This window comes from Pongo abelii, chromosome 5 (genome assembly GCF_028885655.2).
Source record: "Pongo abelii isolate AG06213 chromosome 5, NHGRI_mPonAbe1-v2.0_pri, whole genome shotgun sequence".
NCBI classification, from domain to species: domain Eukaryota; kingdom Metazoa; phylum Chordata; class Mammalia; order Primates; family Hominidae; genus Pongo; species Pongo abelii.
The window spans coordinates 99,932,252-100,004,340 of NC_071990.2; positions in this window are offsets into that span (position 1 = coordinate 99,932,252).

Sequence of the window (72,089 nt, forward strand, 5' to 3'; positions counted from 1 at the left end):
TACTGGGAGGCTGTAGAAGTAGTGGTTTGACCAGACTGGTCAACTCAACGCCATCTAGTTCCTTCTACACTCACCCTTGCATCACAGGAAAGCGGCCTAGGGGCTGTATTTTCCAGAATTATTTACTAACAGGCTTCCAGATTAGATTCTGCCAGTGAGAAGCACTCCCATGAGATTTAGATAGTGAATCAGAAGAAAACATTATTCTCTAGCAGTGGCTAGTGCACTGGCATTAGCAAGCAGAACACATGAAGTTTTGTGGAAAACTCTCAGGCATCCTAAGAATTGACCACTCTGTGCTGCAGGAAGCTGAAATTACCAGTGGTAAATCTCCTGCAATTCTATTCCATCTAGATTTTCTGAAAATCAGGAGTGGCTTTCCTGACCTTTGCTATCTAAGTTCTTCCCATAATTGTGAAAAGTTGTAGTAAACCCCTTTCTGCTCAGAATACCTTGAATGGTTTCTGTTTTGCTGAGTGAATTGAGACTGACACAGTGATTACAAGACTTGAGTATAGAAAGTATGGGTTGAATTGGATTCACCACATACTACCTAAGGGAGCTCAATGAATAGCTTTGCTTTTCTCCTGTCCTTGTGACTGGCATGTGTTCCCCTTAGCATAAGGCACAACTGAAGTTGCAACTCAGGACATGTTATTGGGAAGGGATAATAAAGGCATGATTTCTGCAACCCAAATTTTAAAATAATGACTAAGAACTCTAGACAAGACCAATGATCCATGACATGACCAATGCCAAATCTGATTACAACCTATTAACTGCAACAAAAATCCTCTGGTTGGATGATGATGTGGAGGCTTGCATAGCCGCTGGTTACAATGGAAGTTGGAAAATCCCACTCCTCCAGTTATTGCTCTATGCTCCTGCAATTTGCTTTTTGGAGAAGTTCCTTCCTCTCTAGTTTTCTATGGGTTGGGCAGTAAATATTCCAAAGAAGAATGGAAATTGAAAGACCAACTGCATTTGAAGATGATCAATTCAAAAAGAAGCAACACCAGGTTGATTCAGCTCTATCCTTAAGAAAGAACAGAGCTTAACAGAGACCTCATTAGAAGCTTCCCTGTGACATTAAAAGAGTTACAAAACTGAAGAGGAGATTACTGTTTTAGTTTTATAATGGAAACCTTAGATACGATCTTGTGCTGCAAAATGAAATTTCAGTCAACAATGAACCACATTTATGATGGTGATCCCATAAGATTATAATGAAGCTGAAAAATGCCTATTGTCTAGTGACCTGGGAGCCATCATAACCTTACAGCACGATCCATTACTCAGGTGTTTGTGGGGACACTGGTGTAAACAAATTTACTGCACTGTTAATCAAATAAAAGTATAGGACATACAATTATGTACAGTACATAATAGTTGATAATGATAATAAATGACTATATTACTGGTTTATGTATTTGCTAATACTATACATTTTATCATTATTTTAAAGTATACTCCTCTTACTTATAAAAAAAAAGTTATCTGTAAAGCAGCCTGAGGCCAGTCCCTCAGAAGGTGCTCAAGAAGGCATTGTTATAGGAGATGACAGCTGCATGTGTGTAATTGCTCCTGAAGACCTTCCAGTGGAACAACATGCGGAGGAAGAAGAAGTGATATGGATAATCCTGACCTTCTGTAGGCCTAGGCTAATGTGTATTTGTCTCTATTTTTAACAAAAAGGCTTAAAAAGTTTTTTAAAAAGCAAAATAAAAAATTGAAAAAAAGCTTATAGAATAAGGATATCAAGAAAACATTTGTGTATAGCTGTACAATGTGTCTTAAGCTGTGTTATTACAAAAGACTCAAAAGTTTTTTTAACTTAAATTTATAAAGCAAACACATTATAGTAACTTTAATTTATTATTGAAGAAAAATATTTTTGATAAATTTAGTATAGCCTGAATGTACAGTGTTTATAAAGCCTTCAGGAGTGTCCACTAATGTCCTGGGCCTTCACATTCACTTACCACTCACTCACTAACTCACCCAGAGCAGTTTCCAGTCCTGCAAGCCTCATTCATGGGAAGCGCCTTATACACGTGTACCATTTTTTAGCTTCTACACCTTTTTTTAAACTGTACCTTTTCTACATTTATTAACATCGTGTGGTTCTTTTTAGTCCACCTAACACCTCCTAGACCTTTTCTATGTTTAGATATGCTTAGATATAAAAACACTTCCCACTGTGTTACAATTGCCTACAGTATTTAGTACAGTATAGCCTATTGCTTTTAGCCTACAAACTTGTTTAGGCTATACAAATGTTTAGCTATACACAAATGTTTTCTTGATATTCTTATTCTATAAGCTTTTTTCAATTTTTTATTTTACTTTTTAAAAAACTTCCAATGCCTTTTTGTTAAAAATAAACACAAATACTCAAACTTGTTAGGCTATAGAAGTTTGTAGCCTAAAAGCAATAGGCTATACCATTCAGCCTAGGTGTGTAGTAGGCTACACCATCCAGGTTTGTGTAAGTACACTCAATGATGTTTGCACAATGACAAAATCACCTAACAATGCATTTCTCAGAATGTATTCCCAACATTAAGAGACCCAAGACTGTACTTAAGCGCACTGCATACTACAGAGAAGTTTGGCAAAGTGGTCAGTGAGAATGTATGCAGGGTGACTCACTTTCCAGCTGGGAGCCCACAGGTGAGGCAGTGAAAATTGCTGTTGTCATGGTTCTGCCCAGGAAGAGCTCTTGGTGTCACTGAAGGCTCACTTGCTTCTGCTTATCCAGAATTTGAGCAAAGTCATACTTTGTAATTCTTCACTGGAAACAACATCTCCGAGTCACTAGCTCCATAAGGAAGGGCAATGATGTGAATGATTCCCCAGGGTAGAGCTTACTATGGTTCAGGGAAAGGTGATGAGGTGGCCCTCGGGGAATGTGCAGAGATGATGTGCTGTCCTTTGATTCTCATGGGGGTTTCCAGGCAGGATAAAAATGCTTTTCCTTTTACCCACATCGTCCAAGATTCCTAAAGGTCTTCCTCTTTCTTCTTTTTCTTTTTATGCAAAATTCACTTATTTCCATTTTTCTATTGTTTGTTTTCCAATGGAGTTTATACACACACACACAAATCTCAACTAGCCAATGTAGAGACAGCAGCTATCTTGTATTTTACCTTTTATTCACATCAGTTTATAGTAGAATGTAGGTAGGATTTTGCTACTCTTGAGCAACATTTAGCTAACTAGTATAACCCCAAATCCATTGCTCCTAGTCACCATGATGCTGATGGGGATGAAGACACATCAGGCATTTCTGGCTGAGTGTCTTCACACAAAAAGCCCTGGCACAGGAAAAGCATCCTGCAGTGTATTGGTGAGGTGTGAGAATTATTTACACATGTAGTTTACAGGCTGAGAGTCCTGTTGGAATGAAAGGGAGAGATTTTGAATCTTCACCTCCAGAAATCTTAGCCCTTTGTAGAAAAAAAGACTGAAATCCCAGGACACCGTGCCCCAGCCCAGGCACTTGTCCTTGCTATAAATTCCTTGCTAGTTCAGGCTATATGTGGTGTTTTCTTGAATGATACAACTTGTCCCTTTCCTGGGAAGCCTTTTACTGCAGATTCCTCTCGGATAGCCCTACAGGGGCACGCAGAAGACTTAGTGGAAGAGGTAGTATGACCTAACTACAATTCTCAGGAAATGAAATGTACATTCTGCAGAATGGCATTTCACAACTAAGGTCAACAGGAGAAAAAACAGAAGCAAAAGATTGTTATCATAATATGATCAAATACCAGTCTATCAAAAAGCCATGCTAAGCTAACTCCATGTATTTTTTTAAAGTTACTTTTCCTTTTTCTTTTCTTAATACTAAATATTCAAGTACAAGAGGGAATAATACTTATGGCTTAAAATATACAGTATTCATATCTATTGTTAAAGGTAGAGAAAGAAACTACTTAAATGAGTTTGATATGGACATTGACAGTTTACTTACTTTATGCCAGCTACTGGCCTACATACCTTTTATAAATTACTTCCATTAATCTTCACAATAAATCTTAGGATTATTATTATCCTTTTTATCTCATTTTACCGATGAGAAAACTAAACCTTAGAGGTATTTAATCAGTTGCACAAGGTTACACCACTAAAACTTAATAGGATCAAAAGTAGAATCTGAGCAATCTGATTCCAGAGCCAACATCTTAAATATTAGGCACACGATCAAAGAATATTTCCTGTGTCACCAGCTTCTAGGCCTTTATAAAAATGGTGGCCAAGCATTTTAGCTGTGAAGCAGTAGCTCATGGCCAATCAAATGAGCCTTTGTTGTTGATCAGAAGCCCCCTTTACCAACTCATCCCCCATTAGCCAGCATATGTTTTGTCTCATGGACACAGGTTCTAATCCTTCTTGACCACCCAACCTTGATTAGTGTAGACATCCAGGTCCCAGCAGTGGCTTCTCAGGTAAGACAGATGAGACCATATTTAATACCTCTCAGAGAGGGAACTGCAAGTCTCAGAGAAACACATAGCCCTAAATGTCTTTGAAGCACATGAATCACTTTATAAATTATAGTGTCATCAGACTCAGAGGTTGCAATAATAAACTGTTTACAATAATTTATTTTGTCTGCAATCTAAGTTAATGAGGACCATATCACCTTTTTACCTCCACCAGAGCAATGTCTGTCTATACTTGGAAATAAAAGTATCTTTCATTTGTGAGGAGCTTTCAAGGTTACAAGGTGCATTCATATCTATTTCTGGCTTAATTTTCATAAAAACTCTTTGAACTTATTCTAAATGTCCCCACTTACAGATGAGTACATTGCAGTTCAGAGAGATAACATGCCTTGACTTAAGGTCATGCAGGCAGAAATGGCAGATGTGACATCCCAAACTCAAGTTTTCTGCCTCAAATTCTAGTATGTATTGCTATGATGGTGTTACTTTAGGTAGAATTTCACCTTCATTTATTTTCATTTCTGGAAGTTAACGTTCATAATGGTATATATCCTACACATTCTCTCATGTCCTCTGTCTGGCTTTTCAGTAGGTAAAAACCACCTCATCAACCTTGATGACTCAAGTCTTAGATAATTCCTTCTGTCTACAGGAGTCATCTGCCACCATCTAAATAACTTTAAGGTTTATTCTTGATGTTTGTAATCAGGATTCAAATAATCTATAGTAATAGACAACTTTTTTAAAGTTAAGCGAGTTTAGTGCTGTAGACATAGTACTAGATTAAGAGGATGGAATATGAGTTCCAAAGATTGTACATTTGGGCAAGTCACTGACCTTTCCTGAGCTCAGTTTTCATACTTGAAATCCAAGGGCACTAGATTAGCACCAGATCATCTCTATATTCTCATGTTTTAGAGGCTGTCCATCCAAGTTGACATCTAAAAGACAGCTATGAATGTGGAGGCTGCAGGAAGACAGCGGGAATAGAGCTGGGTCCTGTCATTCTTCTGAACCACCACCCTAGGTTCCAGGACTCAAAAAGACAAAAGCTTAGAAGAACCTAAGCTCATAAAGCTACTCAAAGGCTACTCCTCAGGGTCTCCCCTAAGTCATATAGGCAAAGTACCTACCTCTGTGGGCTCCCAGAGAAGTGGGTTCAATATTCTCAGAAACAGCTAGCTACTCCCAGTAGGTTCTTCCTTGCATATCTCTCCAACCACCCACATCATCTACATCTTTCTTCTAGATTTTGTGGTTGAAAAATGTTTGATGACAGCCAGTGGTATAAAGCCAAATACAGAGGAGTTATTTGGTCCAGACCAGGACTCAAACTTTAGAGACTGCAAAGAAATCTTTCTCAAGGTTCAGTCACTGAAGAGGAAACTGTGGTTGGGTTCCACCATCCACTCCACCATTACTAAATGTGTAGCAGCTCTGTGGTTTTGAGGGCTTAGCTAAAACTCCAAGGGAAGGTTCTTAGACTCATAAGGCAAGTGTGGGATTGTGGTAATTTTCTGACCTCTCTTGCCAGTAACTGGTTTAAAATCCAGGCTTGGGCAATCAGCACAAGGCCTTTGTCTGATGGCAGGAAATGAATTGTTCAGGAACCAACTCTTCCACACCAACCCTTGAGCCCGTCTACTACATCACCCTTGCTCATTCAAGTTCAGCCACACTGGCCTCCTGGTTGCTTCTTGAATATAGCCTGAAGATCTTTGCATTATTGACTGTTTCTTCTGCCTGGAGCGATCCTCCCCTCTCACTGCAATCCTAACCCCTTCACCTCCTTCAAGTCTTTGCTCAAATGTCACCCTCACAATAAGACCCACTCTGATCATCGTATTTGGAATTGCAATCAGCCCCTTCATTACTCTCAACTTCTTATTTCTCCTGTTTTCCTTCCCCCTCTAATACTTTAAAAAATTCTATATAATGTAATTCCTTATTACTTTTATCATTGCATGTTTCCTCCTACTAGCATGTAAGCATCTGGTAGGGATCTTTCTATTGTTCACTGCTTCATCCCAAATGCATACAATAAGTGCCTGCCTGGCTCACGTAGGCACTCAATTCCTTCTCTCCACTGCACACTTTTGTAATCAGCCACAATCTGGATCCATTTTACCAGCCTAAATTTTTCTGAAGTTCAAACGCAGAGCAGATAATTACACAGACCATATAATTGATCATCCAATAGGGACAATGTTGAAAGTAAAGGGGGAAGCTATTAATAATTATGTCATGACAACAGTTTAAACAGACACTGACATGGGCAAACCAGGATGACTTAGCATTACCAAGTTTATCACAGAGTGTGGTCCAGGGAGCAAGAGTAAAAGACAGAGGAAAAAAAATAGGGAAGGAAGGAGAACAAATGAAAGGATATGTTGTCAAGCTGTCTCCTTTTCTGGACACCTGGTTGCTGGATCCTGGAGGACAGTCTTAGGGGCCATATGTAAGATGTCTCCGAAGGAACTGTGCAGAGAAGAAAAAGGGTGGCTCATATGGCTTGGCCCCTGGTCCTTATTGGTTAATGGCTCACCCACAGGGCATTTCCAGGTTGTGCATGCAGGTTTGCTGAGTGGGTGCCTGTGGAGCTTCTGCCAAGGGCCTCCTAAGCAGCAGGAGGCATGTGGCAGGGTCCTGATGCTCAATGCTGTCAGAATGTCACTGTGTGAGCAAGCAGGAGCCCACCAGGAAGAGGAAGGGGAAGAATCGAAGTCACTGCAGGAGTGACTGGACAGGGAAGGCTGAGAGAACACTAGTGGGGAAGAAGTGGAGGCCAACACAGCACTTTAGAGTTTGAAATATGGGGTAGTTCATGAACTACCAGAGGGAAAAGAAGACAAGGAGCCTCTCCAACTTGACAACTAGAGCTCCTGTCCATAGGTAGTTATTTAATTAAATTGATCTCTATATTTCTTTATACCTTATATCAATTCTTTAAAAAAAAAAAAACTTTCTTAGTCACCCAGTGTGGTATGTGGAGAATGCTTTTGCTTTAAAGATTTTCTTTCTTTTGATGGTTTCTTTCTCCCTGTGGATAACGTGGCTTTCTAATGATGACAACACCATTAAACAAACCTTTCCATGTCAGAGATACTGTATTTTCCTTGACATTGCTGTCTCCCCATCTCCCTTTCTCTAGTCTGTTCCTCCTTTCTCCTGTCCCCTTTCAGACTACACATGATGAAGAGATGTGGCTTTGGAAGTCATAAAGGGTTAGGGCTGGCAATGCCTAGTCAAGAGCTGCAATGCGGCTTTTCCCCCAGGGGCAGAAATGAATCCCAGTTCCCCCATAGCATCTGGATTCTCAAGCTTTCACAAATGCTACCTCAGCATGGGCCAGAAACAATACAGAGTATCTCTATTTGGTCTAAACATAAAATAACTTCAAATAAATTCATTATGATAAAATTAAAATATGGAACCCAAGAGTGTTCTAAAGTGCTACCTGGAGGTTTTCTGTGGAAATTCTATGACATGTTGTGCTGTGAGCTTTAGTAATATTAGAAAAACAGTGGGTCCTTGCAAGTGGCTGCTTTTCTATCTCTGAAAAGGCTATGGCATGGAAGAGGTGAAATTTAGGTGTGCAATTTGGAAAGAAGAGTCTTAGAGAAGTAGATGGATTTGGAGATATACATAAATCCCACAGAGATCTATCATTTATGGGCCCTCTGCATGTATCTGAGAATGGGTGCCCACTGGGAAGACCAGAACCTCAACCCGGCAACAAAAGGTTCACTGTACCCCGAGGCAAGAGGCTGAAGATCAGCCCTGAGGGCACAGACCTCTGATGGGGTCATCTCGCACCTCCCAGAGGCTGCCTAAGTAAGGGGGCCAGCAAGGCACACACTGGGATCACAGTGTTGTTGGAAATGGCTTTGCAGCCACACTGAAAGAACTGTGGGAGGAGAGGAGAGGAAAGTGGTATTTGAATCAGGTTATTTCCCCACTTCTTTTGGTCTTTATTGTCAACTTTTCATAGAGTAGCAGATGGGTCACCATACTAAAGCTTACCCACAATGAATCTGACTTTTACCTTTTCTTGAAAATTATAACACCAACTCCTTTTTCAATACTATGTCTACTTTTCTCACTGTTTTTTTAAAACTGCTACGCAGACTATCATACCAGAAATGCTTAGTGATGTTAGACTATTCTGAGATTAACCTTCCTGAAATCTGGATCAACCTTGGTTTTTCTCCCTTCACCCTCATCCCCTCACAGCTTTCAAGGTAAAGTTTAAACTGTTTAGGATGGTATCAAGTTCTAACTGAGGTCCAACGGGAGTCAGTAGGTGAGTGGCAGGTAGCTGGGAAAAACACTCGAGGAATCGTAGGCAGTTTTGACATAGCTTTACTATCTTCTTGGGCATGAGTGAGCTGTATGTACAGTGTTAGCAGGGTAATTTTACATTTTACAGACAATAGTAGCTCTGAGCCAAGTACCAGCTCATGTGGGTGATCATCTAATGCATCTCACATGGCGTGGTTATGTAATGTGTGAGGTTGTACACCTCTGCTCTAAACCCACTGAGTCATGCTGGACCAGATGTCTGCCTCAGCCTATTCTCGATCACAGCACATCCATTTTCCTTACACTCCACCTACTAGGCTGAGGGCATCCTCTGGGCAGGGACACATGCTCATAGGGAAGAGCCCTAAATCCATAACCCAAAACAACAATACAGAGAGCAACAGCTCACTACTAGGATCCCAGCTATGCTACTTATGACTATTAGGGCCCAGCGTAGGCCAGAGCCTAGGGATGCCCACCATCTCTGCAAGGGGTCATAAGTAAGGCTTGTGACAGCCTTAATCTCCCATGAGACCCGTTGCAGGGCTGCTGTTACGTTCCGCTGATTGTCAGGGATGAAGGTACAACACTGTGTTCCTAAAAGGGCACAGGTGTCTTGTTTGGCAGCAGTTATCATGTCTAAGGCCATTCAGTTTTGCAAAACCACCTTTCTGATCTGATCAACCTCATTTGTTAACAGGATGAGGGCCACTTGGGTGTTAATTCAGAGACTGAGTGTTGTGCTCTGCAAGAGCAGTAACTGGTGCTTCTAGTTATGATGCCTGCTCCAGGGATGGTCATTTCCAAAGGATAGAACCACCAGGTGGCTCGTCACACTTGCAAAAACTGAAAGCATAGCACCTCCCAGTTATGCAGGCATCTGTGCAATGTGGGGAGAACAGTGGCAGGTACATAAGGCCACCCCCAGGTACAATGTCCAGTCTAGTTCACTGGGAGGTAAGGCCACCCTATGTCCCCACAGACCCATAAACTCCCAGAGGGCACAAAGTCCATTGGGGCCTCACCTTGGTGGGGTTACCTGTTCCACCATACCTTCGGTGTGGTGACACGTGTTATGTTCATACAGGCCGTGACAGGTACCCATCCTATAGTGGTGTTACCCCAGTGTTGCTCTATGCATCATGGCACCTGGGCCAGGGGTACTACATGTTACCCCACTAGTCAGCCTGTATTAGTCAGGGTTCTCTTAGAGAACATACATACATATCTTGAATATATAGGATATATAATGGGAGTTTATTAAGTATTAACTTACATGATCACAAGGTCCCACAATAGGCTGTCTGCAACCTTGAGGAGCAAGGAGAGTCAGTCCAAGTCCCAAAACTGAAGAACTTGGAGTCCAGTATTCACAGCCAGGAAGCATTCAGCACGGGAGAAAGATGTAGGCTGAGAGACTAGTCCTGTCTCTCCTTTTCATGTTTTTCTGTCTGCTTTATATTCACTGGAAGCTGATTAGATTGTGCCCACAGATTAAGGGTGGATCTTCCTTCCCCAGAACACCAACTCAAATGTTAACCTCCTTTAGCAACACCCACACAGACACACCCAGGATTAGTACTTTGCATCCCTCAATCCAATCAAGTTGACACTCAATATTAACCATCCACACAGCTCCATTCATCATAAACACCACGGGCCAGCCAGGGGGTGAGTGTGCTGTAGGACTCGCGGCGTCCTTTGTCCAAAACTTGCTGCGTTGTGTTCCAAGGATCCACCATGGGTCCCCAGGTCTCTGGTTATGTCCAGTTCTCTGCAGATGCTGAATGTATGTGCCAAGACAAGCCATCCACTGCTGCTGCTGGAAGGGCAGTGCAGATCCAACAGTCGGAAACATTGGTCACTGCAGTGTAGGTGTGGGCCCAGTCCACAATGCAGTTGGAGCATGTTAACCTACGGTCAAAATGACAGAGCAGGCACAGGTACTAACAGGAAAATCACGTCCCTCAGGCAAAATACAGGCTAACCTTTCATCCCTGGATACAATGCAGCTGCCAAGGGCTTTTGCCCTGGGCGATGATACCACACCTTCTCAACTCCCCATGGTTCCTTTGAGTCCTGTATCCATGCCAAAGTCACAGGGGAGCTCATAATAGGCCACACAGACAGTACATATGTCCCCCGGAGAAGGATTCCTTCATAGCCATTCCCCTATGAACAGCCAACTACAGGAGCCATGTATTGAACACCCAAGGAGTGACATGCAAGTCGCTGTAGGTCCTCCCCCCAGGGAGCTACAATGGCCATCCACCGGCAGTGGGGGGGCTTGGAAGGCCCATGGCCACGGGTTTTCTGTTCCCCTGCCTTCAGAGGCATTGGAGCAGGCAAAAAGAGGTTACTTTTCGTCCCCACACCTGGTTGGAGGAGATCACCTTTGGTATGTATCGGCAACTGAATGGGGGCAGCAGCCCAATGTAACAAAGCCTCCATGGGGCCGGGCTGCCTTTCTGTGGCCGTTCATTCAAGGTTTAGAGCACCAGTTCCAGCCTGGAACCCCAGCCCCACAAAGATGGGGGTGTGACATGCAAGTGTAACCCATTCATCAAGAGCCCATTATATCACTCAATCATACCCGCAGCTTGCAGATTGCACGGCACATGGAATCCCCACTTTATATTCATTTTTTGTGCCCATCGTTGTACCTGTTGTCCAGTGAAATGTGTTCTATCACTTCAGTGGCCAGAGGGCGAATATAGAGGGCACATACACATTTCAGGGTCCAGATGGTGTTCTGTTGGTCAGCCACACTGCAAGGCTAGATGAACAACAGGCCTGTGGCCATGCCCACAGCTGTTAGCACATGTGTATGCTTTTGCGATGTCGGCAGTGACCCAATGTAGTCTATTTGCCACCTGGCCAAGGGCACTTGTCCTATCGTTACTTGTGTAACACTGGGCAGCTGCCTCTGTTTAGGGTATGCCTGAGCACATGCCAGACATTTCTGACAAGCCTCCCAAATGACTTGCGTGGGCAGGGACAGATCCCAATGCTTATTGAACTGTTGTATCAGTTTACCCCCCCACCGGCATGTCCCAGTTTCCAGTGTAGCCACATGGGCACATCTCGTGTAGGTGCCAACTCTAATCATCAAACCTTGGCCAAGGCATCTGCCTCATCATTGCCAGGGGTGGCCAAAGGCTTATGGTCTGACACATGATAAATAGTTACCTCTTTCTGATGACCCATTTCCCAGAGGTCTTGCCACATGGCTTGGCTCCAAATGGGTCAGTGGCCGACTAGCCACTTCTGTATTTTCCAGGTAGTTAACCACAAGGTTAAGCCATGCTAGACTGCCCTGCTATTAGTACGGATTACCATAGGTGTCACCTCGTTGGTGATCACCATTTATACTACTCTAAGTTCAGCTCATCGGCTACTTTGTCCATACCCAGTTTCAAACCATGTGGTGTCAATACTAGATTGGATTGTAACAGCAGTCCAGGCAGCAGTAGCACCTCAGCTGGACCCATCTGTGTACCATGCCCCATTGGGAATAGGGGTATGCCCTTCCTTAAATGGTGAAAGCTAAGGTTCTAGGGGTGTCTCAGGCCCCATGGCCTTATCTTGCTCTAGGACTACAGGTCCCAAGACCTCTTGCAACTCTGTTGCTAAAGGACTTGTACTCAGCGTACTTTGCTACTCCAAGTAGGTGCCCCACTTTGCCAAAGTGGATGTCTTTGCCGTCCCAGTCTGGGATGAGTGAATGCACCCATCCTGCTATTGGGTAAGTCATCTGCATGATGACTGCAGCCCATCCTGTCACACTGTCACAAGCCTGAAGGGTGGCATATACAGCTGCTAGCTGTTTCTCTGTCAAGGAATACCACAGCTCAGCTCCTTTCCATAGTTGGGACCAAAAGCCTACTAGCATTCTTAAGCACTCCATGCACTGCCAGAGGCCCCAGCCAAAACCATCTGTAGTCACATGCACATCCTGCTCAAACGAACAACCCTGATCAACTACCCATAGGGCTTGTGCCTGCTGAATAGCCTGCTTCGCTGCCAGGAAGGTGTTCTTAGCTGCATTATCCCAATCCCGGGTGGCTCCCTTCTTTGTTAACCAATGCAACAGTTTTATAATTTGAGCTAAATGGGGGACAAATGCCCACAAATATCCTAGGAGGCCCACAAAAATTTACAGGTGCTTCACCATGGTGTGCGGGGGATACGCCTGAATCTTATCAATGACAGCCTCTGGGATGATCTTTGTCTTACCTGATCAGCTAACTCCCAAGAATTTGGCAGATAATCCAGGTCCTTGGACCTTGGATTCATTGATAGCCCAATCACATGTTGCCAAATGTTGGTGCGAGAGGGGTCCAGCCACTTATAAATCTGCGAAAGAATTAGAGGTTAACATAATCTCATCAATATAATGGAATAGGCGGACCCCTTCTGGACATTGCCAGGTGGCTAAATCCATGGCTACTAGACCATGATATATGGTGGGTCTGTGCACATAGCCCTGTGGCAATACTGTAAAAGTCCATTGTCTTCCTATGTAAAGGTAAACTGTTCCTGGCTGTCTGGAGTGATGTCTATGGAGAAAAATGCATTGCCAAGTCCATTACATAGTTGTACTGTCCCAGTTCTGTCATCAAACGGTCCATCAAATCCATGATTGATGGTATAGCTGCATGCAAAGGCAAAGGTGGTGTTACTTTATTCAATTCCTGATAGTCCACCATCATCTGCCAAGTTCCATCAGGCCTTTTAACTGGCCACACTGGAGAACTGTAGGGGGTGTGGGTGTCACGTACTATCTGCACTTCCTCCAGTGTTTTAATTATCTCAGTTATTTCTGTATGCCCACCCGGCAAATGGTATTGATGGGTGGAAGTAACCCATAGGGGTTGTGGCAGGACCTGAGGCTGGTGATGCGTATGTACACGCAGCACCAGCTTCACCAAATGCACTCAGAGTCTGAATTCCCTGGCTGTGGTTTGTAACACCAGGCCATGTTACAAACCACTCACAGACTGTACACTACAAACCACTCTGGTTACAAACCACTCACAGACTATACAAAATGTCCACTCACAGACTGTATTCCGGTATGACAGAGACATACACAATATATAAACAGGGAGCCAAATGGCAATGGCCAAGATGCAGAGATATAGGTTTCATTTTCACTGGCCAGCCTCCATAACTGTCAATGTAAGCAGGTTTGCCTGGAAACTTATCTGGGTTCCCATAAACAAGGCTGCAAGCTGCACTAGTATCCACCAGCACCAGCATCCACTGTACACTGGTGGGGTACCAATGGATCACTAATTCCACATGTGGCCTCTAGTTGTCCGGTGTCCCCGCAAGCTGGGCACCTCAGCCAGTTCTTTAATCAAACAGAAAAGGCTCTACATTTCCACCTGGACGCAGCAAGTAGTCTTTGAGCTGAAGCACCCAGGTGGGACCCAGTTGCACAGCAATGTCCTTCTCCCCCTTGGGCTTTTTCTGGAATTGCTGCTCCAGAGACAACTATCTCCACAAAGTTAAGAGTAGTTTATTGGGCTGCTTTTTTATTTTTCTCTCGTTCAACCCTGGCCAAAATCAAATCTATCCACATCTGTGAGCATGTCACTCATTGGGGCCCCCTTTTCTCCCATGGGGGGCCCCTGAGGGCAGGGCATCTTCCCCTTCTTCATGGCACAGACCCCTCAGTCCCATCGATAGCCTTCTGCTTCCCCAAGAGCCGCCATAGCAGTGGCCACTTCATGTATGTGGTGCCCTACATATGGGGTGAAGACAGCAGATAGGGAACCAAAGGCATGAGATCCCTCATGTGGGAGGTGAAATGTTCATCATCTGGCCCCCAGGTATTCAGGTAAAACATAGCCTGCTGCATACCCATCTCCCGGATGACTTGCACCAAATTGGCATATGACTGCCATTTACTCTCAGTTTTGGGTATTTCACCAGCGTCATTCCTCACAGTCTGTATGGCTGCCCATTGCCACTTAATCAGAGCGTGGTCATGTTGCTCTTGTGCCAACGGCCTGCTCACCTGCAACCACTAACAGAGGGATGAGTGAGTTATGATAGAGGCCAGCTTTTCCATCTCAGAGGCAGAACAGGAGATACTATCTGCTCCCTCATCCCACAAATGAAGCATCCAGGTGGGCAGAGGTTCTCCTGGAAGCTGGCTGCACTGCTTGCCTAATTCCCACAACTCAGTTGGGGTATAGGCAGTATATGAAGTATGTTGCGTTATGGTGGGGGGATCCCCGAGCCTGCCCTTCGAGCCCCAGTGGCTGTTCATGATCTACCTTCTGACAGACCACTGGGCAAGCCTGCAGCAGGGGTTCTTCCTCCGCGGCATCAGACCCAGTGGGGGTCTCTGGCCAAGATGATGGACCCAGACCTGCATTTACAGCAGCCTCTAATTCCTTTTCCAAGCTCTGTAGCCAGGCCTTCAGGCATCTCGCCTGTGCCTGGAGGTCCCCATTCACAGCAGCTTCTAACTCTCTTTCTGAGCTGTGTAGCCAGGCCTCCAGGCACCGTGCCTGTGCCTGGAGAGCCCTTACTGCACTGCATCCCTCAGGTACTGGGTGTGTGCTTCTCATAGTGCAATCAAAAATGCCCATCCAACTCCGCAGGCAAAGGCTCGCTCCTTCTCAGTGCTCTGTGCTTCCAGCTGCTTCAGCACCTTCTCCATGCTCATGGGGGACCCATCTATCACTGCCCAGGTTTCCAATGGAGCCCATCCGACCAGCACAGCTGACACTGAGTACCACAACCTGTGTTGCCACCACATGGCCAACCTGGAATCAGTGGGGACCAAAGGTGCACTCCCCTCAGGATTCTATTCACGATGCCGATTATCAGGTTATAACCAAAGACCAAGGGGAGTCAGCGGGCAAGCAGCGGATAGCTAGAAAAACACTTGAGGAATCGTAGGCAGCTTCAATATGGCTTTACTCTCTGGGTGTGAGCAAGCTGTATGTACAGCGTTAGCAGGGTAATTATAATTTTACAGACAACAGTGGCTCTGAGCCAAGCATGAGCTCACATGGGTCATCACCTAATGCACCTCACGTGGCATGGTTACATAATATGTGGGGTTGTGCACTTGCACTCCAAACCCATTGAGTCATGAGGCTCCAGAAGGCCACCTCGGCCTATTCATGACCAAAGCTCAGCCATTTCCCTTACAGACCATACATAGGCTCTTGGTGGTAGGGACCTTTTATGATTTGGCTGTGTCCCCACCCAAATCTCATCTTGAATTCTCACATGTTGTAGGAGGGACCCAGTGGGAGGTAACTGAATCATGGGTGCAGGTCTTTCCCATGCTGTTCTCGTGGTAATGAATAAGTCTCATGAGATCTGACAGTATTATAAGTGGGAGTTTCCCTGCACAAGCTCTCTCTCTCTTTGCCTGCTGCCATCCACATAAGATGTGACTTGCTCCTCCTTGCCTTCCACCTTGATTGTGAGGCCTCCCCAGCCATGTGAAACTGTAAGTCCAATAAACCTCTTTCTTTTGTAAATTGCCCAGTCTCGCATATGTCTTTATCAGCAGTGTGAAAACAGACTAATACAGCACCCAAATTTACTGTCTGGCCACTTCACCTCACACTACCCCTAATAAATCCATTTCCCAACAGTTAGCTCCCACAAGTCATTTCTTCCACATCTCAGTGTCTTTGCCTGTGTTGTTCACTCTATCTAGATGGCTCTTCCCAAACACTTCTGCCTGAAGAACCTGTCAATTTTCCGATTCCATCCAAGCCTAACTTCTCTGTGTGGCCTACAATGAGCCATGTCCCATGCAAGGCACAGGAGCCTCAGAAACAAAGACTCAGTGCCTGCCTTCAAGAAGCTCACAGCCTGGCAGGGCACACAGAAATGCATGCAGATAATTATGATACCATGTGATATGTTGGATTTTGTTTTAATACTATTTATAAAAGTATGGAGTAAGACAAAATTTAAATTGATTTCTGCCATGGCAATGGCTGGGGAAGAATTCAAGGAAAGCTAAGAAGAGAGGGTGACATTTCAAGTGAACCTTCAAGTATGAGTAAAATCTTTCTCTGTGGAAGAAAACATTATGGGTGGTGCAGTTATGATTGGACGGTGAGAAACATTCTGCAAAACATGAAAATGAAACATGAAGTTGTGTAGACTATTTGGGAACCATAAGGAGTAGACTTTGGCTGCTTGTAGACTGCGGGTGAGAAGAGCACTGTAGTAGAACAGTGGAAAAAAGTGAACAAATAGATATAGCATAACAATGTCTGGTAGTGATAAGTTTGGAGGAAAAAAAACAAGCAAGAAAGAGCATGGAGAGTGATTGGTGCTCTTTTAGATGGGATGGCCAGAGAAATTCTCTGAGAAGTGGATATTGGAGCGAAGGCCTGAATTATGTATAGGAGTTGTAGGAAGGATGGGCTTTCCAGGCAGAGGGCACAGCAAGAGCAAAGGCTGCAAGGCTGGAGTGTGCTTGGCATGTGAGAGCTTTTTCAATGAGGCCAGGGTGGCTGCAGCTGAGTGAGCAAGGAGATGCATGAGCGGAATGAGGTCCAAGAGATCCTTGCAAAGCTCATTATCAAGTCCACCTGACACTCTAGCCTAGTCAGAATATATTTCCACCTTTCCTGGCAAATCCCACATACCTATCCCCTTAAGCAAGTCTACACCAATTTTAGGCAAGAAAAAAAATGTATTCACAACATTAACTCTTCCCCTCACACTCACAATCCTGAAGATATGAGGTGAGAGTATTTGAAAGAGTACACTAAGAGAAATGGCTAGGAATAACCCTATCAGGGGCTGTTAACCCAGAGTCTATTGAATGTGCTTTATCAGAACCTGGGACTCCCATAGTTGTACACAAAATCATATTTACAGTTGTATGTTTGCAATTTTTTCTGGGGTGAGAGAACTCAAACTTTATCAAATTTTTAAGGTAGTCTATGATATTCCCAAGATTAAAAACTCCCAAAATAAAGAACTTCTGTGATTGACTCCTGTTATTTTTATACTTGAGGAAATAGAGTGGGAATCAAAATCACCAGTGATCTTGGTCCTCCCGTGAAGCTAGGTTTGCTGAAGGGGTAACCATTTATGTTGTTTTTCAAGTAAGAAAAGAGAAAATTTTGTCTGTTAAAAAATAGTCAAAGATGGTTTAGCCTAAATAAACCACAAGTCCCCACATGAATTTCACATGCAGGATCCTGAGATTAGTACTGAGACTGAAACCTTGTAAGCAATGTCCCACCTCTCTCAGTTTTGTTTGCAGTGCGTCATCCGGGAACAATCTCTTTCCTTTTCTCTTTTCCATCCTACTTATTCTGCAAGACAAACTTTTTGCTCTGATGCTACAGAACAAATCCAAGTCTACATATGCGGAAAACCTCCTCCTTGCTATCTCTTCTGTCCCATACCATAGACCATTTCCCTCCATGGGTTTAAGTCTCCCCCCGTATATGAGTCAGAGACAACCAGTCTGACTTTCATACTAGTTATATTATGATGACCCCATCAGAAGCACCACTATTCACAAACAGAATGGCAGTTAATATCATTGAGTCCATGTTTCTATGGTAAGTGCTTTACATGCATTTTCTCATCTAATCACCAAACAGTCCTATAAGTAGGCATTACTATCAACTCCATTCCACAGATGGGGAAACTGAGGTTAAGAAAGGTTAATTTATGCGTTCAGGGTCACACAACTGATGTGGCAAAGCTGAGATTTAGCCCAGTTCTGTCTGACTCCAAGGCCTACCTGTGCTCTAAACCACAACTCTATAATGCTACCCTAAGACAACTAAACTATAATGGAGTCTGCTCACGTTGCAAAGCAATTTTTTCCAAAGTATAAATTTCACAGGTGTGCTACAAAAGATGCTAACATGATCAATACTTGAAAATGCAAATGCAATCATTATATTATGTTCACCTCAGAACACAACAGCTTGATTGCATAAAAATGCTGCTTTTATTAGTAAACAGGAGAAGGTTGAAACTGTGTGCAGTTTTTATATTGCTTTATCACTACTGGTTTAGAGTATAAAACTTTGATCAAAGCAACTTCTTAAGAATTCAGTTTCATTTATATTTTCAGTCCTCAAACATAAGTATGGCAATGGTACCTACCAGAAACATTAATGACACTTGTATAAAAATGGAATTGAATGTTGGCATTGTAATCCTCATTTTTTATCCAGTAGAATTTGGGGAAAAACATACTTAAGTGACTCTGGAAACCATAGCTTAGCAAAATGCCATAAAGCAAAACATTGCTATCTGATACCTGATATCAAGTGTTCAGGAATTACATTTTCAATAAAAGCATCTCTCTTGGGCTTATAACACCAAAACCAAAAGTACAAGGTTATAATTTTATGATGTGTCATTTAGAGAAAAAAAGACTCACTTTTTTCTTCACTTACTTTGATGTTGTCAAAACAAGTCATCACCCTAGTTGCTGCTCCTTTCTCCTTCATGAAGTAAGAGACTTAATAGGGGAAGATACGTCTGCACCAAAAAGGGTACTCTAGATTTTACTGGCAATTGGAAGGAAAGATATGAGTTATTAACTAATCCCCTCACCATTCTTTTGGTAGAAAGCTCCTCAAACTTCTCTTTTAAAGAATCTAGTGAATAGTTCAGGAGTGGTTCAAAAATGGGACTCCTGAACTGTGCTGGACCTGAGAGTGTCCAGACCAAGGTGGCCTTTGATCTCCTGAGCACTCATTCTCAATGCAGGCGCCCAAACCCAGGTGTCACCCAAATCATTTGCAACTTAGCACTGGAAGCATTTGGAAGGATTTGTCAGAGAGCTGCTGTAATCAAGTACCATGGAAATCAGGTGCAGACACGTAAGTCAGAAAAACAGCTTTGAAAACTTGTATTTCTAATTTAGAAGCAGACTTTGTCTATTGACTGCTCGTGTATGCGCCTGATCGGTGGCAGTGTTCGCTCTAACCTAGCCTAGTGGGAAATTACTATCACCTTGGCTTGAAATCAGTCAAAATTCATGGAAATTGCCATATGGTGTGATTTCTGCTTTGTCAGGAGGTGAGGAAAGAACACCCTTCCCAGATTATACCCACTGAGGGAGCAGCTTCTTATTGAGTTGCATCTGAAGGTAGAAGCATGTTGCTAACGGATAGTTGATGGACGGCACTTGTAAAGGTCTCCTGATGAACCGTCTCTTAATTTTTTAAGAAATGTAAATTCTTTAAAATATCAAGGAACAAAGGTATATTCTGATACACTTTCATTTGTTCTCCCTAGGAAAAAACAATTTCTTTTATATTTTAAGATTAGAAGTTGCCTCAAAATCACAGGTGATGGAAGGATTCAGTTAACTCACAGTGTCAACCAAAGAATGTCACCTTTCATGAATTATAGATTTTCTACAGTACTGTTTCATCTTAACTGCCCACCTGAAGTGGCAGGGAGTTAAAAACAAATTTCTTTTTAGTGTAGTCTCCTTTTTTTCTTGATCAGCTGCTTTAACTATATTCTATCAATTCCTAGACTTACTTTTTTAAAAAAAACAATTGAACATCCCTGAAATGTGTTTCTTAAAATTTATAAGATATGTTCTTTAAGTCACAGCATTTATTCTTTCTTAATATGAATGAAGCATGGTATTTCCAAGGTTATTTACCTAATCTAAACCTCCACGTACCCTCAGACTTCCTTTCTTATAAATATCCCCAAAACTATTTTGGGACTCATATACCTATGATGTGAAGCAGAAATCTTTCTCGTAGCTGTGCTCAAAGCTAGCCAGCCTGCTGCTTTTCCCAGCATACGGGCTCTTCTCTATACAATCTACACTCTTTGCTCCTCACCTGGGGCCTTGGGCAGTGACAGACCCCTGCTGTGGCCTGACCTAGTCTCATTCCAGCCCAAAGATGAGCAATTCTCACTATGTCATCTACCATTGATTACCACCACCCCAAATCCCACCCTCCCAGGCCTACCTTATTTTCAATATTTTTATTGATCTTTCCAAGAACATTTGATAACTAGAAATAAAGTAAAAAATGTAAGAACTAAAAAGAAACTGACCGACAAGCTGTGAATGGGACAACCTTATAAAGGAGTTCTCAAATAAAGAATATGTCTTAAAATATCCAAGCCCTGGCACCACCTTGTATATCAATCATAATTTCTGGGATCTTCCTTGGCATTGCAGAGACTTTTTGGAGGACGGTTTAATGCCCCAAAATTAGATTAGGGTTGGCCTTGTGCCTCTACAATAAAATAAGCAAAAATTCCTCTTTTTATTCTCTAAATTGGAGGATGCAAACTGACACCGCCTAGGCTTTATATAGCCGCTTCCATGTTTATTTGGTTATTTTAGCTGCTCACATGGTATCTGAAAAGGCAAATTAGGCACTTGTTACTCCTGATTGTAGCATGAGCTGCTTAAGCAGCACCTCTAGTAAAATCATGGAAGTTGGGTATAGAGGAGGTGGCTGGGAGAAAAAAGGCTGATATGTTGGTAAACTAATAGGACATTTAACTTGGGAGGTAAGAAGTGAAACTAAAATGGGAAACCAATAACAGAACAGGGTGGACTGTCCATGGGAAGCCTCTGTCAGTGTGTTGCTACCAGGAAGTGCAGCAGGAATTTAGGAGGCTGGAGACCCAGGCTCAAAAGACCTTCACTAGTGTGAGGTTAGAGCCACAGGGGACTATGACACTGAAGAGGCAGAGGGTGCAGAGAGAAAAGATGAGCACCAAGTCTAAAACCTGGGTGGACAGCCACATGTAGGAGATCTGAGGCAGAAAATAAATTCATGGGAGAAACAGGTATAACTGAGGGATAGAAATAGGATATCACATCATGAAACCTGAGGCAAGAGACACTCAGAAAAGGAGTGGTAAACGTTATCAAATGACACAGGGGTCAAGGAGAGGAGCAGAAAAAAAAAAGGAATGTGGAATATGACATTTGGAAGGTAACTCAAGAGGACACTGTCAGTAGCATGGGAGGGCAGAAGCCAGATTTTACAGGGTTAGGAAGTGAGTGTCTACAGAAGGAGACAGAGCCTGAAACCTTCTCTTTCAGCAAGCCAGATGTGCTAAAAAAACTGCAGAGAACACAAGCCATGTTTGTGTTCAAATGATATCACTAACAAATGATATCACTGACAAATGATATCACTAACAAATGATATCACTAACCAGTAATCTCATTTGTTGCATACTTGGTAAAAGGTACACTTATTTTGTCTCAGTACATTCTAGGAACCTTCTATCTAGATGTTTCAAAATTACCCCTTCTCTCAACATATTAATCAATCCACTGTCTGTACAGCAAACATTCTTTATGGTCAGGATCAGGGCTTGGAAATTGACGCTTTTCTAAGGTCAGTGGCAACACTCTAGTTCTGGCTTCCTTCTTGCCACTCAGCAGCTGCCCTTCTAGAATTTACTGAAAACAATTCCCCTGCCAGAAACATTTGCCAGTGCTATATTTATTGATTTCAGAAAGCTGTGACAAACAACCACAATGCAGTGTGTAGTAAATTGTCAGAATATGGTGTGTCACCTAAAGCTCTGAATTGACTTAGGTCAATACTGTCAAATCACCAAAAAACAATGGTTTTTGGGCACATCAAATCTGCCTTTAAGTTGCTCTTTTGGAGGGTCATCAAACTTCAAGCTTAATTTCATGTTAATTGTTCTCCAGTCAACCAATTTTATGCATGTGCACTGTGTAATGCCATGTTAAAATAAGCGTGGGGACATTCGGCTAATATGACCCTTTTGAAGCCAGAAATTTACTTCACTATAAGGGCTTTTACACATCAGATTAGCAACCTCATCTCTGCTAGCCATGTTATGTTTTATCTGCTATGTGTTTGCCCGTCTAAAAACACTAATCAAGTTGAAAACCGTGTTCACATAAAGACCTGCACATGGATGTTTATAGCAACTTTATTCATAATTGCTGAAACCTGAAAGCAACCAAGATATTTTTCAGCAGGTGAATGGGTAAACTATAGTACATCCAGACAATGGGGTATTATTCAGTGCTAAAATGAAATGAGCTATCAAGTCATGAAAACACCTAAAGGAAACTTAATTGCACGTTATTAAATGAAAGAAGCCAATATGAAAAGGCTGCATACTGTATGATTCTAACTATGTGACATTCTGTAAAAGATAAAACTACAGAAAGAGTAAAAAGATGAGTAGTTGCCAGAGGTTGGGAGAGAGAAGAATTAATAGCCAGAGCACAGACGATTTTTACGGCAGTGAAATTATTTTGTATGATACCATATTGGTGTATCCATGTCATTACGTATTTGTGCAAACTCATAGAGTGTTGATATGGTTTGGATGTTTGTCCCCTCCAAATCTCATGTTGGAATGTAATCCCCAATATTGGAGGTAGGGCCTGGTAGGAGGTATTTGGGTCATGGGGGCAGATCCCTTGTGAACATCTTGGTGCCATCTTCATGGTAAACAGTGAGTCCTCACTCTGTTAGTTCATGCAAGATCTGGTTGCATAAGAGTGTGGCCCCTCCTCACTCACTCTCTCTCTTGCTTCCACTCTTTTCATGTGACATGCTGTCCCCCCTTTGCCTTCCACCATAACTATAAAGCTTCCTGAGGCCCTCACCAGAAGCAGATGCCGGCACCATGCTTCCTGCATGGCCTGCAGAACCATGAGCCAAAATAAATTTTTTTTTCTTTAGAAATCACCCAGCCTCAGGAATTTCTTTACAGTGACATAAAATGGACTAATACAAATGTACAACACCAAGAGCAAACTCTAATATAATCTGTGGACTTTGGGTGACAATGACGTGTCAATGTAGGTTCATCAGTTGTAACAAATGTACCACTCTGGTGGGGGAGATTGACAGTGAGGGAGACTATGCACATGTGGAGTCAGGGGTCTATGGGAATCTGTACCACGCTGCTCAATTTTGCTATGAACCTAAAACTGCTCTTTTAAAAAGTCTATTTTTTTTTAAAGAAAGTACTACTCTAGTCTATTTTTTTAAAAGTATTAATAGTAGAAAAGATAATATGAAGTTGTCATCAGGAGAGATAAGATAGCAACTCTGGACCATACAGTCATTTCCTTCAACAATTTTCTTCATCTTGAGTCCCAAGCCACATCTTTGCAAACTGAGAGCATTAGTTCTGTCTGTGCACCCAGCATTGATTGGACTCATTAATAAAGCTGATTCCTTAACTGGAGTTGAGCTTATGCTGATTGAGCCTGAGAAGATAATAAAGGAAATGCCTGTTTATTAGTTTGCCATAAGAAATCTAATTTTTGAGTGAATCAGGAATTCAGCACAGTCTTTCAGCACATTCTCCTATAGTAAAATTAATCTGGTAGAAAAGAACAGGAGACTTGGCCTCAGGTAAGCCTGGCCTTCACATCTTATCTGCCACTCACTGACTGCAGGATTCTGATCAATTAAACCCTCTATGCCATAGTGTCCAAATCAGGGTAGTTGGTGCAGTAATAGGGTATTTGTCATGAGGTTATTGTGATAAATAAATGAAGAAATTCACCTAAAATGTTTATGACAATGAAAAGTGAATGCTCAATAAATATTTACAACTACATGGAAACATGAATCATGATCAGATTATTTGGCAACAATGGAATCAGAGAAACAGTGGTTCAACAGAGAATCTTACTCCATCAGCATTTGCTTTTGTGTTATTTATCATGCATAGAAGGAACCCCCTCTACCCAGAGCTATCCAATTATTCTCCTATATTTTAATCTAGTAGTTTATGGTTTTATTTCTCACATGTAAATCTTTGCTCCCTCTAAAATATATTTTGTTTAAGGAGTCAGCTTTATTTTTTTCCTTAAATTGTTACTCAGTTATACCATTTCATCATATTTTTATTCTATTTTCTCTCTTGAAGGATAAATTTCTGGGGGTGGGGCATACTTTTGCACCATATTTGTTCTTTGCTGGTATGACATTCTTTTTCTAGGAATTCTATCTTTGTAACTTTGAAGTAAAGCACATATGGCTATAGTTTTAGGTGACTTTACAGACCAACATAACAAAGCTTCCTCAGAAAGGAAGCATTACACTGGGATATCTTTCCAGTTAGAGACCACAGGTCAGCACAAACCCTGACACATTGCTCTCATCACCTGGTAAGGGGCTTATTTCCACAGAAGACTGCTTGGTCCCATGAAAGGGGTAAAGGGCCAGAAGCGAAACACCTGAGTTCTCCTCGAGAAAATTATTTAATTTCTGAGCCTTAAGAGCTCTCATTTGTAGAGTGAGTAAAATAATACCTATTCTTTTTACCTCTCAAGATTGTATAAGGATAAAAATATATCATAGAAATGCCTGTGCTTGGAAAAAGCAGTATTTCCCTCCCACATAAGGGGGTGTTGTGGGCCGTGTGAGGCTTAAAAAGATCTTTGACCAGCCTACAGGAAGTACCTTTTGATTTCCCCAAAGGGAAAGGGGTTGTGGGAAAAGGAATCTGGGAAATCAGGGTTGAATTTGGAAAATTTGGAACAATATTGGTTTAGTTAGGGACTTTACAGGAAGTATGAATGACTTTATCAGTATCTCCTGATTAGAAGTGACTGCAGCTATTAGACCTTCTGCAATGCCGGGGCACAAAGATTCTATATAATGATTGCAGATGACTTACTTGATTTGCAGGCTAATGGAAGTGAACCAGGGGAACTCCAGGCTGTGGCTTCGCATCTTTGCCCTGCAATTAACCCTCCATTCTCCAAGTGACACACACACACACACACACACACACACACATACTCACATACACACACACACTTCATTCACAATTGCTGTGGTGGCCATGGGCATGTGTTGCTCAGATCTCCCTTTAAGAGAAAACGTGCCCTGAGGAGTGTATGCAGCTTCTAGTTAAGACACCTTGGATCCACTTTGAAAACCTTTGGATCCACTGTGGTATTCTTGGTGAGGTCACGTTCTCTCCAGGTTGCTCCTAAATGATGATTGAGCAAAGAAGGGGAAATCAGCCCAGGGACTTATAAGGGAGGGACTCCCATAAAAGGAAAACCCCTATCCTCGCAGGCAAGACTTTCTAGGCTCACTGCCATCTGAGGCTCTCTTTCCTGATCCTCTTTCTGTCCCTTTCTCCATTCACAGGTGTCAGACATTCAACTCAACTTAATTGTGTCTCTACCAATTCCTACCCCCTCCCAGGTGTTTTCATCAACAAATTTCTTGTACATCTAATTCTGTCTTGGTATCTACTTGTCTTAAGACTCAAACTAACACGTCCACTCACTATTCCACTCCTATTTACAGATATTTCTTCTCTCAGATTTTAGGAGGACAGCCATTACAGCATAGGACTCAAGAGGACACCATTCACATCACAGTCTTTATGAGTGACATAACCTGAAGTTGTGCAGGACATTACTGTCATGGCCTTACACTGCAGCCCTATTTGGGCAGGGGGGCGGGGGTAAATTTATTAAAATGGCTTTAGTAAGGCATAAGCATCCCCCTAGATCTGGAATTCCTGCTCTGTTTCTGAAAAGCCTGCAGACCTTTTCTTCCAGAACAGTATGCTGCTCAAGCATTTCTGAAGCACTTCAACTGGGGCTGTACCTACAGGATCAAAGCAAGCCAAATGATTCTCACAGTGGTCAGTCTGATTGGCTGCAGTTGTTTCAAAGCCTTTGCAGTGGCGGCAAATAGTGCTTTAGGGCACAGGTCTGCGAGCTTCTTCTGTAAAGAACCAGATAGTAAATATTTTTGGCTTTGCAAGCTGCATAAAGTTTCTGTTACCACTACTCAAGTCTTCCATTGTAGCATGAAAGCAAAGATAATACATAACACAAATGGGCATGGCTATGTTCCAATAAAACTTTATTTATGGTCACTAAAATTGGAATTTTATATAATGTCCACGTGTCACTAAAAAAATCCCTTGATTCTTTTTTCAACCGTTTAAAAATGTAAAAACCATTCTTAGCTGCAAGTCATACAAAAACAGATGGCAGGCCAAATTCAAAAGCAGGTGGTGGACCAGATTTGGCCTGCAAGATGCATTTGCTGACCCCTGCTTTAGGTCAATCATTAGAGGGTCACTCCGGGGAGAAGATAGGTGAAGGATGCCACTGGGGCTAGACTGTAACTTTCTAGCCTAGTTTGGACCTTGAAGACACAGGATCAACCTTGATCAGAAAATGACTAGTTTGGGAGGAAGGGGAGAAGCTGTCTTGGTATTCCTTTCAGAGTTAAGTTTACAACTAGATCCTCTGCCTCACGGGCATCAAAAAGGTTGAAAATGTTGCCTGCTGGTTTCTTGCAATGCTCTGAAAGTTTTTAAAGATATATCCCTTGGGTGATTATATTTAGTGTGAAAAATCATAGTTTATACCCCAAGATGGCTCCTTCTTTGTGGACAGCCCCCTGTATATATAACCTGCTACAGATTAGGGAACATTCTCCCATTGCATACATCAGACCTTTGTATTCCTCAGTTTGTTGTTAGTTTGCTAGTTTTGGTTTGAGGGGGAGAAGGTTGTGTTTTTTTAGGAGATACTGGGGAAAAAAAAGATTAAAAAAAAAAGCCCCTTCACTTTCCACCACGTAATACTGAACTAATAAGCACTGGTATGAAAATGCAATAATCTGTGTGGTTTATTTGATCGCACTGTTCTCTGATACCATATCTAATTTTTCCAGCCTGACCTTTCCTAAGATTCTGCTGGCTCTTACATAGGGATTTAAGTAAAAGGGCAAAGCATTTTGCACGAATATAGAAACAGAGTAGGAATTCCATAAAATCTATAGAAGCAAAAGAAACTCAGGGCAATTAATGGCATTCATTGAGTCCACTTGCTCTCAGGGAACTTACTGTCATACCCTACACAGCAAAACCCTGGAGAATATGCTGTTTAGCTCTTCCTGGAAGAAAGAGGGCTAGAAAAAATCAAAGGAAACAAGGATGTCCACAGGGTGAAATCAAACATTTATTAGACTACTGTTTTTGACCTTTCTATTTTGAGAGTAAAGATTTGAGTTGTTAGTAATGCTGTGCATAAGTGTGACCCAGCCCCTCCTCCAAAAAATAGTCTTTTCTATCAAACACAAGCCCTACTCCAAAATTAAATCCTCTCAATATTAAGGATTTTACTACCCATAGCCATAAAAAAATAGGAAATACTAAAAACAAGAAACATGGGAAATTATAGAATTTCAGAAATGTTAGCAAGTTCAGACAATATGGTCCCATCCTATAATTCCTAATATCCTGGCCAAACTAAGTTGGTAGCTGGAAACCCCATTGGTATCCTGTTCTGCTTTTGTTTCTGAAAGTGGAACTCCATAAAACGTATTCCTCCTCCATCCAACCCAAAGAGAAAGGTCCCGCTGACATGCTTCCTCGAATGAGGCTTAGCTCAGACGCCTATACTAGTGTGAAGGACACAAAATAAATGCTCCTTTATTTCAAGCAAGTGAATTGTTCTTTGAGGATCTCTGGGTCCTATTTCACAAAAAGGGTTAGCTGTTAAGAAGACAGAGTGGTTAAGAACATAGGTTCTGGGATCCAAGTACCTAGGTTTAAATGCCATGGCTGCGCCTGCCTCATTCTTTGAACTTGGAGAAGTTTCTTGACCTCCATAAATATTTTTTTTCATCTGTAAAATCAGAATAATAATATAACCTAACTCCTACGGTTGTTTCAGTATTAAGAGCTAATCTATAATAAGTCCTCAATAAATGTTAGTAGGTATTACTATTGTTATTGTTATTTGGAGCCCTGCATACTCGTGGTACCCACTTCGATTCACAGTCAATGAAGAGAAATGAGCCTTATACCTCTTCCTGAGAACCCATCATTTAGATTCAGTCAATACTCTGGGTTATCTAGTGATATTCAGTTTTAAGGGGCAAGCTGAGCTAAAAATCTATACATGAATATAGGTTCAAAAGTTGATATCTCACTTACATGCAGCCCCATAAATTTTCAAGATTAAAAAACCAGCATCATTACCTTCAAGAAGTTTTGTGGATTCACATCAGAATGCCAACTAGGAAATCAATATTTTAGCAATAGTAAAACCTGAAACAGTGGTCCCCTAAGGAGTGCTGTGAGGGCTGGGTGAAGCAGTATCTGAACCAGTTATTTATTGGCTGTGAAGACAATAGTCAACAAAGAAGATATTTATTAGAGGCTGCCATTATTTCTTAACAAACCAAGCCCACTTATGTTGAATTATGGAGATACCCACAGAAGCAGGATGATTAAAATAGTAACTGGACTATTTTACATTACAGGAATAAGTACTCACCATGATTTTGCTTATATGAAGACAGTTCCTAGGATAAAATTATGGATAGCTTCCATGAATTGTTTGAAGTTCGGACTTCTTGTGGAGTTTTCAGATAGAGAAGTCATCTCTGCCCATCATAAACAACTTTATTGATAACCGTCTCATGTAACTCTGACACTCAAAAACATTTCATAAACATATTCAAAGCCACTGTGTAGGAAAAAATAAAAGACATGAGTTCTAAAATAAAAAAGGAAATTTAAAAAGCCATTTGCAATTTGAAAGATTATACAAATGGAAAAACACAAGAAAAGAAATACCTGATACAGCAGCACACGGGTTAGGATTTAGGGGGCCATTTAAGAAAAATTCTGTATCTGCCCTGAGCACAAACACACTTTGAGAGTTAAAGGTTTTCCTCAGTTGTGAACAATACACATTCTAGAGTCTGAACTTGAGGGCTACTGAACCACAGAGATGGTATGCAGGTATCCTCAGAGGCGTAATCAATACTCACGTTCATATGCATCTCAGGAAATCATTTAATTGCCTTATTTTTTAAAACTCTGAAGACCAAAGCCATAGCCAATGTTTTAACCAGTTTCTAGCCACAGAAAACAGGCCCAAGAAACCATGTCTTCTGTTGTATTCTAAATTTCACTTGGGCCATATATGATTTCATTTAAGTATGTAAATAATTATTTTTAATTCCCTATTAAGAAGAAGCACGAATTTCTCTGATATGATGAGCTCAGGCTAGACTCCTGTTCGGCTAGCTGTTTTCATGAGGCTGTAACTCCACCTCAGCAGACTGTTTTGCACATTTGTGCTCCCTTCCACCTACTGTTAATGACGTTCATGGGAGATAATGTTGGCATCAGTACCTGGATTGTAAAGAGGATTCGTCCAGGTACTGATGCCAACATCTCACCAAGTCACTTGAAAGATGGTATATTCCTCCGATTAAGGGAAGTTTTGATCTTGAAGTTGCTTTCCAGATTCATGACTGCATGGCTTTTGACATATTAGTGGTCTCTCTGTTAGAAGATAGAATTTATTTACAGTAGCTGAGCCCTCATCACCACCAAACCTATCCTTCATAGCACTGGGGTCAATGTCCAGTTGAATTTAAACACCCTGGGAAAAGTCACTTCAATATTGTGATTGGATGATACACATGGACTATGCATTACAGAAAATTTTGATACTGCTCAAATTAGGGTCTAGATCCTTTTAAGCCTTTTAAATATGTTATGACTTGGAATTATTGTTTCAGTATTGGCCAGTCTCATGTACTTTAGAATATCAAACCTGTAAATAGGAGATCAAGTTTCTTTTGCCAAAGACTCATCTTCTCCCTTTAGCTACTATTAATATAACACTCTATTTTAATGTGAATTAACTTTGAAAAAGACGTTGCAGTCCATAATAAAGGATTTTACCACGATGTGAAGCAAAATACATACTCATTATAAAAATCGTAATAAAAATAAATCCTGCATATCAAGGACTTGAGTGAATTTGAGCCATAAGACAAAAAAGAAGCTGATCACACATTTACTAAATATTATCTACTGAGCCATGAAATAGATTCAAGTTCTAAAAATAAATATTAATGGAGAGTTTCTGCCAATACTATCCAAGAGAATATATTTTAATAGTGAATATATCAAGTGAGAATTTCTTTTTCCCAGAATTAAAACAAGCTAAAACTTCCTTTTAAAAAGAAATCCTTTACTAGTTTGAATTAGTATAACCTCCGTACATTTGTTATCCTTTAAGCATTGATTATTTGGGACCTAGAAAGTCGTCCTAACCTTTCAGTCTTTTGAGAAAGCTCTATGCACAACCTTGTCAAATGCCTGCATGTTGACTTAGTTTTGATGAACATCTTGGTGGCTTTAATAGAAAAATTTTGTATCCTAGCTTTTTCTCTATTACTTCATGGTGTAATTTTAGATAAATTCTTTAAAAGAACAATGGAAAAGATGTTTAAGATTCTACCATTTTAACAGATTTGTCATTCTGCTTCTTGATTTAGCCACACACAAAAAAATTAACTCACACTGCTAGAGGTAATTACAAAATTTATATATTCATAGAAAACCAGCATACAAGTAGATGATATCACAATTTGATATTTATGAAATGCCAGTTTTCCATAAATATAGAAAAATCAGCAATTATCACTGGAGCTGTTTATTAACATTTGGAAGCCAATAAATAACAAATGGGCTCACTATTCATTAAAATTCCTCAATAATATAACAATCATTCCCATCTCAAAATAGTCCTATGTGATACCCGTGTTTTGACTTCAGTGTTACTTACACTCGTCAGATTATATTTAAAATAATACTTGCTAACATATTCTTATTAGCCTTTTCCTATATTTTCTTAGATATTTACCAGCATTAACTCTTTTTTAATTCCTGCATGTGTTTGTGTGTATGGTTAATTCAAAGCACAGTCTTTTGCTATCAAGAACCTGTCACATAAGCCAAGATTGTGGGGAAAATCCAAGAAGGAGTTAGCATGGATCTTTTCCATAACTAGAAGCTGTATGTAGGTGGAAGTCCAGCTAGTCATTTGGTTCATATGTTAAGAGCAGAGCTAGGTGAGAGTGTATGAGTGGACTGATCTGCGGAAACCCATCAGCATTTCTAGAAGAACCTCAGGGGCATACAGATGGGCACATTTATTCATTCACAGTTTTAAGGAGGACACAAGTAACACATTCTTTTTTTTTTCTAATTCTAAAAGAAATACATATTTAATATGGAAGTGTTATAAAATAGAAAAGTCATAAAGAACAAAAATTATTTATAATCCAGTAACCCATCTATTATCAATGTGAACATTTTGGAACATTTGTTATTCTTGAAAATGGTTTAGATAGTAAACTTTTGAATACAATGAGCCCATGTCCCATTACGTATTTTAAATGGGAGTATAATGATGTGTTCTCAGCTTGTATAAAAGTCCCAAACTTCTCTTTTTTTGTTGTGTCTCTGCCAGGCTTTGGTATCAGGATGATGCTGGCCTCATAAAATGAGTTAGGGAGGATTCCCTCTTTTTCTATTGATTGGAATAGTTTCAGAAGGAATGGTACCAGCTCCTCCTTGTACCTCTGGTAGAATTCGGCTGTGAATCCATCTGGTCCTGGATTTTTTTGGTTGGTAAGCGATTAATTATTGCCTCAATTTCAGAGCCTGTTATTGGTCTATTCAGAGATTCAACTTCTTCCTGGTTTAGTCTTGGGAGGGTGTATGTGTTGAGGAATTTATCCATTTCTTCTAGATTTTCTAGTTTATTTGCATATAGGTGTTTATAGTATTTTCTGATGGTAGTTTATATTTCTGTGGGATTGGTGGTGATATCCCCTTTATCATTGTTTATTGCATCTATTTGATTCTTCTCTCTTTTCTTCTTTTTTAGTCTTGCTAGCGGTCTATCAATTTTGTTGATCTTTTCAAAAAACCAGCTCCTGGATTCATTGATTTTTTGAAGGGTTTTTTGTCTCTATTTCCTTCAGTTCTGCTCTGATCTTAGTTATTTCTTGCCTTCTGCTAGCTTTTGAATGTGTTTGCTCTTGCTTCTCTAGTTCTTTTAATTGTGATTTTAGGGTGTCAATTTTAGATCTTTCCTGCTTTCTCTTGTGGGTATTTAGTGCTATAAATTTCCCTCTACACACTGCTTTGAATGTGTCCCAGAGATTCTGGTATGTTGTGTCTTGGTTCTCGTGGTTTCAAAGAACATCTTTATTTCTGCCTTCATTTCGTTATGTACCCAGTAGTCATTCAGGAGCAGGTTGTTCAGTTTCCATGTAGTTGAGTGGTTTTGAGTGAGTTTCTTAATCCTGAGTTCTAGTTTGATTGCACTGTGGTCTGAGAGACAGTTTCTTATAATTTCTGTTCTCTTACATTTGCTGAGGAGAGCTTTACTTCCAAGTATGTGGTCAATTTTGGAATAGGTGTGGTGTGGTGCTGAAAAGAATGTATATTCTGTTGATTTGGGGTGGAGAGTTCTATAGATGTCTATTAGGTCCACTTGGTGCAGAGCTGAGTTCAGTTCCTGGATATCCTTGTTAACTTTCTGTCTCGTTGATCTGTCTAATGTTGACAGTGGGGTGTTAAAGTCTCCCATTATTATTGTGTGGGAGTCTAAGTCTCTTTGTAGCTCTCTAAGGACTTGCTTTATGAATCTGGGTGCTCCCATATTGGGTGCATATATATTTAGGATAGTTAGCTCTTCTTGTTGAATTGATCCCTTTATCATTATGTAATGGTCTTCTTTGTCTCTTTTGATCTTTGTTGGTTTAAAGTCTGTTTTATCAGAGACTAGGATTGCAATCCCTGCCTTTTTTTGTTTTCTATTTGCTTGGTAGATCTTCCTCCATCCCTTTATTTTGAGCCTATATGTGTCTCTGCACATGAGATGGGTTTCCTGAATACAGCACACTGATGGGTCTTGACTCTATCCAATTTTCCATTCTGTCTCTTTTAATTGGAGCATTTAGCCTATTTACATTTAAGGTTGTTATGTGTGAATTTGATCCTGTCATTATGATGTTAGCTGGTTATTTTGCTCGTTAGTTGCAGTTTCTTCCTCGCCTCGATGGTCTTTACAATTTGGCATGCTTTTGCAGTGGCTGGTACTGGTTGTTCCTCTCCATGTTTAGTGCTTCCTTCAGGAGCTCTTGTAGGGCAGGCCTGGTGGTGACAAAATCTCTCAGCATTTGCTTGTCTGTAAAAGATTTTATTTCTCCTTCACTTATGAAGCTTAGTTTGGCTGGATATGAAATTCTGGGTTGAAAATTCTTCTCTTTAAGAATGTTGAATATTGGCCCCCACTCTCTTCTGGCTTGTAGAGTCTCTGCCGAGAGATCAGCTGTAGGTCTGATGGGCTTCCCTTTGTGGGTAACCCGACCTTTCTCTCTGGCTGCCCCTGATATTTTTTCCTTCATTTCAACTTTGGTGAATCTGACAATTATGTGTCTTGGAGTTGCTCTTCTCGAGGAGTATCTTTGCGGCATTCTCTGTATTTCCTGAATATGAATATTGGCCTGCCACATTCTTTACCGTCACAAACGATTGCATTTTCTAAGAGAATATTTTCCAAAATCACCTGTTTGCTTCATCCTTTAGAAGTTTTGTGGGTTTGAGATTTGTTATTATTGTGGTTATTTTCTCCCCTCTCAAAGGAACAGGATTTTAGATAGTCATATCTCTTGCCAAGGCTCCTTTCAACTGTGGGTAAGGGAGCTATTTTAAGATGTCAGTTTCTAGCCAGTATGTTTTTAGGTATAGGATTATAGTTTTTGAAGGAAGAAAGAGGGAACAGAAATAAAACAGGTTTAGGAAGATTGTCTTCTTAGAAACATAGCTGTCAGTTATCTAACACTGTGTTGAAGAATTTAGGGTGAAAATAGAGAGAACGTGGTGGTGCACACCACCAAGATCATGGACTGGAACAGCTCAGAGATCAGGTACTGAGCCCCTCTCAGCTCCACCAGCAACACCCACAGGAGCTCCCCTTAAGTATTTATGGGCATGTGAATTCCTCATGCTGGCAATCATCCAGTGCATTTGGGTCATAAACATGAATTCTGGCATCATCTAATCTCAGAGAAGTTGGAAGAAACCGTAAAGTTCAATCTTCCTAATCTACCTAATCCCTTCTACCTTGTCTGACAAATGATCCTTTAGCTTTTTTCTCCTCAAATATATTAACCATTACTATCCATATTTGTTGCCAAATATTTAGACAATATTTTGGTATGTGTTCTTAAAGAAGAAAAAATGTTCCTACCATCTCTTGTCTAGATTACACTTTGGTATATAACTATCTATTTAAAGACACATATAAAATTACACTACCAGGTTTGCTCTATAACTCATTTATATCTACTTTATATCATGGACCTCTGTCTCTGTCAATAAATAAGTATTTATATATAGTCACAGTAAAGCCTGTATAGTCTGTTGATAGATCTACCACAACTTATTCAACCAATCTTTTATTGTTGAATAAATATGCTATTTCATATTTTCTGATATTTTAAACATTGAAATTATGATCATATGTCTTTGCAAACTTTTCCGGTTGTTTCTTTGAAAAAGTTCCTAGAAGCTCAGCTTCTTCTTGAACTTTTCTAGTGATGGGAAATTGTATACATCCCCAGGCAAACTTTTCATCATTGGACAGTTCCAGTTGAAATAAAAGCTGCTCCTGGTTCTCACAGAATAAGTCTAATTCCTCTTTTGGCTACAGCTATTTTTTTTTAATGCTGTGTACATTTTATAGTCCTTTACTATTCAGATTTGGAAAGCTCGGATGAAATAAATATTTACTAAACACCCAGAAGGTGATGGGGACAATTTTTTGTTTTGAGGATTTTTTGTTTGTTTTTGTTTGTTTCCAGCTTTATTGAAGTATAATTGACAAATAAAAATGTATATGCTTAAGGTCATACAATGTATATGCACATAGTGAAATGATTAAATCAAGCTAATTAACATATCCATTACCTCACAGTTACCTTTTTTTGTACCTGTGGTGAGAACACTTAAGATATATTCCTTAGTAAGCTTCAAGTATGGATTATTATTAACTATAGTCACCATACCATACATTAGATCTCTAGATGTACATTCATCTTGCATAACTGAAACTTTGTACCCTTTGACTGAGTTCCCCCCATTCCTCCCACGCACCTGTCCCTGACAATCACCTTTCTACTCTCCACTTACATGAGTTCAACTTTTTCAGATTCCACATGTAAGTGATATCATATAGTATTTCTTTTGGTGCCTGGCTTATTTCACTTAGCATAATGTCCTCTAGGTTAATCCATGTTACCACAAATGACAGGATTTTCTTCTTTTTTAAGGCTGAATAGTATTCCAGTGTGTGTGTGTGTGTGTGTGTGTGTGTGTGTGTGTGTGTGTATGCATGTATACACCACATTTTCTTCATCTATTTATCTATTGCTGGACAATTAGGTTGATTTTATATTTTGGCTATTGTGAATAATGCTGCAGTGAATACGGGAGTGCAGATATCTATTTGAGGTGCCATTTCTTTGCAAATATACCCCGATATCTGTTTGAGGTGCCATTTCCTTTGCAAATATACCCCGAAGTGGGACTGATGGATCAGATAGTAGTTCTATTTTTAAATTTTGAGTAACCTCAATTCAGTTGTTCATAATGGCTATACCAATTTACATTGCAATTTACATTCCCACAAAGAGTGTAAAAGGGTTCCCTTTGTCAATATTTGCTATCTTTTGTCTTTTTTATGATAATTTTAGGTTACCACTTTTTATGTACTTGATAACAGCTAAAAATTACTATTACTCAGAAATTATGTTTTCCATATTTCTTACCTCCTGTTGATCCTTCTGTGAACATGCCCTGGTAGTTTCATCTGACCTTAGACATTTTAAAGTGAAATGTAGAGTTACATAAATATTGCATATTTTCATATGTTTCTAATGTCACATAATTTCACCTGATATCTAAAATGATCCAAAAGATCATCTTCTATTTTTAGGTTTGGGTGGATGTGACAGAGATTGTTAATTCTTTTCACTATCCATTCTCTCTTATCCCTTAGTAACAGAAAGGAGAATTATGAACAGATAGAATACTATATTTACCAACCTTTTTTGCAGCTAAGTGTGGGAATATGCTTATGTTCTGGCCATTGGAATGTAATTGGAAGTGTTCTGTGGAACTTCCAGCTTGATGGGAATTGACTTAACTGGCATGAACATCCCTTTTGTTCTTTTCGTTTTTTATTTCCAATACATGATGGCTGGTACCTCAGTAGCCCTCTTGGACTATGAGGTAATCTTGCAGTTGGAAATTAATCCCTAGGATGGCATAACAAAACGGTAAGAGAAGCCCAGTGATTAATAATCATAGCCTTCCATATCAGGCACAGTTGACTGCTTCCAGACTTCTTTTAGTTTTGAGAGAAATAAATTCCTGTTTCATTTAAGCCGTTGTTATTTCTGGCTTCTTTCAATAGTTTTTCTCATTTGTCAGTTACTAATTGTTTGATGTAATTTCTATCAGAGGGGGCATATCCATTAGTGCTACTAGGGAATAATTATTAATTATTCTAGCTCTACCAGGATCTTGCCTCAAAGGATGACGAATTCAGAGTTGATAAAAAGAATGACCTCATCAAAAAAGAAAGTCATTTAAAGTACACAAACTCAAAGCATATACAATCATATTGGAGAGAAATTTCTTGATTTCTGTAATAATCCTAATAACCTTGTATTCAACTAATACTTTGGTATATACTAAGTACTCATAAAGTTTATCACGCATTTGATAGTTTACATTTGATAATGATTGTGACTACATTTTTGGTAACTTAAATTCCTCTCACTCCTTTTTGAAAGTATCAGAAGCAGGATGGTTTGGCTATGACAAAGACAAAGGTTGAAGTGAATATGACAGAGATAAGCTGGGAGAAGAAAGGATCTGATATTTAGGACCTCACTGGTCTTGTATGAATGTATGCCTATTTCTTAGAAGGCATTGAGAATGAGAAATACAAGGGAAAAGAAAGATTCAGATGAGGAGAAAATAAAAGAGATGAAGAGAAACTTTCTACCTATCCCCTGACTCCAAAGGCTATGCAGCTACAAAACCTTTGTTCTCCTTTGTCTTAGTTCCCTCCTTTTTGCTTCTTCCTTGGCCCACAATGAGACACAGTTGTGGGAAAAAAAATCTAAGGGGCAATGATTGAAAGTCTTCAACAATCAGAAGACGACTCAGGATGAAAGGGAATGGAAGAGCAGCCACAGTCTTCTCATGGTCAGAGAGAATTCACAGAGTTTGCCATTTGCAGCAATTGTTTTATATATATATCTCCCTGGTATGATTTCCATTTTAAATTCCTTTTCCTATTATGCAAAAAATTGAATGATATTAACATAAATAGTCAATTTAAATGTAAGATAACAATGATGAACATAATTCAAACAGCAATGTCATAAAGCTATTTTAAATTAACTTTGTAAAAATAGGTTTAAATTTTATTCAATGTATACTTTAATAGGGTTCTAAATTCCTTCAGAAAACAACTATGGAAGTTTTGAATTTGAGGGTAAGCTCGAATCACTACTAAAGAGCTGTCAAGAGAGCAATTATAAATGAATTTTAATGGCATTAATGATAGTCATTTCCAGCTGGAAAACTTGTGGGAAGAGAAATGTTCATCTTTTTCTCTAAAAGTTGAGAAAGACAGCATCTTACCCCAACACCATGGGATATGGTGTTGGGGTAAGGTTCTGTCTTTGGTATAATTACTACTTCTGCTATATGAAAAAACAAAGGAAGAATGATAAAGGGGGAGCAAAACCAAAGGAAATTATTTCCTTGGAAAACTGATAAGAAGGTATTCACAGAAATTATCCCAACTAGAGTACCCATTTAGCAAACACAAAATCAACAATGATACTAAACACCCAATGTAGCCCAAGAAGATTTTATATGCCTCAAGAAGGATTTCAACTGTGAACTAGAAATCAAGGTAAATTGGATGACAGCTTTCATTCAGGGCATAGTAACTGGAGTTTATTTAAGAAATTTGCTAGTAAGAATTATTTACTTCACAATTAAATGTGTACTAGGTTTACTTATTTTAAATATGTGGAGATAACATTTTTGGGATTATTTAAAATGTTTAGGATGAAGAAGGAAGCAAAAAAAAACCTTTGTTATCACTGTTAAAAAAAACAATAATAACAACAAAATCAGGGAAAATTAAAAATTATACTTGTCAATGGGGCTAGCAAAGAACAGAGGATGCAAGGAAGCCTGATTAACTCAATTCCAGGGAAACAAATACTTCTTAGGTGAGAAAAATCTCCAGGGGCAGCTGTCTGATCTGTAGGGAATCAATGGAAAATTTGCCATAGATGAAGAGACTGCAGAGACAAAGACAGTCTGGGCTGGCATAATAGATTAGAATCTGGAATACACCCAAAGGCAAACTGCTTGAAAATCCTCTCTCCATCCTTAACTCTCGCCTGAATCCAATAAACAAGATACTAGAAATTAGAAAGAAATCACATAGTCTTCTTTGCACGTGGATTCTTGAGCCCTGAAGATATGAATCCAAAAATCAATCAATAATATCTGAAACTGTAGCCCAATGTTCTCCCCACTTAAATATGGACAAGATCAAAAACAAAGTGCTAGCACAGGAGTTTAGGGGCTGGGCTAACTACAGGTGATCTTAATCTAATAACGCTGCAGCCTGACACAGGCTCCACTCTGCTCGCAGAGAAATCCAAATGAACCGGCCTTAGCCTAACCACCGAGAAGAAGGTGTTTGAATATTCTGGAGAATCAGCGAAACGAAACAGAAAGTTTTTCCTCAGTCTCCACTGTGTAATACATAGTGTTCAGAGCACAGTACAAAATGATGAGACTTGAGTAAGTAGAAAGACATGAATCATATTAAAATAAAACACAGTTGATAGATATTGAAATTAGCAGAAAACTTTAAAATAACTATTATAAATATGCTAAGGAATACACAGGAAAACATGGATATAATTCATAAAGATAGATATCTCAGAAAAAACAAAAACTATTTAAAAATCAAAGGGAAATTCTAGAACTAAATAATGCAATATTTGAAACTTTTAAAACGTAATAATTTTTAAAAAATTGGATAGGCTTAATAGCAGTTTGGACATTGCAAAAGAAAAGATTCATGACCTTGATGATAGGTTAGTAGGGATGATTCATATGGAGTCAGAAAGAGAAAAATGATTTAAAGAAAAACAAACAGTGCACCAGTCACTTACAGGATATCAAATGTACTAATACACATGTGCTTGGAGTCCCAGATTTATTGGCATACAAACCGTTCAAAAATAAAAATTAATTGGTGCATGGAATGCCGTGTGTGTGTATGTGTATTTTAAGGAGGGAAGTGAATTTACTATAAATCTATAATTTAAAAAAATGAAAAGAAGGAAAGAAATGAAGATGAAATAAAGAATTTTTAGATAAATAAAAGGCAAGAGAATTCTGCAGCAGTAGATCCATACTATAAGAAATGTTTCAGGGAGAAAGGCAATGATATTTGATGGAAATACAGATCTACACAAAAGAAGAAAGAGAGCTAGAAATAGTAAATATGTGAACACATACAAAAGATTATTCTTCCCTTTTCTCAATTCTTTTAAAAAACAATGTATTGTTATAAGCAAAGACAATAATTAAATTTATGGGGTTTATAACTTATGTAGAAGTCAAATGTATGTCAACAATAGCGTGATGGTTAATTTTATATGTCAACTTGTCTGGGCTAAAGGATGCCTAGATGGCTGGTAAAGAATTATTTTTGGGTGTGTCTGTGATGGTGTCTCTGGAAGAGATGAGCATTTGAATCGGTAGACTGAAGAAAGAAGATGCCCTCACCAATACAGCTGGGCATCATGTCTGAGAAGAACAAAAAGGAGGAAAGAAAAATTTGCTCCTCCTGTTGGAGCTGGGACATCTATCTTCTCCTGCCCTTGCACTCCTGATTCTCCAGCCATTAAACTCAGACCACTACTTACATTGTCAGCCTCCGTCCACCCCATTCTCAGGTCTCTGGACTCCGACTGAATGACACCACTGGCTTTTCTGGTTCTCCAGCTTCCAGATGGCAGATGATGGGACTTCTTGGCCTTCATTATCAAGTGAGCCAATTCCCGTAATAAATATATAACTATATAATGATAGATAGGTAGATAGATGATACATAGATTTTTAAAAAATATATCCTATTAGACAGATGATAGATAAATAGATTTTTTAAAAATATATCCTATTAGATAGATGATAAATAGATTTTTAAAAAATATATCCTATTAGATAGATGATAGATAGATTTTTAAAAAATACATCCTATTAGATAGGTGATAGATAAATAGGTTTTTTAAAATATATCCTATTAGTTCTATTTCTCTGGAGAACCCTAATATAAGCAGAAAAAAAAGAAAGAAGCAAATATACTCGGTAAGACTAAAGGCCTGAATAACAGTATCTGAACTGGCTCCAAGGACTGGCGTGATTAGTGATAGAACAGTGAGTTTTAAGGACTGCAACTATCATGGTAGGTCAGAGCTGCATTATGTTAACAGGTTAGAACACGAATATTTGATGCATCTTGACATATTTGCTAACTGTCCCACCTCTCAGATAGTAGAATACACAATAAAGGAAATTATGACCCTGAAATTAATCATTATACCAATAAGGCAACACTTGTTCGTGAACTGAAAGTGACAGAAACCTTGGAATACAATGACATTCCTGATAATGACAGACATGGAAACACTGGATGGTCAGCACCATCGAGGCCATGGAAATGTGGGCTTCCAACCAGCAGCAACGGCCTCATCTGGGAACTGTTAGAAATGCAAAATCTAGAGCCTCAACACAGGTATATGGAATTAGAATCTGCACTTTAACAAAATCCCAGGTAATTCCTATTCAAATTAAAGTTTGAGAAGCGCTGTTCTAGAACACTTTTTAAAATTCAGATTCCTGGGTTCCCCAAAAGATCTGTTGAATCACTCACTGTTGGTGAAGACGATACTTAAAATATGAACATTTGGTAAGCTTCCAGGTTCTTCTCTATGCACTAACATTTGCCTATCAGTCATAATAGTAGAATTTTCCCAGGTGAATTCATTAGAACATAGTCCTTCAAGATGCTCCTTGAATAAAAAAGAGTTACAAATTAAAATATATGTCAGAAGCCCTACTATAGCACCCTTTGGAAATTGCATGCTCTGAGAAGTCTTTCAGAAAAAAAGTGCCTGCAATTATTTGAATCAATGTTTCTTAGATGTAGACAACCATGGAATCTTTTTTCTTTCCTTTTTTGCTCACCCCTACAACAACAGAAACTCATGAAAGTTTCCACGGAACTTTGTTTTCATATAGGCCTCACTCTGGGAAATGTGACCTGAGGTTTGAATATGCCTGGCTTCTGAAAGCTTAGAGAAAAGTCAGGAAGGAGCCCCATGACTTGAGACTCCAAAAGGCAAGTTGAATCAGAACTCAGAACCCCAAAATATATATAATTGGATGAGTATCACAGCAAATTGTGGCAATGTACAGGAAGGAGGGGAGACAGGACTTCTCCTAGATGCTTGAACTCTGAAAGATGAATCAAAGGGCATCGGAATAAGGATATAATTTTAAAGATAATGTTATCACAATGGGTACTAAAGAGGCCGAGGCTTGCAAAAATGATTAAGCACAACTGTTGTGTAGTGATTAATCTGGAGTCATAGAGAAAGGGAGGAAGCATGTGCTCTCATATCGGCTATGCCACTAGCCAGCTGTGGGGCCTCCCATGGACCTTATCCAATGAGGGCTGAACCTCTAAACAAGAAATCTGAGGTCACGTATCATTCAGCTCTTCCTGTTCTTGATTCTCAGTGCTACTTCAAATCATACTCAAACCTATCACACTTTTTCCCTCCTTACAGAACTTTTTTAGGAATCAACACCAAAGGGGCTAGATGCTTATCATGTCTGGAAGTTTGTAGCCCCATCTACAATCATAAATCAAAACAAAGATTTAGGTAGATTGATTATGTGTCTTCTCACTCTACATACCTCCAGGAGATAATTTCTTTTGTAGCTGATTCTCTTCTTTCCCCCTGCAAAAGGAAGATGGATTAAAGTTATATTACAGAAAAAGGATACTTTACAACAGTTCATAAAGTTGAAAATCTGCAGAACTAGAACTTTTGGAACATGTTTAAAAGCCTGCAATGCTATTTCTAAAATTGGAAAATTGTTACATTAGCCTCAGTTCTTGCATTTGAGATTTTGTAATGCAGCTGATGACCAAACTGTTTATTTCATTAATTTTGTGGGAACACCAGCACCATAGTCATGAAGTAACAACAAATAAAAATGGAAAGAGTGAGACCTAGTAGAAGTTCTGCTGTGTGATCATATGCTACGACACAGTCAATATATAAATTCGGCGTGTGTTTTTTCAACTACTCTAAACAGGCCCTGATTCCACATATTTTACACAGGCAAAAAACCTACATTTTGATAGCACTTAATAAATATGTGCTCTTGTTGTCAAACAATCTCCATAATAATGTGAAACACCAGTCACAAAATAATATGATTTCATTGCCATGCTAACTAATGAATGAAATTACACAAATAATAATATGCTATGTATTTTGATGGGGGATTCAAAACAGAACTCAGATTATTAGAACTGCAAGAAAACCATTAAAAATTAATTGAGCAGGATTTGCAAAGTGATGGCCAGTAGTCACATACTAGCCACCCATACCTTTATTTGGCTATTATTTGTTTGAGATGAACAGTGTTGTTTAAAAGGCAGTGCAACTAGTAAATGCTACAGTTGGATTGTTATAAAGAGCTTAGCCCCCGTTGTGCTACACCCAGCCTTATTCAATATTTACATACTTGACAAAACTTTTCAAACATTTGACTTTGCAACTCTCCTCTCTAGCCAAAATTTTCTAAAGTAGAAGGGACATTAGAAATTATCTATTTCAATGAACTCACAGATGTTGGTGGACCTACAAGAGCTGTGAACTTCTTACAATGATAAGCCAAGACAGAGTTTTTTCTTCAAAAGTAACTAGTATCTACATCACCATGATATCATAAAATAAAGGTTATTTTTTCAACAAAAACAGAACAACCATTTCCGAGAAAGGCCACCTCAGCCAGGTGTGGTGGCTCATGCCTGTAATCTCAGCATTTTGGGAGGCCAAGGCAGGTGGATCAGCTGAGGTCAGGAGTTCAAGACCACCCTGGCCAACATGGTGAAAATCCGTCTCTACTAAAAATATAAAAATTAGCTGAGTGTGGTGGCACACGCCTGTAATCCCAGCTAGTTGGGAAGCTGAGGCAGGAGAATCGCTTGAACCCAGGAGGTGGAGGTTGCAGTGAGTCGAGTTTGTGCCACTGCACTCCAGCCTGGGCATCACAGCGAGACTCTTTCTCAAAAAAAAAAAAAAAAAAAAAAAAAAGCCCACTTAGCAAATGTAACAAATATATAACCATGTTAGATGTAACATTATCCTGTTTTTTTAAATTTGCCACTGACCATTGGCCCTCAGACTGCCATTGGCCCTCAGACTTGTGTCTGGAAGCCAGACTGCCATTGGCCCTCAGACTGGTGTCTGGAAGCCACTGACCTGGCATTCATTTTGGAAATGAGGATATGGTTTTGTTTTTTTTTTTTAATTATTATACTTTAAGTTTTATGGTACATGTGCACAATGTGCAGGTTAGTTACGTATGTATACATGTGCCATACTGGTGTGCTGCACCCATTAACTCGTCATTTAGCATTAGGTATATCCCCTAAAGCTATCCCTCCCCCCTCCCCCCACCCCACAACAGTCCCCAGAGTGTGATGTTCCCCTTCCTGGGTCCATGTGTTCTCATTGTTCAATTCGCATCTATGAGTGAGAACATGTGGTGTTTGGTTTTTTGTCCTTGCGATAGTTTACTGAGAATGATGATTTCCAATTTCATCCATGTCCCTACAAAGGACATGAACTCATCATTTTTTATGGCTGCATAGTATTCCATGGTATATATATGCCACATTTTCTTAATCCAGTCTATTATTGTTGGACATTTGGGTTGGTTCCAAGTCTTTGCTATTGTGAATAGTGCCGCAATAAACATATGTGCGCATGTGTCTTTATAGCAGCATGATTTATAGTCCTTTGGGTATATACCCAGTAATGGGATGGCTGAGTCAAATGGTATTTCTAGTTCTAGATCCCTGAGGAATCACCACACTGACTTCCACAAGGGTTGAACTAGTTTACAGTCCCACCAACAGTGTAGAAGTGTTCCTATTTCTCCACTTCCTCTCCAGCACCTGTTGTTTCCTGACTTTTTAATGATTGCCATTCTAACTGGTGTGAGATGGTATCTCATTGTGGTTTTGATTTGCATTTCTCTGATGGCCAGTGATGATGAGCATTTTTTCATGTGTCTTTTGGCTGCATAAATGTCTTCTTTTGAGAAGTGTCTGTTCATATCCTTTGCCCACTTTTTGATGGGGTTGTTTGTTTTTTTCTTGTAAATTTGTTTGAATTCATTGTAGATTCTGGATATTAGCCCTTTGTCAGATGAGTAGGTTGCAAAAATGGTTTTGTGATGTTCCTAAAGTCATGTGGCTGAGAAGAGCCAAAGACAGATTCATCGTCCTGCTTTCCAGTGCCAAGACCAAGGTTCTTGTACTTCATCAGAGCCAGAAGGCACTAGGTCATAACGCTTTTCTGGAGCCAGATAGAGCCCAGTAAAACTCTGGCTCTGCTGTACAATCTTGCTCAAGTTAATAAACTTCTCCAAATTCCTAGTCCAGTGGTTTCTGCACTGGAGAACGTCACTTGTTTGAGTTCTTTGTCTCTGTCTTCTCATTCTTCTAGCATATAAGTCACTGCATTTGACACACAATGTCCCAGTTAACTCTATAGGAAGTGTAATATCAAAGTTGGTCAGATGTTGACTGGTGACACTTACATTTCCCTTTGTAGCCCTCACAAAGCCAGGCCTGCTTGCTCTCTCCCCAAGGAACACCCCAGAAAAGAGCTGTGGGCTTGCAGTACAGAAAACAACCTGGCAGCCAAAAAATTAATTGGAAAACAAATTAAGTCTTTACTGTCATCTCCTGGAAATGCCAAAAAAGGATTCATAAACCACAGCAAATCTTTTCAAAATCCTCTTTCCCTATCCACACCCATGCCCCCACAGTTGCATGCATATCCTTCTTGCCAGAGCCGATCCTAATGCTCTTCCCTCTTCTGAGCTCTCCAAAACCTACCCTCCAATTCAGCCAGAACAATATTTCCAGCTTATATTTTTCTTTTTGCTCCCTTTTTCTGGCTTTCTTTTTCTCTCTTCAATGAGTAACTCTCCATCTGCAATATAAATCCCATTAACCTCCTTTCTTCTTTAATTTCCTACTCATTCCTTGCTCTGATTTGCATTATTAGGCCAAGATTTGTGCTCCTTAGGAGCTGGTATGGAGGGGAGGTAGATAATCATGATTTAACCACTGATGTCCTTGCCATATATTTATTGATCATATATTTATGCTATAAAAATACTTCTTATCCTCAAACATCTTTACAATTCATATTGGAAAATATATATGAAATAATATTATTTTCATTTTACAGAGTAAAGAACCAAATAAAGAAGGGGCATAATTGATAGCTTGAGGTCATATAAGTCATTTGAACAAAACATATAGAAACAGTTTCTTTATCTTTGTTCAGAGACTAGTCTTTGAAAAAAATTTCAATGGTAAATATTTGTCAACAGAAATACTTATTGAGAGCTTACTACACTGAAGGCACCATTCTAGATGCTAGGAAAATTGGGATGAGTAAGACAGAGAGGATCCCTATGTTCATGAAGACTGTGATGGTTAATATTGAGAGTCAACTTGATTGGATTGAAGGATGCAAAGTATTGTTCCTGGGTGTGTATGTAAGGGTGTTGCCAAAGGAGATTTGAATCATTTGAATCAGTGGACTGGGAGAGGCATACCCACCCTCAATCTGGGTGGGCACAATCTAATCAGCTGCCAGTGCTGCTAGAATAAAAGCAGGCAGAAGAACATGGAAGGACTAGACTAGCTGACTCTTCCAGCCTACATCTTTCTCCTGTGCCAGATGCTTCCTGCCCTCAAACATCAGACTCCAAGTTCTTCAGCTTTTGGCCTCTTGGACTTTCAACCATAGACTGAAGACTGCCCTGTCGGCTTCCCTACTTTTGAGGTTTTGGGACTCGGACTGGTTTCATTGCTCCTCAGCTTGCAGATGGCTTACTGTGGGACTTCACCTTGTGATCATGTGAGGCAGTACTCCTTAATAAACTCCCCTTTACATATACATCTATCCTATTAGTTCTGTCCTACTAGAGAACCCTGACTAATACAAAGACCTTTATTATAGTTGTGTTGGGTAGGAAGGAGGAAGATAGTCTAGCAGAGGGATGGAAAATGAATGAATACATTTTCAGATGAGAGGTGCTATAAAGAAAATGGAACAGAGTGATGTGATGGCCAGTAGTAGGAGTGGGTGGGCTGGTGGCTACTTAAATCTGTATGGACAGAAAGGCCTCCCTAAAGAGAGAGATGAAGGTTTGGGGTCAGATCATTACTGACAAGAGCAGCAAGTGTGAACATTCCTAAGACCTGGGCAAAGGGGACATGTCGAAGGGGGAGTGAGCTTAGTGCATTTGTAGAACAGAAAGAAAGCAGGTGGAGACATGGAGTGAGGTGAGCAGCAAACACAGTAGAAAAGGTAGCCAAAGCACACTTCATGTTGAGACTTACAGGCCAAGGCAAGAAGTTGGAATGTATTCTAAGTTTAATAGGAAGCAATTGGAGGACTTTAAGCCAGGGAGAAACATGATGATTGTGTTTTGTAAAGACCATTCTGATTGCTATATTGAAAAAGGATTTTAGGAAGGCTGCTTAGGAGGGTATTGCTATGAGCTAAACAAAATACATAGATTGCTTGGACAAAAGTGGTAGCAGTGGAGATAGGGAGAAATGGATAGATTTAGGACATATTTTTAGGTAGAGCAGATAAAACTTGCCAAGCAACTACAGGTGGAAGAAACAAAAAGTAAAAGATAAGTGATGATGCCTAGGTGTTTGCATCTAGCAACTGGTGAATGGAGAGTTGGCCATTTCTTGAGATAGGAAAGACTGATCCAAAATACGGAGAAGGGCCAGGTGTGGTGGCACACGCATGTAATCCCAGCACTTTGCAAGGCCGAGACGGGCAGATCACTTGAGGTCAGGAGTTCAAGTCCAGCCTGGTGGAGGTTGGAGTTCAAGTCCAACATGGTGAAACCCCATCTCTACTAAAAATACAAAAAAATTAGCCAAGCATGGTGGCGCACACCTGTAATCCCAGCTACGGGGGAGGCTGAGGTGGGAGGATCACTTGAACCCCAGAGGCAGAGGTTGCAGTGAGCCGAGATCACACCACTGCACTCCAGCCTGGGTGACAGAGCAACACTCTGTCTCAAAAAAAAAAAAAAAAAAAAAAAAAAAGGAAAAATCAAGGTGCTTTTTTTTTTTTTTTTTACCTGTATTAAGGTCAAGATGCCTTGACAGGCAGGTAGAGATGTCCAGAATGGCATCTGTGAGTCTGTTGTGGTTAAGGGTTAGCATGTTGCTTTCTTTGCCCAGAATACCTTCCTCCCTTTCTTTAGCAATTTCCTACTCATCCTTCAAGCATCAGTGCATATGAACTGCCCTCTCTGGGCAGTTAGCTTCTCACTCCTTGCACGTCTCTTTTATCACTGATCATGGGAAAAGTGGATGGTTTCAAGAGCCATTTAGAAAGGTAAAGATCAATAGGCTGTAGTAATTGTTTGATATTAGGGTGTGAGGGTGAGCAGGTGTCAAGTGACTCCCTGAATTCTGTCTTGTCTAATAGTGTGAAGAGTGGTGCCATTCACTAAGCTGTAGAATGCAAGAGGAGAATGACATTTAGGAGGATGAAAGAAGAACCACAAATACCATCCATATTTACAATGTTGAATTTGAGGTATTTATGAGACATCCATGTGGAGATATGGAATAGGCAGCTGGATATTGGGGTCTGTCCCAGAGAGAGGTCACTGCTAAAGGCATATTCAGAGACATTAATTACATAGATAGTAAAAGGAGCAAGGGCAGGAGTGACACCTTGTAAGGGACAACTTGGTGTAAGGAGAATAGAGCTTAGGACCAAGTATTGAGGAGCTCAGACATGTAAAGTCCGGCAAAAAAAAAAAGATAGGTCTGAAAAGATAATTCATGAAAGAGCATCTGGGAAGATAGGAAAAGAACTAGGGAAATGTATATGGAAACCAAGGAGAGACAGCTTTTTGAAAGAGAGATTAGTCAACAGTGTCAGTACTGCAGAGAAGTATCTAGTAATCATTCAAACCTATTAGTCTACTAGCATGTAGGGTGTGCTGGAGACACGCTGCACTACCTCACCAAAGCCAGTCTTATGCATCTTTTCCCAACCCCACGTTCTGTGATATCATGTTCACAGTTTGAATGGGCCATGGTGGGGTGGGGTGGGAGCAGTATTGACACCATGGAAATCAGCAAATACCACAACTCAGGGCTTGCTCTTTCCCACCTCTCCACCCCAGAAAGCTAGTTATTAAACATTTATGAACATACCACTAAGACTGCACTAAGAACCACTGGAGAACTTTTAAATATACCAGTGCCTAGGCTCCATTCTTGGACACTTTTTATTTACTTGTTCAGGGGTGAGCCCTGGGTAGTGGTATTTTTAAAATGCTTCCTGGGTATTCAGTTATGTAGCTAGGATCAAGGACCATTAATTCATAAGAAAAATAAGAACCATGTGATGTGTTTGGTACTCATAGAATGTCATATCAACTTCCAGGGAGCAATAAAATAATTTACTTGATAGGAAATAGTCCAGGATGCCAGCTAAGCAGGACTGGAGGTTACACAGATCTGAGCAGGCATAATGTTAAACCATAGTTAGAAGAGAAACAGGAAGCAACTACTATAGGTCTATGCAAGCATGGTTCAGAATCTTTTCAACAGCCTTCGTGCCACAGAATAAAGCCTGAAAAAGAGGCCAACTCACTGAGGAGAGTAAAGCCTAGCTGAATGACAAACAGAGATCCACCTATAAACACCGTCCAGATGTACCCGAAAGCCAGCCCTACCCCCTGGGCTTCACACAAGCCAATAAATCCCTCTCCCACTTTGAGACCTTCTGTTACTTGCATGAAAGAGACCTTTCTCAGTCAAGGTATAAGCTGTGACCTCCATCTTCACCTTGTTCTATTATTGAGAAGGGAATCAGATTAGGAACAAAAATGACACCTACCTATGGAATAGATGATCAATAATAATTGCAATTGTTGATTTGCAATGTCAGAGAAAAACCCTAAATATTTAATATTCTTATCCCTTCCATACATGAATCACAAATTTTTTGGTCTTAAGCTGACAACATTTCCTATTTATTTATAAATAAGTATCTGTGACATTTATGTTACCTAACACAGAGAGTACATATAGAATTCAGATTTTACCCTAGGAGGAAGTAGAAGTTTTAAAGGAAAGTTAGTCAAGTATTTTTATTTTGGATAAATGGGATGAGCCAATGAATGGAGAAATCTACATGTTATTCGTACTCCTGCTATGTCTCCTACAAAATTCAAAAATCCCATAGTCCATGTTTCTTTTAGGTAAATATTTATAGCTCATGTCAAGAGGAGTGAACAAGGCAGCTTAAAAGATCCCTTGTACTGCTTTCAGAACTCAAGGCAATTTTAAAAGAGGTAAGTGGAAGAGAAAAGAGCCTCTTAACCAATTAGGCAAGAGGCCACACAATACTTTGGAATTAAAATTACCCAGACATGTGTGAGGATCCAAGTGGAGTCTCATTTATATCATCAAAGAGATTCTACTCCTATTGAAATGAATAAGAGGTTAACAGTTTCAATGGTACAATAATAAAATGATTAAGGTTATACAGAAGTAGGTAGGACCAAAATTCCTCCAAGTGCTGGAGACTGTTAATGAAGCAGAAGAATAGCTTTTTACCTGGTCTATTCTCCAATTCATATGACTCCCATGGGTAGTATTGTATTATAAGAAGAGAGTTTTCCAACTGTGTGAATTTTCTTTTGTCTTGTTCACAGGTAGTATATATTTGGTTTAATTTTACAAAAAGCTATATTAGCCTAAGTCAACACACACATTAACAGAACCTCCTAACTTCTGCAGATAAGTTTTTCAGAGTTCAGAGGGCAGTGATAGAAAAATTGTGATAACACAGGGAGAAATAAGTCCCTCTTTCTAAAGCTTTAATCAGTACTGGGAAAAATAATATCATTTTCCTAACCACAAAAAAAGCTATAAAAGTTATGTGATTGGCTCATTATTTTTAGAATCAAATTTTATTTCTTGTCATATAAGCAGCTCTTCTGATATTTTAGGTGAAGAACAGAGCAGTGTAGATCAATGTGTGGGTAACTTAACTCTATGCAAGATGTCTTATTGATTATTGGACATAAGACAATTCTAAGTTTTTTCTCCCACAGGATGTTAAAAATGTGAATGACTTCAAGCTGCTCTAAGAATGGAATGTGTTCGTAGAATTTAATATTCCCTTTTGTAGATATTACAAAAGACTCAGGGACTTTGAGGAAAATAGCTGTTTTGCTTCTCTCTTTTGTATGTTTTTTCGGTTTTTGTTTTGGAAAAGTTGGAGGAAGAATATATCTGCCTCAGTCAGATTTTGTTGGATGTTTCTCAACTTTTATTTGTGTTACCATTCCCCTTAGGAGAAAAATTTTATTTTAATGAATGAATTTAAATTACATAATTTTAATTAATTAATTAATAGATTAAAAATTAAATTTCTCCCTAATGAGAGGAATTAAGTACTACAGCTTAAGATTTTGTTGGGTAGGGTTGTGCTTTTGAGGGCAACAAACTATTGTCATATCTAAGATTATTTTCACGTCCCCTCCGAAGAACTAACTTCACCCTTTGGGGTGGCTTAAGGCTTGGACACCCATTCTAACTAAAATAAAATGAGGAGTGTGGGATCCTCGTAAAGATCCTAGAGCATCTGCCACAACCAGTTACAATAATTATAACCAGGCTTCAAAGGAACTGCAAAGGGGTACAGACAACAGCTAGCCTCATCATCTCTTATCTGAGCTTTTTCTAGGCCTCTTTTCGTGTCTTCTCTTAGTCTGAGCAAGCAGCCAGTCAAACGCCAGATGCTCATAAATGCTCTGGAATCAATAGTGTACATCGTATTGTTCCATCCCTTATTTTTCCACTGGAAAGGGCAACACTCTCACCAGGAGTGTCATCCCAAACCTGGCTGCCCAAAGGGATCACAGAGGGAACTTGCTAAAATGCAGATTCCTCTAGATTTTGATTTATGAACAACACAATGCAGATTGCTTATTATATTTCTCAATTTTCTTTCCTAATTTCTCAGTCACTGAATTAATTTTAGTACTGCTTCTTTGCAGAGATGATATAAATTAAAGGTAAGTGTAAGGTGCCCTATCCTGTTGGTCTAGACTGCCAAGAAGACCTTCCTCCATCTGGTTTTTAAACAGAAAGTGAACAGTTTACTGTGGAGACAGTTCATAATTGAAAAACAAATGATGTTTCATTCCTCAGATTCTCAGTTCAAGCAAGCACGCGCTCAAGTAGCATTCACAACCCCCAGGCTACCAGGATGGTGTGAGAGAGCTGGAGAAGGGCAGGAAAATATGGGGACACAATTTGAGAAGAAAGTAAGAACAACTTTTACTATCCATCCCCTCTTCAAAGTAGCTTTGAAGGAAGAGACAGGGGGAGAGAGGTGAAGGGGGAGGAGGTGGTATCAAAAAGAATTTCTTCTTAAGATGTGGGCTGATTTGGAATAAAGAAAATGGATTCTGCATCTCATTTAGTGGTTGCTCACTGGCAAAACCTGCAAATAATGTATATATCTACTGTTGCCAAAGTAAAAGGACAGCAGGGACACAGAGTGACTTACCTTGGAAGATCTGAGCAAAGTCGGCTCTTCAGTTCTCCCAGACAGATAAACTTGTGTTGGCATGTGTCACAGAAATTAGCCTGGAACACAAACAGTCTCTCAGATGCCAGCCCAAATCCACAGAGGAGGGATGTGGAAACCCCACCAGCAGAGGATATAAGTGGACCTTGCTGGGTGAGGTGGGAAGAAGTGGCTGTGACTACCTGGAGTTACATAGGCTAATGCCTGGAGAAAATCTCATGTGCTACACAGTGAGCTGATATCAGCCATAGTTTTGGTCACGATTGTCCTCTGCAGGCTGCAGTAACTGTGCAGAACAAAACAAGGCTGGGAAAAGAGACCATCTTGTCACACCCACCCTCCTTTCCCACCCATCCCATACTTTGAGGTGGGGAGTCAGACCCATTGGATCTCTATGGGAGAGGAAACTCAGAAGTTTAGCTCTGAACTTGAGTTGTAATAATACTTGTAGTAATACTTGTACTAGAATGGAAAGATGTTCCAGACTAAACTAACTAGCTAACCAAAAGATACTAAATTTTAATACAGAAATATCCAGCTATAACAAAATTAAATCTTCTGAGACCAAGCAGGAAAGGAAGAAGATAAGAGAAGTTTAGGTTTCTGTTAGAAAAAAAAAAAAAACAGAATTTTATTCTTATCCAATCTTATTTGCAACTGCCCACATCACACCTGTTATACTCCCTCTTGACTTTCAGCCACAATGCTCACAGACAATACAAACACCTTAGATTGATTTATAACATAAATTCTTAAAATGCAGATTTTCTACAGTAAATTTCAATGAATCCCAATTCTATTAGCTTTAGTTTCTCTGAGAAATAGAAATTATGGTGGCGGTAGGGGGAAGCTTCTTTCTCTATATTTTTTGGATTAGAAAGAGAAAAGAGTGCTTTCATAAATTTTATGGGGCCTCTATTTCCAGACTTGAGAGAAACAAGCAGGGTATGGGGAAGTAAAACGTGATGCTGGTTTGTCTTGGCAATGGGGCTCTGCTGATCAGTGTACAAACGGTAGGCAAATATAGACGACAGAAGGAAAGCTATCAGACCCACCACCCTGTGTTCCTCTACCTCCTTTTCAAATGTCACACTGTTTTCATTCCGAGAACTTCAAAAATCTGCATTTGATTTTTTTTACAACTACACCTTCACAGTATGACTATATCACCATTTATTTTACCCATTTTTCTATTTTTAACATTTGGGTTACTACTCTTTTCTTTCTTCACTATTATACATAATATCACAATGAATATCCTCCACATGAAGTTTCATGCACAGCCACAAGTATTTCTCTGTAGTAGATAACAGAAAGGATACTTTCCCATTTTACTTCCCAGCAAGTGTTTGAGACTGCCATTTCTCCATTCTCCAACTTTTAAATGCTCTCTAAAGGGAACACATTCCTATTGCATTATTGCTAAAATTTGCTTTTTTTCTATTAATAGTAAGGTTGAATCTTCTTAAATTTACTTACCAAGATTTATATCTAGTAATAACTTTTTTGTTGTATTCAGCCAATATAATGTGAACAGTAATGGTGAGTGTATGCAAACATATTATTCGGGCTATTAACACAGATTTTAGCTTTCCAACTATTAGAGTAGTAAGTTTCAATAACAAATGTCTTAATGTTGAAATATCTTTGCTCAGATATTTCATTAGGCTATGATTAATGGGCCTTTTTTCATTCACTTTCCTGACCATTCAATTGACCCTTTCCATCTGAAGCTTTGTGCTTTATATTGAGAAAATTTTTTTCTATAAATTCTATTATTTTTTTTCACTTCTCTCTGACTCCCTTGGTTATTACTCTTCCATATGCTTAAAGTCAGTTCTCACAATTTTTAAATCTGTCTCCCTTTATGTTCTAAGAAATTTCCCCAACTTTATTTACTAGATTAGTAATCTATTTTTACCTATATCCTTTTGTGATCAAAATTGTAATTTCCAAGAATTCTTCAGTTTGTGATTGCTGCTCTCACGGGCCAGTAGTCTTTAGAATTTCCTTCAGGATATTAATTAGGACTGATTTAATGTTTTCTCCAGTTCTTTGAATTATCTCTGTTGCCAACCATTCTGTTAGCTCACTCAGTTTTCTGTTTGATACCACTAGTTTTTATCCAGTGCCTGGTGATCTTTGTTGCCAGCTGTTTTATGAGTAATACACTAGGTTGACTAATGTATAGACCTAGCGTGGCTTTCCTCTGTTTCTCCATTATGCGTCTCCACTGCCTGGAACGGGAAAAGGAGGCCCCAGTCAGCCTGCCTGCTTCACACCCACAATCCTCCGTGGCCCTCCTCTCCATTGGTAAAATAAGTCGTATATTAGTTATTCAAGGACATTAGTGTATTTGTCTCTCACCCTACATTTGTTGGAGATTTAGCATAGATTTAGTGCTCCTTCAGGCCTTTGGGCATGCACCCTCCCTCTCCACTCATCCCACAGTTTGAAGGATCCAGGCCCATTGGATCTCTAAAGGAGAGGAAACTCAGAAGCTTAGTTCTGAACTTGAGTTATAATAATACTTGTAGTAATACAATGAAAAGACTTTCTGGACCTGAATTACTAGGTATCCTAAAGATACTAAATTTTAATACAGAAATGTCCAGCTATAACAGCATGATAGCTAGAGCACTACCTAGAGCACTCCTTGGGCAACATCTTCACTTTCCTGAAGTTGGAGTTACTTTTAGAGCTTGGTAGCAAGCACTCCACCACCTTTTGTTCCGTGTGAGAGAATGAAGGGGGGGAGGGCTAGCCTAAATATTATTAACGGGGCTTAAAAAAATTTTTTTCCTGATTATTGCCTCACTATCTCTTTCTCCTCTTCCTATGAGTTTACTGGGTGACAATAGCAAATCCAGAGAAGCACACGTTCAGAGAGGTTTTCTTCTCAGCTTGTGTTAGACTGTGGCACCGTCTGCTCTTGCCAATCTTATTCCTTCTACTTTCCATAGTCCAGACATTTCCCAGTTTCTGGCAGAGACACTACCCTGTCCTGTTTCCCAGCACTGTAACGTGTTTATACCGTTTCTGTTATTTTAATGGGTTTTGAGCCAAAAGGGAGGAGAGTCACATGTGCATAGTCCACCGTCCTGATCCAGCCCATAGGACTCTAACTACCTCTCATCAGCTCCTTCTTGGCCCAAGATGTGGACTTTAAAGAATCGCCTAACCCCATCAGTCAGTGTGTATACTCTTCTACAATTTCTTTCTTTCACATGTGGCATTAGCACAGTAAGATATTCCTTTACCATTTCTCCCCAAACTTTCTCATCTGTATTATCGCAAACAAGGATCCTGTGGTGAGGCTCATAGGTTCAACCGCAGAGCCCAACCAACAATCAGATGTGCACATTCGGGAGGGTGCCTTGTTGGATGATATGGTTGCTCTCTCCATCCCAGTCATTGCAGAAAATAGGTTAATTAACAACTTCAGCCTTACTAAATTTATTATGAATTATATGTTCAGGGATGTTGGTAAAAGGCCAACATTGGCATCTCTTTAACTAGTAATTATTGTGTTTTATTGTTGTGGACCTATAATGCATTAACAAGGCAGGACTCAGCTTTATTAGAATGCACGTGGCTCCTCGATTCCATGCATATTTATTAGGCGAGAGAACGGGATTCTTCTTCTCTAGCCTTCACTAATTTAAAAGAAGATATCCTCAATGAAATGTATTCAAATATTTTGACATTTTGCTTCACCTCACTTACAGAGCAGAAATTGTTTCTGACAGTTATTATACAGTGCTGGAATCCTGCTGCTTCCACTGTTGAAGAACAGGTTGAAAAGACACAGTGCTTGCATTTTGTTCAAAGAGTGATTCTGTGGCTTAGAAATAGCAGCACTGTCAGCTGTGATTCACTAAGAGTTTAGATAATATCCAGTCTGTAGTCACTGCTAACATGGGCTTCTGGGCTTGCAGCAGAAGGAAATGAATGGAAGTTGGTGCCCTGAGGTTACCCAGGAGGATAAGTACAAAACACGGTGCCCATATTTGGCCACTGAAAATTTTGGTAGAAATCTCTCTCCTCTTTCTCCACATCGTGAGTCTCCCATTATAACAGGCTTAAATTTCAAATGCACCTATTTACACAAGACACACAACAGTAAATGTTAAATTGAAACACTGGGGCATTCCAGAAGCTTGAACTGTCTAAAGAGATTAGAGGCAACATTTGATGGGCATTTCTCTGATCCTACGGCACTGAAAGGCAAAAATCACTCTAGGATCATCTGGAAGGTAGGGTGATACACCAAAGAACAACTAACAAACCTAACAAGCAAACTGAAGTGATTTCTTCTGGGTACCTCTGGCTTATTCAGTAGACTTCTGCTCTGAATGCAAAAGTATTCTTCCAAAGTGATAGAATAAAATACTTACTCACAAAGGATCTGCCAGTAGCTGGCAGAGTTGGGCACCATCAGATGTTCACAGAGCTACTGAGACTACCAGAGACAAGGAGGGAGCCATTCATCAACCCAGCCAACATTATTTATTCAGTTTATCTACCATTCCACAATCAACTCAAAATTGTATCTAGAAGCAGAGCAATCACTCAGGGTTAAAACTGACCAGCTGTGTTTTCAGAGAGGCCAAGAGGGCTCAGCCAATCACACTATAGGTATAGAGATATAGTTAACTCTATTGGGCATAAGTTAAAGCAAATAGACAGCCAACATGGGTAGTGAACCTGTACTTGCAGGTTAACAACTATCTCACAGGTTGAGGACACACTGATATTAAAAAGGGAAACACACAGTGTAGTGGCTTTCCCTGCAGCAGACTGAAGCATCTAGAAATCCGGCTGGTGCAGACATGCCATCTGGGGGACTGAGGATATTTTCGATTTGGCATCTAGATTGGTTGAGGCTGAGGCAGCTCAGTTAAGGAGTCAGCAAAGAACCCTGAGAAGGGCTTTAGTGGCAGAAAAAGATCCTGCAGCAGGTCAGAGAATTTGTTTGCTGGTGATGTCTCCAGGGACCTGTGAGTAAATCTGGAGGGCACTGAGGGGTGACGAGGCCCATTATTCACTGGAATGAGACATGGCCGATTCAGCCCTCATCAGGGGTCTCTGCCAGGTGATGAGAGATCGTAACCTGGTAGCAGCCTGGGAATAAATGAGAAAAAGCTTTCACCGCTTTGAAAAGATGAAAAGAAATACATCCTGCCTTTTTTTTAAAAGTAAAGTCAGCCCTAAGGAAGTACAGAAATATGTCTACATTAGACCAAGAAAATTGTTCTTGGCAACTCTTAGTAATAAAATTCAGGTAAGCAGGAAGAGAGGAAATAAGATCCCAAAGCATTAATCATACTGAATTGAAATAATCTGTTCCTTATTCATTTTTATATCTCTATATCGTTAGTACCTTATAATATGCTTAGCACACAGTAAGGGCTAAATAACATTTAATGCTAAATAATATCAACATTTGTGAGGGTAAATGTTATGTTGGTGAATGAATGTAGATTCATTTCCAATGCAGTCACAGTGGGGAACCAGGTGGGAAGCCACATATTACAGTATTTTTGAGGCCAGCATTAAATGTGGGTGTCCAGGTAATATCCTAGGAGGCATGATTTGTTAGGTCTACAAATGTTTCATTGTTACAAAATATCTCCAAAATTCTGAATTTCTAAGTCTGACAATGCACACATTTTCTATTAATAATGATGATGTAGCTAAGGGCTCTACATGGAGGTATCTCATTTTTAGGTCCTATTACGATTCCCATTTTACAGTTGAGAAGCCTGAAGCTAAGTGACTTACACAAGTTTATAGGTCTAATAAGGATCTGAACTGTCTCCAGAGCTTGGGTGTCAACCACCATCCTATCCCGTGTCCTACATTATTACTAAAAGCCCGCGATGACACAAATATCACTTAAGAAAGAATAAAAATGAATTGTTATTGATTAGCATATTAGTATAAATTGATTCTTCAGATAAAATAGACACACACACACAGAGCTGGAACTTAAAAATAGAGAACTGAAAATTATGATGAGACGGATATTTCTAAAAATTTTGATCGTAGGGCTCTGACTCATTTATTTACCACTTACTGCGTGCCAAGCATTATTAAGATACTAACTAGAGATAAAGGGTTCTGTGCATCTGTATCTATTAGGCCAATTTCATTTTCTGCCAAGGAAAACTCTCTTTTCCACATGTGCATACTACAAAAGATACACTACTTATTTAATTATTTTAATGAAATCTTAATTATCCAAAGAACTGAGTAACCTTTTTTTCTTTTTTGTACTACTGCATCACCAAGAGTGGGAGATGAAATTGAATGGGAGGATTCTCCAAGGGAACATCCAAAGAATAGCTTAATAAAGTGTTCTATGGTCCTATTAACTGGGGAGTGAGGCCATATTACAGTTATAAACTTTATTGCAGAAGAATCTCTATAGCAAAAGCGCCATTCAAACAGCCGCCTATTAAGGAATAATGGAAGGCTTTGGAAATTACCTTTAGTAAACATTTGATAGAAAATTGAAGCAGTTACCTACATAATACTTGTTATGTGTACTTGAGACCAACTCTTTTTTTCCTTTGAACTATCCAGAGACTTTTCTGAGGGTAAACATAGCCTGTGGCTCACACTTTGATACGAACACAGTTTGCTTAGTTTTCTTTTCCCAACATAGAGAAGCTTTAACCAATGTGAATAGTTAAAATGAAAGGTAACATTCGCACAATGAGATTCTTGAGTTTCCTAGGAAAATTGAGTTTTCCTTAGTAGAAATTTCCTGGGATTTGTAGTAAACAGTTTGAGAAACTATTGGAATAAATCTTTCCTCAAATTGACATGCAAAGATTAGAAAGTAAGAGTCCATCAGATGTGCATATTCTTTGATTATTCAAGTTTTTGCCATAAATTAAAGGCATCAGGATATGTAGTCTAATCTAATATATAACTAATACGTAAAATATAATATTAGATATAATATTATATGATGTAATGTAAATGCTTTATAGATGTGAGTATATGTATGTGTTGACCCTTGAACAACACAGGTTTGAACTGATGGGTCTACTTATACATGGATTTTTTTCAATAAAAGTTACGTGGGGTGTGCCTGCATCTCCTCCATCTCCTGCCTCTCTTCCTCCTCCTTCACCTCCTCTCCCTCTGCCACCTCTGAGACAGAAAGACCACCCCCTTCTCTTCCTTCTCTTCTAAAACCTACTCAATGTGAAGACAAGGATAAAGACTTTTATGATGATCCACTTCCACTTGATGAATAATAAGTATGTTTTCTTTTTCTTATGATTGTCTTAAATATTTTTTCTAACTTACTTTATTGTAAGAATAACACCTATACAAAATATGTGTTTATGTTATCAGTAAGGCTTCCAGTCAACAGTAGACTATTCGTAGTTAAGTCTTGTGGGACTCAAAAGTTATATGTGTTTTTTTGACTGCGTAGGAGATCAGTACCTGCCTTGTTCAAGGGTCATCTGTATATTTAATGTTTTATGTGCCAGATATTTATAACAATGAACTAACACTTACTGAACACTTACTAAGTGCCAGGCACTGCATTTTAAAATTCCTGATCCCAGAACCTTGATCAGAGAAGCCTTTATTGGGTACTATTGTCATTCTTGTTTTATAGGTAAGGAAACCAAGGTAGAGGTTAAGCAACCTGCCCAAGGTCACCCAACAAGTAGCAGAGTCCTTAGGGACCTGAAGCCAGGCAGTCTGACTCCAACCTTATACTCTTGTTGAATTTGTATATATGGTCCCACCTAATTAATAAATGCTAGAGCACTGGTGACAATGCTCCATTTCTGACTTTGTATTTCTCTTTGCAGATAAGGGCTTGGCATAAACATTTGTGCCTTTTGCCCATTTATCCAAATGAAGACTATTTTATGACAGAAAATAGCCTTCATTCAAGGTTAATAAATGTGTAAAATGTGCCAATATCCTTGTGCCTGGCAAAACACTTTAACATTGAGGGTCATCTCAAGTTAATACTGACCCGACCTTCTCTGTCATATTCATTAACCTTCTTTCACTCTTGAAACTAATTCTGAAATGCTAGCACTAATTGCTTAATCACTATATAAGGTAAGTTATACCTTGTTAGTCTGATAATGGTTTGTTAAAACACCAGGTAATTTGAAGCAATTGCTATTTTCTATCCAACTAAAAGGACTATTGTTCTTTGCTAAAAGTATTAGATAGTCTAAATCTAGTTCATCAGAAGCTTTCCAAAGCCCTTTGGAAAATAATTACATAGCGTGCTTTATAATTTTACCTTTACTTGCACACTTGGATAAACATTTGAACCATTAAATGTTCACAAATCTCAAATCTTCCAGATTTAAATACATTCTGTTCAAAGTAGGATGTCATTATTAACATTATTAATATTTACTCAAAGTGCATTTCAAATATTAATATGCCTCAAATCATGACCTTTTATTTCAATAATCCATCAAAATAATTTTAAAAATATATTCTTGAAACATTCATTTATTTAATTTGACCATTCAGCATTAGGAAACCTGGTTTCAGAGTGTTGAATTCAGCACAAGATAGGTAAGATTCCATCTCTGATACAAGTAAAGCTACACTAGATTTTTTTTTTTTTTTTTTTTTTGAGACAGTCTCACTCTGTCACTTAGGCTAGATCATGCAGTGGCATGATGTTGGCTCACTGCAGCTTCAACCTCCTGGGCTCATGCATTCCTCCTCCCTCAGCCTCCCAAGTAGCTGGAACTACAGGCATGTGCCACCATGCTCAGCTAATTTGTTGGGGTTTGTTTGTTTGTTTGTTTTGGTACAGACAGTGTCCCACTATGTTGCCCAGGCTGGTCTCAAATTCCTGGGCTCAAGCAATCCTCCCATCTGGGCCTCCCAAAGTGCTGGAATTACAGGCATGAGCCACAGGGCCTGGCCCCAGCCTTCTTCAGGTTTCACTTTGCATGATATATCATTTTCCATTCCTTTTCTTTATGCCCTGCTGAGCTTATAGATCTTCATGTATCTCGGTTCAGCAGTACATTATCATTTTGTCCCAGGTGCTTTGAGGATTATTGCATTTGGTTGACATTGAGACCCAGAGATCCAAATTAATTATCATGGCCTCCCTATTAATCCGGGGGACAATAAGGACCAGATAATAAAGGGAGTCCTGGTTAAATTCAGTTCCCAGTGGGCCCACTGGGTTTGCAAACCACTGAATCATCATTGCCCAGTACCCAAGCGTATACTTGGAATTAATATACTTGGTGTTGAGATAGCCCCACATATTGAGTTCACGGTTTGTGTGGCGGGAGGTATTATAGTGAGGATGGCCATATGGAAATATCTGAGACCACACTCGCAGCAGTCAAGACAGTAAGTCAAAAACAATACCTCTTCTTAGGTGGGATGGCAGCTTAGTATCACCATTAAAGAATTAAAGTATGCAGGGCTGATGGTCCCTATTGTATGTCCGTTTAACTTACCTGTCTGGGCAAAGCAGAAGCTGAATGCATCCTGGAGAATGACTGCAGACTACTGCTAGCTCACTACTGAAAGCAGTGAGATTTCATAGGCCGATGTAACAGTAACACAAAGAAAATATATTTGATTGATTAGTATGGAAAGAACTTCATTAGACATTCGTTGGTGGTTTCTGATTGGTAAAGTCTCTAGTTTCATTTTATGGTTTACGTCGAGCTTCCGTTCGATTATGCAGGAACTTAAAATGCTACATCAACCTCAGCCTAATGGCCTCCTAATTAATTTTTTTAACCCTAGAAGGTAAATTCTGGAAAGATTCAGGGAACTACTACTTCAGTGAAGTTTTTAGGAATCTAGTTTTCAGGGGTTCAGAAGTAAGCCAGAAAATCATCTACAAAATAAAAGACAAATTACTGATCTTGTGTTTCCTACCACAAACAAGGAAACACAGCACCTGGTGGGCCTTTCTGGGCTCTGGAGGCAATATTCCACACTTAGGGAGACAGCTTCTGTTCTGTCTTGATAGAGACAGATGCTTAACAATGAGGTACTAACTGAGCATATGTCTAAACTGCTAATTATCAGTTAGGTTTTATCATGCCCACCAAGTCATAAATTTGGATGGGCCCAGCAGCAATCCATCATAAGATTAAAATGGAAAATCCAAGATTGAGACCCAGATTAGAGCACAGGAGTAAGCTGCAAGAAAGAGCAAGTAGTTCAGACCCTTATGTCACCCATCTCTATTGCCCAGCACCCATCCCTCAGCTTACATGTAGAGCCACGTGGGAGTTCCTATGTCATCAAGTGGAAATGAAGGCACAAACTTGGCTTATGCATGGGTTGGCTCCGTATGTGAAAATGTATACAGCTTCATTACTGCCACATTCAGAGAGTATAGTCATGTGTCACTTAACAATGAGGATACATTCTGAAAAATGTGTTGTTAGGCAATTTCATCATGGTGTGAACATCATAGAGTGTACTTACACAAACCTAGATGGTATAGCTTACTACAAACCTAGGTAAAATGGTATAGCCTATTGCTGCTACACTACAAACCTGTACAGCATGTTACTAGACTGAATATTGTAGCAATTATAACACAATGGTAAGTATTTGTGCATCAAAACATAGAAAATGTGCAGTAAAAATACAGTATGAAAGATTAAAATGGTATACCTGTATAGGGCACTTAATACGAAAGGAGCTTGCAGTACTCAAAGTTGCTCTGGGTGAGTCAGTGAGTGAATGCTGAGTGAATGTGAAGGCCAATAACATTACTGCATACTACTGTAGACTTTATAAACACTATACATATACCTGGGGGATATGAAGCCCCCAGGACCTGCCAAGGTGATAGCTGAGGGCAAGCATAAGTTTTAGAATGGGTAGGGTGGAAGGGTTAGGATGAATACCAGTTGCACCCCAAGACCAAATACAGCAATGAAGTCTGCAGTTTATCCTACTAAACCATTTCTAATTTTTCCCCCAGGAAAAGAGGCTTATGGGACCATGGAGGAGCAGCTCCCTAAACCCATATGGAAAGTAGATCTGTGTGACACAAAGGGTGAATGAAGTGGCCATGAAAATACACCAGTCAGATCTCCTGTTGTGGGAGTCATAACTGACAATGGCCCCAGCTGCAGCACCTCCAGATCTACCACTGTGTTCACACAGAGGCCACACGTCCTATAAGCCAGTGACTGCACACGGTGGGTTACTAAAGCAGGCCAGTTCCAGAAAAATGCAAGGATTCTTCAGCGGGCAACTTTGACTTGAAAACTCCCCATCAGCCTGGCCAAAACTTTCTTGGAACACTGCTGAATTCTGAAACTATGTCAATCCTCCTCTCTCCTTCCCTGAGAATCAGACCTGCACTGTGACTTGAATCTTTTTTCTACCTTCTCCTGCTGCTCTCTCCACCCTCCTGTAAAGGTGTTTTTCCCCAAAAATCTCCTGCATGTCTATTACTGTCTTGGTGTCAGATTCTAGGAGGATCTGAACTAACACACCTTCTTGGTGTCAGATTCTAGGAGGATCTGAACTAACACACCTATCTATTGAGTTATTCACTTTTTTCACTTTTTTAGTTGTCAACATGATTTTTAAAAATATATTTCCATTTTCTTGTGAAATTCTTCATCTGTTCTTTCTTGAACATCTTAATTATAGCTATTTTAAAGTCTCTGATTATTTTAATATCTGGATCACTGATAGGTCTCTATGTTTTTTCTCTCTGTTTTTGGATGTTTGGTCTAGTTTCTTGGCATGCCTAGAACATTTTGTTGAATCCTGGACAATATGTGTTTAAAGCCAAGAGGTTCTAGATAGTGTCTTTTTTCATAAAGGACTTAATTTTTTCCTGAGAGGTAAATAGAGTATGGACAGACCACCTCGATCCAGTCTAAGTGGAGTTTCAAGCCTTGTTAGAGCTGTATTTCTGGTTTAGTCTTGCTTTTAACATATACTTACTCCTGGGGTCTAGCCCTGATTGCAGTCTCAACTGAGAGCTTGGATTGTTTACCAGTCTCCCTCCATCTGGTGGGCTCTGAACCCTACGATTTGCTTCCCTAGATGCAGAAGACTACCCAAATCTCTGCTCAGCTCTTTAGCTTCCCAGACGCTGCTTTTTGACTAGGTCTCGGCATCTCTCCTTACATCTTCATAACGTAGAATTCAGCAAATACCTCAAGGAGAAAAATGCATGAGGAATTTCCAGATCATTTCTCTGTGGTTGCCTCTTCTCTAGCTTCTCAAATCTTAGCTACCTTGGCAACTCTAAATCACAACTTCGATCTTTTAAGCCCAGTGAAACTGCAGAAAGCTTCGCGCCACCACTTTCTGCATAGCCTCTTTTCTCCATTTCTTGGACCGGCAAATGCTTAAAGGTAAAAAGTGGATGCAAGACTGAGGCTCACTGAGTATGCCTTCCTTCTTTCTTGGATCTTGATCCTGCAAATCCTGGCTTCCTTGGTGGCTCTCTGAAGCATTCAATATTCTGCATGTTTTTTTTCTTTTTCTATCCAGTTGTTCAGGCCTCAGATGTATTACATTTCCTTCCAGCCTCAGGCCTTTGCACATGCCCTTCTCTCCTTTCGCAACATATTCCCACCTTGCACCCCTACTCAGTAACCACTCTTCTTTCAGATTACCTCAACCATCATTTCTACAGAGAGGCCATTTCTTACATCCCTGGATAGATTAAAATCCTGTCTTACAGATTTTTCAGGGCACCACTCTTACCTCTACTTTATAGTCCTTATCAGTATAATTTTATATTTATTAGTGTAATTATTGAATTAAATTCTCTCTCTCTGATTACCCTATAAGCATAGTATGGACATTTATCATATCTGATCAACATTATACTTCCAGTGACTAACAAGTGCCTAATACCTAAGGAGTGCTCAGTAAATATCTAATGAATGAATATGAGGCAATCATCACCTTTCGAAGTAGCTCATCCACTGCATTGAAATCTGAATATATGAATTTAGACTCTGTCAATCAGTAAATGAAGCTAATAGACAACAGCTGAATAGTGTCCTTCTCACTAATAATTACACTATATGTGTCTGTGTATATATGAATGTACAGCCATGTGTAATTGGAATTGAGTTAGTATATAAGCCAAAAATGTAAACTAGTCAGCAGTGGGAAGGAGACTTCTTGGACAAGTACTTGAATATTCATTGAAACCAGAAAACTACAAAGATCTCTAGGGATATAATTTCAAACTCTGATAAGAGCAGTTATGCAGTAATTCATTGAGCAACTCTATCAAAATGAGATGCTGACAAAAAGAAGAAAGATCAAAGAATGCTTTCAAGGACAGAGCAGGAATCGGGCATTGCAAAAGGGAGGTGTGATGTGTTTGGCAGAAAGGTTCAGTGGAAGAGAGAAAGAGCAGAAGGAATGAACGGCCAGAGAGAGCAGAAAGTTCAAAGTGTCATGTTACCTGTCTTCCATATAGATCAAAAAATACTCCAACCTTCCTGACTTTTTAAAACATAATAGATGTGAAATGTTAGAAGTTATTTCCAAATAGCCTAATCATTCTGTTGAAATATCCCAGGAGGCTCAGAGGATACCGGGAACTAATTAAAGTTTATTATGGTTTGCTGAAGCCAAAATGATCATTTGATCAATTTAAACTCCCCCACCTCCACCAAAAAAGCAATGAAATCATCAAAATTAGCAGCATCAATGAATTTAGTCACATGTAGACAGAGCGGCTGCACAGAGAGATCCCCAAATCCAAGGTCTGTTAGTCTTGCTTGAAGCCAGAACCCATCGTATAGTCTGCACATTTCACTTATTGGTGCCATTCCCAATAAAGGCCCAGCAGAAAGATTTCTATTCCAGTTTCTTTGGGTAAGATATACCCAAACCAATTACATTAAATCTGTCAACAAATGTGTGTTGTGCACCTACCATGTGCCAAGTACCATGCTAGGAGCTAGTTCATAGTAGTCTGAAGTAGACTTATTCCTGGCCTCATGAAGTTTACAGTCTCCTGGGGAAAGGAGCATTAAGCAAATAAACACACAAGCAAATATAAAATTGCAGTTGTGACTAGTGCTACTAAAAAGAGGAATGAGGCACAAGGGGAGCCTGAAATCAGGGACTTTGGCTTGGATGAGGGAAGCTTCCATGGGAAAGTGGCATTGAGCTGAGAGCTGCAGGATAAGGAGGAGAGGGAAGCTCATTCCAGGAAGAGGGAACAGACGTGTGTGTGTAAATGCACATATCTAGTTAAATTTTCAGATTTTTTTCTTAAAATTCTTCAAACTTCCCTTCTCTCCTGCATATGTATTTGACTTGATCTGGGTATAAGACAGACAGCCATGCCCATGATTTGGCAAGGGTGGCACTTCTGTCACCATGCACCAGTTGGTGGCATCAATGAGGCTCTTCGACTGTTCCATCCCCTCAGTGGTCCTAAGAGGGGAAAAAGGCAGCAGAAGAGTGGCAGACAGCTCAGAGTATAGCAGGAGCTATTGAAAGAGATCATCCCATTGCAGCTCTCCCTCCCTAAAGAGACCAACTTCCATACCACATGTTGGTGTCCACATGGGTGTTGGGACACTTGCCAGCCTTTTACCCTGCCTGTAAATGGCAGAAAAAGTGATGAAGAGATTAACTGAGACACCAAAAGCCCTCCATGTCACTCCTTATAAACTCTTTCTAAAGGAGTAGGAGGCTTGTGATGACTTCTTATTCCTATGTCTCAGATCTTTCAGGAAAAGTATTCAAGACAGGGGAGACAAAGCCAGAGTAGAGGGGCTTACCACCTAAGAAGATGAAACACAGAGATCAATCATCTTAGAAATATGACTGTAACTGGAACAGAAATAAGAAGTTAAATCATTGTAAATTACTTTTTATGAGTCCAAAGCATAGCATTTTCTTCTTCTTGGTGTCATTTAGATGTCATTGTCTAGTCCACAAGGCAAAAGTGAACCAGGCAACCAGCTTTGGGTAGGTTCACAACCAGCTGTGTCTATGACTTTACAGCACCAAATTTGCAGTTAAAATACCAAGAATAAAAGTATCTAATAGCCAATTGCTAGATAATTTCCACTGGTATGATGAGCATGGTTGCTTAACCCTGTGTTGGTGCTAACACATTTTACAAGACCCGTGAAGGAGCTACACTTCACGCACAATTATTTATGCTTCCATGTGAAGGTGCAAGCATCTTTTGATGATGATTAACAAGTGATACAAATACTATGGAGGTTGCTGGATGTGGAGAAAGAGTACATCAGCATCAAAGTGTGTGGAGTCCAGAAATAGGAGAAAAGACTTTATATGCAGAACATTGGATCAATACAATGAGCCAGGACAGCTCAAGAAGAGCAAAGCGGAAGGTAAGAGCTTGGGGTAGTGGAAAGGGTTAGCTTGGGTAGCAAGAGTCAAGTATAGGTTACACTGAGTATTATAGACAAGCTTAAGTAGGCAAAATTCAGAAGCAAAGCAGAACACACAGAAAACATGAAGAAGACTATAGAGACTATATTGAGCCAGGGAAAGAGTAAACAGTGGGGAAGACAAAGTTTCTCTAGAAACTAGAAACAAAGGGATCCCAGCTTGTGGTGAGCTGTTGGCTATAGAGTCAGGGTACTTCCACTGTTGCACCAGGTGGCACTGACAAGCTTCTTATTCTCCAGGTGCCAGGAATAAGGCTGGCCCTCTGGTGAGCAATGCAGTGGCCTGAGCCTAAAGTCTATACTCAAAATAGCAAGAACATGTCCAGAGAAATATGATGGTGTCTCCAGGACTGGGAGGCCAATAGACAGAAAGGACATCAAGATTTACCATTTAAGACAAACATAAATAAGGATGAACTGGGTAGCAGGCTAAGTCATATCAACTTGAATATAATAGAGGCCCACATTAGGTCTCAATCACAGGAGGGAATCACCAGATTACAACCTAGTCATGTTGCTTGAGGGTCCTCCTTTCAAAGCCAGGGGGCTATCATATCAAGTACTTTTGACAGCCCAGCTTATAATGAAGAGACCCTATTCTGGGCTTACATCAGCTCAATAGGAAAAATGATAGAGACTTCCTCTTGGTCCTACGAATAAGACCGGGCAGGCTTGTGTTTCCTTTGAAAGGGAACACAGATGATAAATGGAAGTAAGTTCCTCCCAAACTATTCTAGCCACACCACCTGACCACGCCAAGTTAATGGTCCTGGGGGCATGAGGAAGAGCAGGTTTGGTCTCATTGGTGTTTCTGAAACCATCACATTGTCACATTAGCCCCACTCACTAGCTTGGCCTCAGAGCTTAATCCATTCATTACCCCACTTCTTCACTTCGGAAATGGAGCAGACCATCCTAGAATGGACAATGTACCCATTATCTTTCATCAGAAATTTCTTCTGATTCTTCATTGTTTTCCTTGCTCTTAGATACAGCCAAACATAGACATGCAGGTGGTCTTTAGCTGAGATAATTCTCATTCTTCATTATCTGGGACTGGTAAAGGGGTAAATCCACATAACAAATAGCCTTTGTGCAAAGGACTATAAAGGGGTATATGGTAGGACCAACTGTATGCAGCAGAGTGAGGAGGAGCAGATTTGGGGACAGAGGACATTGGTACCTAGAGTTTGGTCTCAAAAGCTAACAGCACTTCTTTCAGTCACACAGTGTTGATATTGCGATAAAGGGACCCAGTAATTCTGGATGAGAGACATGAAGACCTGGGAGGCAGAGATCTAGCTCCTCCTCCTCCCAATCTTGTTTTCATTGTGACAACCACACTAATGTCTCTTGCATTAAACTACAGCTGAGAACAGGACACTGACAGAATTTTCACTTTTCACCTGGATGATTCAACATCATATAGAAACAGCTACTGTGGACCTCCTAAGGAGGAAAAAGGTGGGAAGCAACCTAATCTCTAAACACTGGGGGTTTTTTAAAAAGTATAGAAGCCACTAGGTCTTTGGTACTTATTTTCAAGGCTATAAATCCCACAGCAGGTGCGCCTAAGCAATCAGGATAGGCAAGAACTCTGATAAATTCAACGGTGATACTTAGGGCCACAGAAACCCTGGGAGGCTATAAATAGTTATTAGGAGTGAGATGCTGCTGAATGCCAAGGGAGAAATCCACCAATGGAGCAGAAATGTAAATCGGGAACTACTATGAGAAAATTGTGTTTTCATATTAAGTAAAAAGGAAGAAAAGAGAGAAAAAGTAAGAACTAGGTTTCCTTTCAATGCTTTGTCAGAATTTGAATCATTTCAGAAAATTTCAAAGGAAAGAAGGGAGGTGGGGAGAAAGAGAAAGGGATAGACGGGAAGAGAGAGAGAGAGGAAGAAAAAAGGAAGGAAGGGAGGAAGGGAAGGAGGAAGGGAGAAAGAATGGGAGGGAGGAAAAGATAGAAGGAAAGAAGGAGGGGAAACAAAAGGAAGAAAGGAAGGGAGGGAAGGAGGAAGGGAGAGAGAATGGGAGGGAGAGACGGAGGGAGGGAAAGATGGTGGGAGGGAGAGACAGAGGGAGGGAAGGAGGGAAGGAGGGAGGGAGAGGGGAAGAAATCAGGCAGGCTCACTCTCCCCACCTCCCATTTTATCCAAATGCCCATTGAATCTGGCATGTTCAGTTCAGAGGTTATAACTGCATCCACAGTCTATGAGCTTACAGAGATTGTCACAGCAATTCTATACCCTTTTAGCTGCCAAGGTTGGGCTTCTTTTTTTGCAAGAGAACAAAAACTTACTGATAAACAGTGTTTATCTCTCATTTATTCTCTGTGGATGTTGGGTGGATTAATGCATGTTTGATAAGTCATTCTTGAAGTGTGGGAAGGTCCTTGCAGCAAAGGCAACATGCATATGTAAGGCAGTAATAATCATTTCCAAAATTCATTTCTTTCCTGTTTCCACCCCCAACAAAACATACATTTTAATCACTAAGGTGCTTTTGTTTATTGGATTGCATCTCACAAATTTCAGGAAACAATAGAAATGTAATTCATTGTATTATATTTAACAATGTAGTTTTCATGTTGTTTCTGACTGTAGTCACACTTTTGATCATCTTTTTCATGAATTATGTTTCTATATTTCTATTATTGGAATAGGTCACCTTGAAATGTAAGTTTGCACTACATATTAAAAACTCTACAGAAGCCACATCTTTTGAGTCTCTCTCTCTCTCTCTCTCTCTCCTTCTCTCACTCTCCCCCTCTCTCCCTCTCTCCCTCTCCCCCGTCTCCCTCTCTCCCTCTCCCCCCTCCCCCTCTCTCCCTCTCTCCCTCTCCCCCGTCTCCCTCTCTCCCTCTCCCCCCTCCCCCTCTCTCCCTCTCCCCATCCCTCTCCCTCTCCCTCTCTTTCTTGAGCAAATTTCACATACAAATTTGTAGAGCAATTATTGTTGCAAATATCTAGCAATACAGAATCACAGTGGTGGAAGAGTTGGTAATGATACTGTTATAGCACTTAATATGTTCTTGGCTGACCCACACAGACCCTATTTCAGAAAATGTTTCCATAGACCTAGAATATAATTGATTTATTTCCTTGGTCAGGGAAGGATGGTCATTTATTTAGCAATTGAAAAGTGAGGTTCAGCTTCAAATAATGTTTTATTAAGCCCTACTTGTGTGATCAGACTAAAATAAAAAAGACTGGGAGTTCTGAAAATAAATAGAGGAAATAGAGAATACTGGAGAAAACCGTCAACTCTGAAGGTGAATCACCTGGGTTCAAATCCTGGCTGAACTGCTTATTAGCTGTATAATTTTGGCCATTAAACTCTATGCCTCAGTTGCTTCTTCCATAAAATGGCAGTATTGAAAGTACCTGCATCCAAGATGATTGTAAGGGTTGCTACAAATATCTATATAAAGACCCCAGCACATGGTATACACTGCACAAATAGTTGTATGAATAATTATATACACTGAGGAGGTTTCATGCTGGGTCTCTTCTCTACCACTGCCTGCCCATATATTAATGTGGGTGACCAAAAGGGCCTCTTAGTCCTTCTGAGTGTCCCTCACATTTGTGACTCCCTCTCCATCCTGTTGCCAGGTATTGCTGCAGATTCCCTTCACCTCTCTCTTGATATCCAGACTACTGCAATAGTCTCATGACCCCAGTGTTGTTACCCTTAGAATCTGCCCCACCCAGCACACTAAGTCTGGTTCTGCATTTTCATAATCATAGCCTCATACATTTAGAAAATGATGTCTCCCCACCACACACAGGATGAAGCTGAAGTGCCTTAGTCTGGCATTCACAGTTCTTCACATCCTGGCCCCAGCCTATCCAGACAACATCATTTCCTACTATTTACCAGCATTGATACTTTGCCAAGTCAAACTAATCTATCCACAACAATGGCATGCTGCCATGTTCCTAAATCTGAAGCAAGTATGTGGATTCTTATAACCTTTTCTA